This window comes from Leopardus geoffroyi, chromosome B4, assembly GCF_018350155.1.
Source record: "Leopardus geoffroyi isolate Oge1 chromosome B4, O.geoffroyi_Oge1_pat1.0, whole genome shotgun sequence".
NCBI lineage: Eukaryota > Metazoa > Chordata > Mammalia > Carnivora > Felidae > Leopardus > Leopardus geoffroyi.
Genome location: NC_059341.1, coordinates 55156359 through 55228447, shown reverse-complemented (window position 1 = coordinate 55228447; position 72089 = coordinate 55156359). Strand labels below are relative to the sequence as shown.

The 72089-nt window shown below is 43.5% G+C and overlaps 1 protein-coding gene and 1 pseudogene across 1 annotated transcript; one reads left to right on the top strand and one right to left on the bottom strand.

Moving 5' to 3' along the window:
* Window positions 1-16219: 16219 nt before the first annotated feature.
* On the bottom strand, window positions 16220-57577 carry LOC123590627 (annotated as a pseudogene).
* LOC123590626 (cationic amino acid transporter 3-like) lies at window positions 41200-43254 on the top strand. The gene has a single exon (XM_045463985.1). It carries the CDS (start codon window positions 41382-41384, stop codon window positions 43122-43124), a length of 1743 nt encoding a protein of 580 aa, XP_045319941.1. The 5' UTR covers window positions 41200-41381; the 3' UTR covers window positions 43125-43254.
* Window positions 57578-72089: the final 14512 nt, after the last annotated feature.

Genomic DNA, 72089 nt, shown 5'->3' with positions numbered 1-72089 from the left:
AGAGAGAGATCCTCTCCTAGGAGTGTTTGGGCTAAGCAAGGTGTGGTGGGGGAAGGGGAGACCACCTGGAACAAACAGTTGGTAAACAAGGTGAGACCCTGGAGGAATCTGTGATTTCCATGTGGAGGCCCAAGTCCTGTCCTGCACACACCCTGTAATCGCAAAATTATGCAGAGTTCTCTGGACTCTCAAGACATCAGTGATGTCTTGGGTGTAGGGATGCTGAGAGGATAGGGGGTAAAACTGGTGAATCACAGATGGGTCAGACATATCCTGGGCAGGAGGGCCATGATCAACAGGGCAGATTCAGAGAAGGGAGTTCAGAGCTCACTGCTTACAACACTCACACTTTACAGACAGGAGCCAGAGGCCCTGCAGGAGGGAACACTCAGTGTCCCCTGCTATGTGATGGCTGCCTCTGGAAAACCTGCCCCTGACTCCTAGTCTAGGAGTCCTTCTTGTTCCCCATTTGGAGGGCCCTGGACTCTTCCCATTCTCTTGGCTTTATGGGATGGGAAGAGGAGGAGAAGGACTTCAGCTAGACTGGGGTGATATTCCCCTTCCTCCTCCTCTAGTGACTCCTTTCCAGCCTTCCAGCTAGACTTCTAGGCCTCCCATCCACTGACACCCATTCCTTCTCCTTCCCGCCCTCCCTCCACACTCTCCCAGGATCTGGTCTCTTAGCTCCGTCCGGGCAGCCATTGCAGTGTTTAGTCCTCCCTGCCCTGCTCTAGCCTCATAGTCTGACTCCAGTCTGAACCACCCCCTCTCCTCCTCTTCTTGCAGATTACCCTCCTAGTCCTTTGCAAAATCACTGCTTACTCTCCTCCTCTGGGATGTCTTCCGTGATTAATTCTCCTGGTTCTGGATTCCACACTGTTTCTTTCTAAACCACAGGAAATGTACCTGCAGGCCTTTCCTTGTTCTGGTCTCTTCTGTTTCCTGACTGGTTTTCCTGGTTTTCTCCTTTCTCTCAGGACTCCGTGTATGCACCAGGAGGGCCAGGACTGCCCTGGAGAATTGCCTGAGCCCCTCCCTGTTTTCTGTGTTCTGGGAATGGCAGAGATAATGATGTCCAACTGGGTCTCACCCCAAGGACGGAGGTGGCAGTGCAGACCCTTCCCTGTCTGTATCTTAATGTTTTATTGGGGTGTAGACTTCACCTCCAGGTTGCATCCTCCTCCTGTTCCTGGTTGCCCTTCACCCAGTTAACAGGCTTCTTAAGGCTGCTGCCCTGGAGCTCCTGGGATGCTGGGACAGGTGTGTGTTGCAGGGAGTATGGCCAGAGTCGCAAAAGATGAGTCCATAAACAAAATACAGTTAAGTGAAGGTCCTCATACTCATGTTGGAATGAGGCTCCGACTCCAGAAGGAAGCTTCTTTTTATTAGGATACTTGCTAAAGACTATGTGCATAAAGTCAGCTAAGCATGTGTATTAATCAATTTACTGGTTTAGCTTTTCAAGGTTGAATTTCGAGTTAATTGGTTTCTATAACACTAGGAAGGGTCAGGTGGGAAGAAGGATCCGGCCCTGGACAATGTTAATAGCTCTAGGCGTTCCTTGTTCCTTAGGGAGCTGCAGCCTGCTTTCAGCTGTGTAAACGCGTCCTAAGGCCTTGCACCTTCTCCAGCCTTTCCCTTTTGAAGTCTCTTCTTTTGATGCTTCTCTTCTGCATCTCCCACAGGTGTGGGGAGTGGCAGGCAGTCCAACTATGATTTCTCAACTTGGGCTTCACACTGCACCTGACCACTTGCTTCCTGGTTGGGTCTCTGCAGACCCATTTTCCCTCTCAGGCTTGTCTTCCACCCTCACTTTCCTTCCTCCACTCTCTCCTCACACAGCCCACCTATCTCCAAAGCCTGAGTTCTCTCTGGAATCTCTCTCTTTCCTGAGAACCTTGGGGTTGGCCTCCTGCCTGGCAAGGAGGATGTGTGGATTGAGATCTGGGTGGAGGAGATCTGGGTCCTGGCTCTGGTGAGGCACCAGGCCTAGCTCTGGGCCCACCTGTGCATTAGTTGCCACCTTATGGCCATTCTGAGAACTGCAGGATTGGGGGTCCTTGCTGAGAAAGGAAAGGGGGAGGGCCTGGTTGGGTTTTAGAGGGAAGCAGGCCTCAGAATTGCTAATTGACATTGGAGGTTTTCTCAGGGAGCCTTTGAATTCCTACCTGGCCTGGGAGTGGAAGCCAGGGAGGAAAGTCAAGTAGCAGGGATACACCTAGATGGAGAGAGATAATTGAAACTCTGTCCTCAAGTCTCAAACCTACAATTCAAATTCTCCCTCCCCAAAAGTGCCCTAAAAGGGAAACAATCTGAAACTAAAGCAGGAGGAGGTGATATCTGACCTGAGAACTTCCCAATAAATTCCAAAGTATTGGGATGCCACTACTTGTGACAGTTGCCCAATTTTACAATGCCTCGGGTCCCAGTGAGTGGCTCCTCCTCCTTCCCCAGGCTCCTGATCTCATCACGCTCAGCTCATTGTGCCTATTCAGAAAAGCCCAGTTTCCTCAGCCTTCCCTACTCCAGTCTGAGTGTGGCTATGGGCAAGATGTTAATCTGGTAAGTCCCTTCTGTGGTCTAACTGCAGTCCTGCCTGGAGCACTGGAAGTGGAGAGAACCTCCATATGCCCAGAAGAACTGCAGATGGGAAGGAGGCCAGAGAAAGGACCCTGCGAGGAAGGTTCTGAGGGAGGGCAGTTCTACCTCAGGTTCCCCTCCATCCTCCTCTCTCCTACCCCACTGGGTCTGTGGAGATGAAGACCATGGAACTCTCTCTGCTTGGGCTTCAGGATTCACAGGTGCTGGGGGGAGGGGAAGCTGAGTTCCATCATGGCCCTTGTTATTGTCTTCTGTAGAGTGGGTATATTGGGGAGGGGAGAGGGGAGGCAGTGTTTGTCTCAATCAGCCTGAGTCCTTTTGGTCTCACCCAGAGTCCCTTTGAAGCCTTTTTCTCTCCAGGCACCAAAATCCAGTCCCTCATAAGCTCCCATGATGATACATCCTCCTCTACTCCTCCCACCCCCACCAAGTACAGCACCCTTTACTGGGGGCTGAGAATCACCAAATTCTCCTGACTACCCCCCCCCCCCCCCCGTTTCTGTTGTCACTGCTTGGACATCTTGGCCAGGAGCCCTGGCTCTATGCACGCAAGGTGGGGACTGTGTCCAGGCACCCTCCCTCTGAGGTACCATTTTTCCCTTGCCTCATTTTCGCCACCCACCTTACTGAGTTAAATTAAACAGTAATACTCTGTATGGCTCCAGCCCCATGGAGCTGGACTCTGGGAAGATGAAAACAATTCCTGGTCCTTCTCATCTGGCTGCCTTATAGTTTTTTTCCCTGCTACCTCATTTATATATGTGATAATATCAGAATGGTTTTGACCTCAGGAATTTATAGTAGAATGGGCACCTTGAGAGCCCCTAAAGGTGATTGGCATTTGTCTCAGTCCTTAGCAAGGAGGAGGCTCTGTCTGCTGCCTCTTCCATTCTGGGGAAGGTTTGTGGGAGCTGCACCCAGAGGGTCCAAGGGGAAAATGCAAACATCAGAGTGGATTAGGAGGCACATGGTGAGAGGGAAAGAAAGGGGGAGGGTTTTATCTTTTCAGGTTTCCCCCATGAGTGGAAAGTTGGAATAAGGTGTTTGAAATCCTGGGATGTTTTTCTCTTCTTGTTTTCTAAGGACAGAGTCCTGGATTGGGGAATGACATGGAGTTCTTGTGTGTGATGGACTATGCAGAAGGGGTTGTGTGTGGCACGCCTGCATGCACATATTCACCCATCAGTTCACCAGTTTGCACATGTGCCCCCCCTCCCCCAAACTGGCCCCATTCCATGGAGTCAATGCATTCAATCTAGTTACTATCACTTCCTCACCTTAGCTCCTAGGAGAGGGGAGGAAGTAAGGCTAGTCAGAACACTGGGTCATACTCAAGCCAGGGTAAAGGGAACAGGACAGAGCCTTCCCTTGGTCTGCAGTTAGGTTTTCTTCCCTGTCCCTCCTATTCTTCCTTCTCTCTCCTTTCAGTGTCACCTCCCTAGTAGACCCAGCTTTTGAGGTTAAAAGAAGGTCAGTGGCAGCAAGAAAGATCTGGAGGAGGAGTCAGTAGGTGAGAAGAGGGATGGAAGGAGCAAGGAGCATTGAAGGGCCTGATAGAGAGGATCCCTGGGAAGAGAGAGTTGAGGACCCTGAATGGCCCCTCCTCTCCATGTGTACAGGGCTGTGGTGGGAGGGAACAAGATTAGAACAGGAAAAGCACATTTCTGTCTATAACTCTGAAGAGCCTCTGCAAACACAGGACAAAGAGAAAATAATGAATGAAGAGAAGTTTCTCTTGCAGCTCAGGAAGTAGGAAGAGAGGGGCAGGGGCCGTGGGACTCTGAGGGGCAGAGGGGTGTGTGTGCTGAGGGTGAGGGTGTGCACTGCATGGTGTTTGTGGTGTACGTGTCTGTGCTCCGTGGTTAACAGTCTTGTGTGCATTCTCATGTGTGTAAACATATCACGTGGGGAAGGGTACAGCTTGACATGCTCACAACAAGTGAGGTGAGCAGGCTTCCCACTGGGGCCTATGAAGTATGCTTCTCTGTTCGGAGCAGCAGTCAGCACAAAATGGGAAGACCCTTGGATTGAGAATCAAGAAAATGTGGGTTCAAGTTGTGACTCTAGCTGTCAGGTGGGACACTGTGAAGCATCACCTGTGTGAGCTGGGATGTCACCTGCTGAACAACCATAAAGTAAAAGCCATGTGGCCCTTCTGTGTCAGCAGCCCAAGTCAGGGGGTCCAGAAAAGGCAAAGGGACTGGATGGGTGATGGCATTTCAGGGGCCAAAGACAATATGGGATGCTAGTGGGAAGGCTGTTAAGAGGAGTTTCCTGAATTCAGAAATTCACAGGTTCTTGCTGGAGCCAAGGACTCCAGCCTGCAGCCCAGCCCTATCTCAGTACCCAGGGCTCAGGGCTGGCTCCGCAGGGAGAGAGCCCTTCTCTGCCGCCCTCTTGTGGCCACCAAGCCTATCGCAGGTCTCTACTGACAAGGTTCTGCTCAAGTTGTTCTAGCCAAGTCCCTTGTCCCCTGGTGGAAATTGTCTATATCAGGAGAAGGGACCTTTGCTCCTCTAACCTCATCTTTCCCCCCATCTCCCCTGGTTTCTGGAAACATTCACATCTCTTTACGTGTGGGATAGTCTTCCTGAGATTTCACCCTCTTTACCATTGCTTGAAGATTTAAGCTCTACTTTTGGGGATGTGTGGTGGAGACAAGGGGCTGAGATCAAGATATTGAGCAGAGTTCCTCCTTGGGTTCCATCTACATCCTCAGCTTCCCAGAATTTTGGAGTTTTCAGGTAAAAACTTCAGGAGTAGTGACATTCCTGGGGGAAATTGGTGTGGAGCAGACCAGGCATTATGTGTCTAGGCTTCTGTGAATTTGCACCTGAGCTCAGTCCCTCAGCCTCAGCAGGGAGGTGGATTGGCAGGAGCCAGGATCAAGAGACAGGGATGCTGGAGGGAGATGATGTATTTGACAGATGCTGATGGGACTCCTTATCTGCTAGCTCTGGAAGCCCCTCCCACCCACCAGGCTGCCCTTGACCTGCTCCTTCTAGTGCTCAGTGCTCATTAGTGACTGCCTGTCTTTGAGGGAGACATCCAGGGGGCCAAGTGCCATTGGTTGGGGAAGGGGGAGGTGAGGAGGAAGGAGGGACATGAGGTAAGTGATGGAGGAGGAGGGGTAGGAATGACTGGGATTCAATCTGGGGTCCAATGATCACTGGGGTGCTTGGAAGTCTTGGTAGCGCAAACTGTCCTGGGTGAGTGAGGGTGGGGCTGGGAAGGATTATTTATAGGGGTTGCATTCCACTGATTATGGCACTGTTTTGGTTGTGAAATATGAGCCAAGGCCTTTATTGAGAGCTTCTTATGTACAAGAAGGGTTACAGGTGCCATGAGGGAATAAAAGAAGGAAGGACACACATATTTTTTGTTCCCCATTCCCATATTTGAAGCCCAGCCCCATCTCCTCTCTGGATTGATTCACCCATGTGGGCCTGTCTGAGTGTTGCAAAGAGTCACTAAGCAGTTCTGGTCCAGGGTGCAGGAGCAAGGGTCTCAGACTTTCTGTTCTGGACACCCTGTCCCCCTCTGGCAAAACATCTGCAGTGGGTCTCCGGTCTCTCCTCACTCTTCTTCTCACAGAATACTCCAGTCATGTAGATACCTGGCCAAAGGGAACCTGGAGTACCCTTCCAGAATTTCCAGTGGCTCCCAGTGGAAGGGTTAGGGAGGGGAAGGGCCCAGCCTCAAGGTCTGTCGGGCCAGCATAGCAGGAAGGGAAGTGACCTGTATCTGGATCCTGGGGAATGTTCTGTGAGAAGCAGAGTGCTGCAGTCAGAGCTGGAAGTGCGTCCTAACCTGGCACAGACCACCTTCCACACAAAGGGCTGCCCTCATCTCTGTGCCCTCTGAGCCAGCCCACCTCTGGAATTCCAGGGCAACAGGGGGAGGGTGCACAAAAGGGGAGAGATGGACATAGGGACAGGGACAGAAAGGCTCAGTAAATTCAAGCCAAGTCCAACAGTTGGGACTTGTAAGGCAGATCAGGTTCTAGCACCCTGAGTGTCCAAGAGACCAAGACACAGAGTCAACAGAGACAGTGGGCAGTGAAACAGAGACAGGCAGTCAGACCCAGAGACAGGAGAGAGGAAAGAGAGGAACATCCAGAGAGCAGAAAGAAAGATCCAAAATAGACACCCACACACACCTAGAGGCCAGAGATAGTAGGGTCATACAGGGACTCAGAGACAGCAGCTGGACTCAGGCTCAAGGGGTAGCCATAGACCCAAAGCCAAAGACCAATCCATGGACATGGGGCCAGGGCTGAGGAGGAACCCAGAGAAGTGCAAGCAGAGATGGAGGGAGAGGGAGATAGAGAAGGAAAGGAGGGGGTGGGGGGCAGAGAAAGAGGCAGTGAGAGGTTGCCGAAAGTGGGATGCGGACTCTGAGTCAAGGACTCTGCTGCTGCTGCTGCTGCTGCGTGTGTGTGTGTGTGTGTGTGTGTGTGTGGCAGGAACACAACAATTCAGAGCTCCATAAAAAATGGCAGAGTCCTCCAGTGCTGAAGGAGACCCCACACCCTGCCTGAAGGACTGCTCTGAGCAGTGGAGGTGGAGGGGAGGAGAACAGGAACAAGATGCGAGTTACAGAAAGACTGAGATAGACAAGAAATGGCAGAGACTGAGATCAGAGGTAGAAAAGGCGATAGTGGAGAAGAGAGTAGAGAAATGGACAGAAGACAGAGGAAGACAGGAGGAGAAGGAATATGATGGAGGAGGGTGTGCAGAGAGACAGCGAGAGGGAGGGTGCCTCTCACTGCAGGAGGGAGAGAGGGGCAGGGAGAGAGACAGGCTGTGGAGAATCAGATGAGGGGAATGGGGGAAAGCAAGGAGGGCACCTGTCTCCTCAGAGGGGCTGGGCTGGGATGAAACAGCCCTGTGGGGAGGTGGGGAGGTGGTCAGTGAGGGCTTTTTAGGGTTACCTTGTCTCTCTCTTGTTTTAAGTACAATGAACCTATTCCACACAACCATCTTCTTCACTGGAGCACTTACAACTGCTGCTGCAGGTGCCTGGTTACCTGGCATCCTCTGTGGGGATCGTCTTCACAGCCTGCAGCACAGCTCTGAGCATCCTCACCAGAGGCACATGTTTGTCCTTTAGGGTGGATCTAATTATTGAGAATTGTCAAGTGTTCTCCGAGGCTGGAGAAAAAGTGGAGGATCCAGCTGGGAAGCCATATTTCCAGTTAAATACAAGGTGAATGTGGGAGGACACAGTGGAGGATGTGCCCTCCTCTAAAATGGCTCTGAAAGGTCATTGTGAAGGAGATGCTTGCAGCATGTGACAGAGGGAGACATTCGTGGTGGCTGCTGGGGCCCGGCATAACTTTTCTATCTGTGAAACCAGGTAATAATACTCCCAGGAACATTCCAAGCCTGGTACTGGACCACTGAGACCAGCATTTGCCTGAAATAGTTGGTCAAGTGGTCCTGCCCTTGGGGAGCTTACAGTTCCCTCCCTGTGAACTAATATGCAAAGTAACCTGGTGACACTGACCCAGTACAGACCACCAAGTGCAAAGGACAATGGCAAATTCAGAATCAGAGTCAGTTAGTTCATCAGGAAAGGCTGCCTGGAAGAGGGGATTCATGAGTGGGGTGTAGAAGGAGAAAGTCAAGAGAGCATGGGATGGAGGAGGAAAAGAGGAGTAGAATCTCTTTTGCTTCTGAAGTAGGGTAAGCAAACCATACGGCAGGCAGGAGACAGCTTTACTGGCCTGTACTAAATACTTGGATTGGGAACCAGCATGAAAGGTAGTGAAGAGTGGCAGATATTGACAGCCATGCTGGGTGTTTTCAATTTGCTAGCAGAGATATTGGAGCCCACTGCAGTGTGCCCTGAGATGTGTTAGGCAGTGATGTGGATGTGCACAATTGTCTGGAGAAGTGTATACCCAGGTTTGCATGTCTTCTGTGTGCGTATGTGTTGTGGGGCAAGATATACATCCAGGTGATGTTGCATCAAGTGGCTTTGTGCCCCAGGCTCTTATCTCTCCATGTGTGTGGGTGATTGTCATGTTCATATGTCTGAGTACCTTTGTTCATTTGTGTGTCTTCTGGTCCTGTGTGATTGCAAGTGTATCATTTTTTTTGTGTGTATTTTCTTTGGCTGCATGCTGTGGTGGATAGCTGTGTGCAAAGGTGTATGCTGTGTATGTGTCTGTGTTTATGTGTGTGTGTGAGTGTGGGAGCTCCTGTCTGCAGTAGGAGTGGGGGAAGTACTAACTGCCCAAGCATCACCTTCTCTCTCCCTCCCTGGCTCCATCTGTCCCTGCTGAGGTCATGGCAAGGAGGCAAACAGCAAACGGGCAAAGTGCTTTTCCTGGAGAGACTAGAAAGAGTGTAAATGAATCACAGACTCCTGCTGCTGAGGACAAACTCATTAAGAGGAAGAGGAGAACAGACATAGAGTCCTGCAGGCAACAGGCTGCTCCTTGGAGCAGGTGCACTCACATGCACACACACTCTCAGGTACCCATAGGCCTGCCAGGCACAGAAGGACACACACACACTGGCTCATGACCTCCCTCTCTCTTCCCACTGTCTGAGCCCTAAGGCCCTTTGATCAATCCCATCCAAACACTTGCCAGGGTTTGGGATGATGTGGCTGGGGTGCTGTCTTGGATCTTGGAACCAATGACCAGACAATTGCTTTGAGGTGTGTGTGTGCACTCATGCACTCCTTCCTTCACTCCTTCTGCTATTCTGCCATCTCACTCCCATTTCTTTCCCTCCTCACTGATGACTCTGACTCCCCCTCTGCACAATTAGCCTCTAACCTGGGTTCCTCCACTTACCTCAATCCCATATCTCTTCCACAGGTCCTCTCCCTCCCTCCTGCTTTTTATCCTTTCACCTGGACTTTATCTTTCCTTCCCTGTGCCACTGCTATTTCCCCCGCCTTGCTGTCCTGGATCTGTAGCATGGTTACTCCAAGTCACCGCACTTCTGTCTATACCTGCCTTGGCTGCACCCTGCAGGTGCTTCTTCCTCAGTCCTGTGCTCTGCCCCTGGCTGCCTCCAACTCCCCTTCCCATATCTGCCCTAGTGGTGTTTCTGACCTGGTTCTTTCTCTGACTGGCCCTTCTCCCATTGGGTTTCAGGTGTGGTCCCTGGCCTTTGCCCATGTTGCATCCATGGGGGCTCTTCTGGCCCCTCCAGAGTTCCAGTTTTGCCTGTGTCCTCCTCCCCATCCTGATGTGAAGCTTCAGGCATTGACTTCTGGCTCCCAGTCTCTGCCAGGACTCCCCTGGTTGTGGGGGGCTGTGGCAAAGCAGGAGGTCTTGAGCTGAGCTAGAATCCCAGCCCTGTTCCTCCCCATGTAGCCTCTCCACCTGGACCCACTCACCTATAAAAGGTGGGAAATAATTGCAGGGTCTTCAGGAAATAATTCCTGGGACTGTAGTAAAAAATAACACTGTATTAAGGATGCAAAATGCTGGGTACATAGTAAGCACTCAATATATATTAGCTCTTATTATTTGCCCTTCTTCAGTCTGCTCCCCTGTCTCCTTAGCCTGTGTAAAAAAATGTTTAGAAGAGAGAAAAGCAAAAGCAGTGGACTGTAGAAACTACAACCAACTGATTACCAGGAATTTCTTATGGTTCAGCCTAACAAGTGCTCTAAGCTCTGAACACAGGAAATGCCTGTGAGTGTGGACAAAAAGGGAAGATGGGGACTGGACTGAAGCACAGAACACAGAAAACCATGTGAATTGTACCATGGTTGGAGCAAATTCAAACCCAGGGAGGATGGAGTCTGCCCAGGGTCCAGCATGCATTCACCTATGGTGGCAGCGCTGGCTGCCCTCTGTCCCTGCAGTCATGGGCCTGTGTCTGCTGGGGCTGCAGAGGGTCTGGGAGTCTAGCTTCTAAATACTCTCACCTCCAGACAGGACCTGGGCTGCTGGAGTTTCACAAACACATCCTCCTTTCCCCTCTGTGCATGTTAGGTGTGTGTGCATATATGTGCGTGCATACACACACACACCCTAGGATCTCTAAAGGAAAGCACTGCCCCACTAGAGATGGATTCCCTCCAGCTGCTTGTTTTCCTGGCACTAAACCTCACAGGACAGTGTAGGCTAAGATGATGTCCCTGATTGGTTTTCTTCCTCTGTTCCCTCTTTTATCCTAGGGAGCTGAATCAGTGAGTCACACACTCTGCCTTCTATGTGTTCTGGACACTGAGGGGAGACCCAGAGGGAGAATCAAGGGCCTTACCATGTGGGAGCTCCTGGCAGCTGGTAAGATGAAGCTGAGAGCCAAGACAGAGAGGCATAGTGCTCTGGGTGCTCCCTCAGCAAATGTTTGTGAGCTGAGTTGGTCAAGGACAACTGGACCAGACCTCATGACTTGGATGATGGGAGACTGGCAGTGACCAAAGATGGGATGATGGAGGAAGACACACAAGTCTAGAAGGTTTCCTAGGAGACAAGGAGAATGATACTCATTTGGTTAACAAGGAGCAGAGAAATGGAAAGGAGAGGATGAGATAAGTCAGAGCTCTCAGTAAATGCATGATCTTGGGGGTAGGGAAAGTGGACCTTGGATGAGAAGGAAGTGTGTGTGTGTGTGTGTGTGTGTGTGTGTGTGTGTGTGTGTGTGTTTTGGGAAAAGTGTGTTAGAGGGATGGAGGAAACAGGATCTGCTGGAGAGACATAAAACTTGGAGAGCCAGGAGAGCCCACCCTCCAGTGGTGGGATGTGATGGGTGTCACAGGTGGTAGAGATGTGTAGCAGAAATGTAAAATATTCCATGGTTGTAGCTCCCCAGTGACTCTTGGCTGGGTGGGCAAGATGCTGGGAAGCTAGGCTGATGTCTCTGGCCTTGATGTGTCCTCATAGGCTGTGAGGCTGACTGAGCCTTGACTGCATAGGATAGTGAGCCATGGCTGGGGGAGACAGCTTCCAGGACTTAAGCAGGTGGGGAAGAGGACCCTGAAGGTCAGGAGACAGAAAGAGGGAGAGGGAGACAGGAATGGGGATGGGGAGGGGTACTGGGAAGACTGAAGGCTTTGAGAACTTTATCCTGGCTACACCCTTCACCTACCCTTTTCATGGACTGAATTCTGTGTTTTAAAACTCAAAGACCTTCAGTAAATGATCTGGTTTAGCCTTTCATCTTCAGAAGGTAAGGTATGACTTCCCCACTTTCCAGATGAGGCCCCAAGTTGGCCAAGCTCTTCCAGGCAGAACATGCTGAGAAGGGCCACAGGAGGCAGGTCTTTTGCCCTCTGGGGAGTAATTTTTCCCTCACACACCAGGCTCCAAGACTAGCTGCTTCCCAGGGCAGAAGTTGCAGGACTCACCTGCAGGAGTGGGCATCACACTGCAGTCATTTGATTCTTTGCTCTGCTCCTTACCAGCTCTGTGACTTGAGGCAAGTTACTTAACCTCTCTGTGCCTTAGTTTCATTATCTGTAAAATAGAAGTATTAATACCTGCTTCTGTTGCCTGTTATTGAGCATAAAATAAAAATATATGCAAAATAAATGTGTATAGTTGAAGAGATTTATAAAACTAAATATTCTAGGCATTTTCTTATTATCAATGAGTCTCTGAATGTTTATGATTAATTGATTTATGTATTTGCGGGCTTAAATGTTTACAATTGTTAGGTCTTCTTGGTGGATAGACCCCATAATGATATAATGCCCTTCTTCATCTCTGTTAAGGTATTTTTGTTTTGTTTTGTTTTGTTACAGTGTTTATTTTAAAATTATATTGTCTGATATAAGTATGACTACTATGGCTTTCTTTTGATGACCGTTAGCATGATAGATTGTTCTCCATCCCCTTACTTTCAATCTGAAGGTGTCTTTAGGTCTAAAATTGGTCTCTTGTAAACAGAATATAGATGGATCTTGTTTTCTTATCCATCCTTTTACCCTATGTATTTTGATTGGAGCATTTAGTCCATTGACATTTAGAGTGAGTACTGAAAGATATTAATTTATTGTCATTGTGTTCCCTATAGAGTTGGAGTTTCTGGTGGTGTTCTCTGGTCCTTTCTAGTCTTTGTTGCTTTTTTTGTTTGTTTGTTTTGTTTTGTCTAATCTTTTCTCCTCTCAGAGAGTCCCCCTTAAAATTTGTTGCAGTGCCAGTTTAGTGTTCATGAACTCCTTGTTTTTGTTTGTCTGGAAACTTTTTATCTCCCCTTCTATTTTGAATGACAGCCTTGCTGGACAAAGAATTCTTGGCTGCATATTTTTCTAATTCAGCACATTGAATATATCCTGCTACTCCTTTCTGGCCTGCCAAGTTTCTGTGGATATGTCTGCTGCAAACCTGATCTGTCTTCCCTTATAGATTAAGGACTTTTTTTTTTCTCTTGCTGCTTTCATGATTCTTTCCTTGTCTGTTTATTTTGTGAACTTGACTATGATGTGCCTTGTTGATGGTTGGTTTTTGTTTGACCTAATGGTAATTTCCCGTGCTTCTGGATTTTGATGTCTATGTCTTTCCCCAGGTTAGGAAAGTTTTCCACTATGATTTGCTCACATAAACCTTCTACCCCTTTTTCTCTCTTCATCTTCCAGGAACCCTATGATTCAGATGTTATTCCTTTTTAAAGAGTCATTGAATTCTCTAATTCTTATGTCGTGCTGTTTTGCCTTATTTTCCCTCTCCTTTTCTGCTTCATTAGTCTCCATAAGTTTGTCCTCTCCATCACAGATTTGCTGCTCTGCCTCATCCATCCTTGTCGCCATGGCATCAATACACGATTGCAACTCAGTTACAACATTTTTAATTTCGTCCTGACTAGATTTTACTTCTTTTGTCTCCACAGAAAAGGATTGTATACTTTTTTCAACCTCAGCTAGTATTATTATCATGATTCTACATTCTGATTCAGATATCTTGCTTGTATTTGTGCTGATTAAGTCCCTGGCTGTCATTTCTTCCTGTTCTTTCTTTGGGGGTGAATATCTTCATTTTGTCATTTTGGAGGAATAAAAAGAATTAATAAATTAAAAAATAAATTAAAAACAACACAAAAAATCAAATATAGAATACTATATCATAGCTGTGTTTTGGTCTGGCTGTTGAAAGAAGCTTGATAGAATAGAGAAAAGGAAAGAAAATGAAAAAGAAAGGAAAAAGAAAAAAAGGAAACATTTGAAAATAAAAAAAGAAATACAATAAAATAGAATAAAATGAAATGATGAAAGTAAAAAACAATTTAAAAATTTTGTAAAAAAGTAAAAAATAGGGGCACCTGAGTGGCTCAGTTGGTTAAGTGTTTGACTTTGATTCAGGTTATCTCGTGGTTCATGAATTCAAGCCCCATGTTGGGCTCTGTGCTGAGAGCTCATAGCCTGGGTCCTGCTTCAGATTCTGTGTCTGTTTCTCTCTCTGCCCCTTCCCACTCGTACTCTGTCTGTCTCTCTCAAAAATAATAAAAAAACATTTAACAAATTAAAAAAATAAAAAATATAGTAGAAAAAAGTAAAGAGAAATCTTTTTATAAAAATGGAAAATAAAAATAAATTTTTTCTTTCTGTATTCAAGAATAATAAAAGAAAGAAATTGAATAGATGGACCAATGATTAGAATGGAATACGATTGAAATTGAAACCCTAGAAGTCAATCTATGAAGCACTTTATAATCCCTAAACTAAGCAGGCAGAGAGAGTTGTGGTGTTACTCTAGAGGGTGGTAGGCGCAGTTGGACAGGGAGTGGTGTAACAGCTCTTTCCTCCACTAGATGGTGCTTCTTAGCTTGCTGGCGTGGATCTTTGTGGTGTGCGTGTGTGTATGCGCATGCATGGGAGAGGTGAAAATGGCTTTACCCAGCTACCCAGTCTCTGGTATCAGAACTCTGTGCTCCCATTGACTGGCAATCAAGCACCCCTCCTTTGTCTCTGGCCTCCATCCACTCCCTGCTTCTACCCTGTTCACAACCAAGTCATCAGCTTCCAGGAGGCAGCTCCCTCCTGAGTTTTATCTCAGATGGGGCTGTGTTTCCATACCCCTTACTTCTGAGGGCCCTGCAGCTTTGACCCACTCAGACCCTCTGGTGGAGGGTCTCACCCAGCAATGGCCAGGTCCAAGCTTGCTCTCAGGAACGTTTGTGTGATCATGTAGCAGCAGTGTTTCAGGGATTATGGTAAATCACAACACACATCTGGTGCCAGGCCTTCACTGCCTTTTAAAGTCCTTTTTCCAACACCAAACGTGGCTACTCTCCAGGGTTCACAGGGATCTTTGCCTATGGAGAGGCTGCACAGGCCTTTCTTGCCCTCCCTTCCATCTCTCTTTCTTGCTTCTCTTATCTCTGTCTCTTCCTGCCTCTTCCCCTGTCTCTGGTTCACATCCCTGCCTCCTTACTTCTTCCCTCACCCCTCAATTTTCAGATACTTCATGTGAAATCACATGCATGGGCCCCACCTTCCATGTTGCCACATTGTGTCCACTCCTCCAAGACAGAATTATGACCCCAACTCTTTATCATCTAATTCCCCCCACCCTGCCAGTCTTGGTCACTTCTTTTCATTTCTACTTTTTTTGAATTAAAATATTGTAATGGGGCCCACAAAAAAGGAGGGAGTGAGGGTGGGGAACATGCAGGGGACAGAGGAACACAATGACATGGCAAGGCCACAGCTTCTGTCCTATGGGAGGGGGATGAGAAAAAAAGGCCAGAGCTGGAGCTGGAGGGGAAGAGGAATGGAGACACTGTGGCTTCATACCCCCACTTCTGGTAAGCATCTATAGTCCCTAGATTCTCCCCCACCCCAGTTTACCCTGAACACCAAAATTCAATCTCTTGTCCTACCTCTGGCCCTAGTGGTTCTTTCTTTTGCTCCCTTGACTTGTCTTACTCTGATAGTTATACTAGTAAAATGATGTTTAGGGCCTGGCCCCAAACAACCCCACCTTATGAACTTACCACAGTTGCCTTCCCTGCTTCTGCCCCTACTCCAAGTCTCACGTTTTTTTGGTCTGTGTGACAGAATCTTTGAGTCCCTCCCTTCTCCCCCCCCTTAAAGAAAGAAAAACACCAATTCCCCAGGGAGAGGCAGCAGAGAGTAGTGGGGATGGAAGAGGAAGAGGAAGGACCATCAAGGAGGGGCTCGCACATCCCTGGAAGGGCAGGGCAGGGGGAGGGTGGAGGGAGGAGAAGGGTGAGGACACTAGCCACTCCTGTGCTCTTCCAGTCCTGCCCACTACCCGGGACTTTAACACAACTGAGGGGACAGGTGTGTGTGGGTTCAGGGAGGAGAGAGGTGCAGGAGAACCAAATCCTTAAAACCTAGTGAATTCCCCTAAGAAAGATGTCTTCCTCCTTTCCTTCTGGAGGCTATATGGTTGATGGGGAAAGTAGAGAGGAGGTGTTGGGAAGAGAGAGGGGAAGAGGAGAGGACTCCAAGGGACCTTCCTACACTTTGCACTCTCCCTGCCTCCAAAGGATAGTTCACCAGGGCTGGGAGGGAAGTGGCTGAGAGGCTGCCCCTTGGGCTTAGAGGGAGCCCACAGCTGGGGGGAGAGGGTGCCACTGCCACTGCAGCTGCTGCTCTAAGACAGACCTCACCAGTACCTTGGTTGCAAAACTCACAGACATGATGAGGGTCCTGGCAGTGCACCTTCCTGTGGTCCAAAATATAAGCCGAGATCGCATCTTGCCTCACACATGACATGGCACCTTCTCCTTGAGTCACACTGTGTATGCCCACAGTGGGTCCTTCTTGGCAAAAGCTGCCTCACATGGGTCACATTTGAAGGGCTGTCTGTGGAGGGCACTTGTGGGACATGGCTGTTGAGATGATCTTGAGGGAGATGGTCTCCCACAGTGGGAGTAGTTGCAGGGCTTGTGCACTGTGCCATCCTGTCCTGTAGCATGGGAACACGTAGTAGCCCCCACCGTCATTGCACTTGCATCACTGTAGAAACATTGGTCATGGGTAGAACTCCTCATCTGAAGCCATAGCTTGTCTAGGCTTGGGTGGGAGATGTCACCAAGGCCTTGCCAAGCATGTCACAGGCGTGCTTCTCTGCATGTGTTTTCCAGGTTGGGTCCGGGTCACACTCCACCCAACACAATGGCCTCTGTGGCCCCTGTGACTACTCAACTACTTGCACTCTCATCTTTCCCTCCCCCACTGGTCCACTCAGCTCAGCTAGGGATGCTCAGGAGACTTAGGGGGACCATGGTGGGCATCTCCATAGTACTGGAAGGGATCTGGCCAGCCTTGGCGCCTGTGTGGATGGCCTGATGCCTCAGGAGATTGCAGCCGTCTGGAACTCCTTGACGCAAGGGCCCACGTGTAGGGCCCTTTGCTCTTTGTCTTCTTCTCCCAGTCAGGTGCCACCCAGGCCACAGTGGCAATCCAGATTGGGGCTATGATGGTGATGTCATGGCTGCAGTGTTGGTGACCACAGAGACAGGAACGTGGTCTGGGCTACTGGCGTGGACACTGGTGGGGGGGCAACGGGGACTTCAGAGCCACTGTGTCCACTGTGAAAAGGGTGGAAAGGCCAAGGGTGCAGCAGCAAGGGCAACAGTGGTGGGGGTAGACTCCTGGGTGGCATCGTGACCTGTAGCACATCCACGTGGAGAAACCTGCAGTGGTAGTGGGAGGGGCTGTGGCCTGAATGGGGGCACCGGGGAGGGCTGGAGTGGACTTGGGTGAGCCCTAGGAAGCAAAGAAGATGGTTGGAGTAGAGCTCAGTCCCAACCTGCAGGGGATTCTGGGCGAGACACTAAAGTGGGTAGAAGAAGTTCATGAGGTGCCCACCAGGGGGGTTGAAGCCCTGCGAGGAAAAGGGGGCAGCAACATGCTAGGGAATATGGGGAACATTGTCTCCACCACTGAGGGGTCCCACAAGGCATAAGCCCTGCAGGGCCCAGGCTCTGGGTCAAGCCTAAAGCATGGCCTAGTGCCTCCAGGCTGCTTGAGCACCCCTGCTGCCCAAAGGCAGGTAGGGAAGGAGGGCACCTGGACAGGTTCTTTCATTACCTGCTGATTGTCTGGGGTCTATGGTATTTCTGTAGCCCCCACCCTCTACCCAGCAGGTAGTGAATAGCATAGGGATAAAGGGAAGGATTGCTCTTGGGATGGCATACAAGGATAGACAGATTTTCCTCCTGCACCTGCCCTTCTTTCCTTTAGCAGATGCACATCTGAGGAAGTCTCAGCTTGAGGCAAGGGAATAAAGCCTAACGCTGTTGGAACAGACACAAATGAAACCCCAGGTGCCCCTCACCTACTGTTCTGTCCTGAAAGCCATCCTTCCAATTCCAGCCTGTCTCCTTTGCCTCTAGGATTGGCTCTGTAGTCCTGGTTGGGCCTCTCATCCACCACCCAGAATAACACCTGGAACAAAGAGGGGCTCAATTAGTGCCCTTGGTCCATGACTACTGGATATGTGGTAGGGCAGGGTCAATGTGAATTTTAGGTTTTCTTCAGTTGGAGGTTCTTTCTGACATCTGGAGCAATTCTTTGCTCAATGTTCTCTGTCTTAGTATACTTAGTATAGACTCTGTCCCTTTATGAAATTCCCACTACCCTTCTCTTACCCCCTTCACATCTACCCCAGTGTTTAAGGAACCTAATTTAGGGTTTAGAGGCATCACAGCACTATTAAGAGAAGGCAGTGGTGCTCCTTTTCCTGGAGACCTATGCCTTCTTAGGCCATCACTAGTGCATTCAGTCTTTGGTCTTTAAGTAGGTCCCACCTCCTCCATCTCTGAGAAGTCTTGCCTCTGTTGGATGATTAATGTTCTGGGAAATATTCTTTGGTCACTGTTTCAGAGTCTTAGAAACTATGTTTGGAATGTCTAGGGCAGGAAGGTCTCTAGGTAGGGGCTATATATTTTCCCTTACTTTCTTTAGCCCAGTGCTCAGTGCATATTCAGTTAGAATATGTGAATAACTGTCTCAGGAAATCCCTTGTGGTGAAGCTTAAACCAGAAACCTTTTGGTTTAATCCTGTAGCGATGGGAAACATGGGTGATGGGTTGGGAATGGGTGGTGCTGGTAGGGGAACCTAGTAGGAGATTCTGAGAGAGGAGGCTCATGGAGAGGTTGCTTCTACCCTTAATTAAAGGACTGCTGAGTGGACACTTTGGCTGGATCTGGGACTTGCCTTCAGATCACCACAGGTTGGCTCCACCTGGCTCCCCACACTCTACTTCTGAAAATCAGGACCTCCTCCATGACCAGCACCCTGAGAAGCTTACCTCTAAGTTCACATCTTGAAAAAGTCTTCTTTAAAACTCGGTCCACCTCCTTTCCCATTCACGGCCCCACTATTCGTCCATTGTCCACCTCCAACTTTCCTCCAGGATTCTGCCTAATCCATCTCCTTCACAGTTTCCCACCCCTCCCTTGTGCCCTACTGTCAGGCTTCCCAGGCTCATAATAGCCCTGCCTCCTGATGACCCTGCCTCCCTGTGGGCCCTGCCACCTTGAGTTCACCCTCTAAGCTCCACTCCAAGTCTTGACGCTGCTTGGCCAAGCTCCTTCCCTGTCCCTGGGTTTCACTTAAACATTCTTTTCAGGTCCTTCTCCTCTGAGGCTGAAACAGCCCATGGGTAAGTGATTTCTTCTATTTATAGTGTGGACAAGAAAACTGAGACAGAGCCAGAGAGGAAGAAGGCTGGCTTGGACTGCAGTTAGATGCCCAAACCCTATGGGGTTTGAGCAGAGGTTATTTCATGGTTCCAGAGATAGACTTTGGACTGGGAGTGTGTGCAGACCAGAATCCTTGTGAGTTTGGGCAAGACAGGTAGATTTTCTGGGGTCAGAGTGATTTGGAAGCCTATACTGTGTTCTCCTCCAGACCAGAAAGGTTCTCAGCTCTGCTGAAGAAAATATGAGTTAGGGAAGGTTGTTCCTTGGCGCTTCTCCTCCAGCTTCCAACCCACCTCTTTGCTTTGCCTTCCTTTCTGGGCTTTCCTCTCAGACCTGGTACAGAATTTGCTTTATTTAGCTTTGTCTTTCACTCTGGGCCCAACACATAATATGCATAGACATTTTCCTTGAATGAAGATTCTTCCACCTGTCTCTGGTGTCTCCTTCATGTTTTGCCACACTTTCTCACTGGAGATTTTGAGAGTCTCTGTGTCATCTATTCTTAGGGAGGACATTGTCATTGACTTGGCAGAATAGCACATCTGGTTTAATAAGGTGGTTCCCTGTCACCAGAGAGGAATTGAGGTCTTCGTCCTCTAGGCCTTAGGAGTTAGATATCTATTTTTACAGCTGCTGAAGGTACCTCCCTGCCTTTCTTATCTAATTTTAAAAAGTTTGGGGTGACTGGTTACAGGCCAGGTCAGGCTATAGGAGGAAAGATTACCAGTTCCCCGGGGATGTGTCTGCCTAGTGGTTTTTAAAACACTTTTGGAAGGCCTCTCTGAGGTCCCAAGTATATTATAAATGAATGAGTGCTAAATAACCTTGAAGCTTGATAGCTCTGTTATTTCTTTTGGAGTCTATCAACTTTATGTACACGATAGGCTTTTTATTGATTGATAAAGGCTTGGTGGAGAAACCTGACATAGGTCTGGCTTCCTGGGTCTCCAAGAGGCAGTTTGCTGTTATCTCCGAACATATTTGCAACTCTTTAATGTCAAAGGCCGTTCAATGAACATAATGTCAAAGAATATAAACTGTTCTCTCCCCTCTCTCCCCTCCCTACCACCATGTACACTGTGGGCACTACCCCAACACCAGAAACACAGACAACACTTATCCATGCATGACACCTGTTTTATTGATTATAAGTGGCACATGTTTCTTTCTAGATTGTCCCTCTTTTGCCCTCTAGCAGTTCTTATGCGACGTCTATTATCATTTGATAACTGTTATAGGCTTCTCAAAGGCAGATTCATTTTAACCTTAGTTTAAGCAAAATCATGTGGAAGGGACAATTTCCTTTACAAGTATATTTCAAATGGGTAAATATGATTTTATGGAATATATTCTTTTATTTAATCTTAGTCCTTGTTTCTTGTTTTATGCCAGAAATCACAAAGCAGTGTGGAGATTAGAAAGAACTAAGGAAGAGGGATAAAGAATGTCCTGTAAAAAGTGGTGGTAGATGCTCTTTGTTGCAGATTATGTTGCCCAAGCTCGGATTAGGCAGATGGGTCTTGAGGGTGAAGTCATATGGCTCTGTATTTGGATAGGAACGCAGGAGTTTGAGGCATGATACAACTTTCATATGACTCAGATTATCTGGTGTCTTGCCTACAGCAAAACAAAGGAAAACAAATTAACTTTTCTTTTTTATTTATTTATTTATTTTTTTTATTTTTTTTTATTATATGAAATTTATTGTCAAATTGGTTTCCATACAACACCCAGTGCTCATCCCAAAAGGTGCCCTCCTCAATACCCATCACCCACCCTCTCCTCCCTCCCACCCCCCATCAACCCTCAGTTTGTTCTCAGTTTTTAACAGTCTCTTAAGCTTTGGCTCTCTCCCACTCTAACCTCTTTTTTTCTTTTTTCCTCCCCCTCCCCCATGGGTTCCTGCCAAGTTTCTCAGGATCCACATAAGAGTGAAACCATATGGTATCTGTCTTTCTCTGTACGGCTTATTTCACTTAGCATCACACTCTCCAGTTCCATCCACGTTGCTACAAAAGGCCATTTTTCATTTTTTCTCATTGCCACGAAGTATTCCATTGTGTATATAAACCACAATTTCTTTATCCATTCATCAGTTGATGGACATTTAGGCTCTTTCCATAATTTGGCTATTGTTGAGAGTGCTGCTATGAACATTGGGGTACAAGTGCCCCTATGCATCAGTACTCCTGTATCCCTTGGATAAATTCCTAGCAGTGCTATTGCTGGGTCATAGGGTAGGTCTATTTTTAATTTTCTGAGGAACCTCCACACTGCTTTCCAGAGCGGCTGCACCAATTTGCATTCCCACCAACAGTGCAAGAGGGTTCCCGTTTCTCCACATCCTCTCCAGCATCTATAGTCTCCTGATTTGTTCATTTTGGCCACTCTGACTGGCGTGAGGTGATATCTGAGTGTGGTTTTGATTTGTATTTCCCTGATAAGGAGCGACGCTGAACATCTTTTCATGTGCCTGTTGGCCATCCAGATGTCTTCTTTAGAGAAGTGTCTATTCATGTTTTCTGCCCATTTCTTCACTGGGTTATTTGTTTTTCGGGTGTGGAGTTTGGTGAGCTCTTTATAGATTTTGGATACTAGCCCTTTGTCCGATATGTCATTTGCAAATATCTTTTCCCATTCCGTTGGTTGCCTTTTAGTTTTGTTGGTTGTTTCCTTTGCTGTGCAGAAGCTTTTTATCTTCATAAGGTCCCAGTAATTCACTTTTGCTTTTAATTCCCTTGCCTTTGGGGATGTGTCAAGTAAGAGATTGCTACGGCTGAGGTCAGAGAGGTCTTTTCCTGCTTTCTCCTCTAAGGTTTTGATGGTTTCCTGTCTCACATTCAGGTCCTTTATCCATTTTGAGTTTATTTTTGTGAATGGTGTGAGGAAGTGGTCTAGTTTCAACCTTCTGCATGTTGCTGTCCAGTTCTCCCAGCACCATTTGTTAAAGAGGCTGTCTTTTTTCCATTGGATGTTCTTTCCTGCTTTGTCAAAGATGAGTTGGCCATATGTTTGTGGGTCTAGTTCTGGGGTTTCTATTCTATTCCATTGGTCTATGTGTCTGTTTTTGTGCCAATACCATGCCGTCTTGATGATTACAGCTTTGTAGTAGAGGCTAAAGTCTGGGATTGTGATGCCTCCTGCTTTGGTCTTCTTCTTCAAAATTCCTTTGGCTATTCGGGGCCTTTTGTGGTTCCATATGAATTTTAGGATTGCTTGTTCTAGTTTCAAGAAGAATGCTGGTGCAATTTTGATTGGGATTGCATTGAATGTGTAGATCGCTTTGGGTAGTATTGACATTTTGACAATATTTATTTTTCCAATCCATGAGCAGGGAATGTCTTTCCATTTCTTTAAATCTTCTTCCATTTCCTTCATAAGCTTTCTATAGTTTTCAGCATACAGACCCTTTACATCTTTGGTTAGATTTATTCCTAGGTATTTTATGCTTCTTGGTGCAATTGTGAATGGGATCAGTTTCTTTAGTTGTCTTTCTGTTGCTTCATTGTTAGTGTATAAGAATGCAACTGATTTCTGTACATTGATTTTGTATCCTGCGACTTTGCTGAATTCATGTATCAATTCTAGCAGACTTTTGGTGGAGTCTATCGGATTTTCCATGTATAATATCATGTCATCTGCAAAAAGCGAAAGCTTGACTTCATCTTTGCCAATTTTGATGCCTTTGATTTCCTTTTGTTGTCTGATTGCTGATGCTAGCACTTCCAGCACTATGTTAAACAACAGCGGTGAGAGTGGGCATCCCTGTCGTGTTCCTGATCTCAGGGAAAAAGCTCTCAGTTTTTCCCCGTTGAGGATGATGTTAGCTGTGGGCTTCTCATAAATGGCTTTTATGATCTTTAAGTATGTTCCTTCTATCCCGACTTTCTCAAGGGTTTTTATTAAGAAAGGGTGCTGGATTTTGTCAAAGGCCTTTTCTGCATCGATTGACAGGATCATATGGTTCTTCTCTTTTTTTTTGTTAATGTGATATATCACGTTGATTGATATGCGAATGTTGAACCAGCCCTGTATCCCAGGGATGAATCCCACTTGATCATGGTGAATAATTCTTTTTATATGCTGTTGAATTCTATTTGCTAGTATCTTATTGAGAATTTTTGCATCCATATTCATCAGGGATATTGGCCAGTAGTTCTCTTTTTTTACTGGGTCTCTGTCTGGTTTAGGAATCAAAGTAATACTGGCTTCATAGAATGAGTCTGGAAGTTTTCCTTCCCTTTCTATTTCTTGGAATAGCTTGAGAAGGATAGGTATTATCTCTGCTTTAAACGTGTGGTAGAACTCCCCTGGGAAGCCATCTGGTCCTGGACTCTTATTTGTTGGGAGATTTTTGATAACCGATTCAATTTCTTCGCTGGTTATGGGTCTGTTCAAGCTTTCTATTTCCTCCTGATTGAGTTTTGGAAGAGTGTGGGTGTTCAGGAATTTGTCCATTTCTTCCAGGTTGTCCAATTTGTTGGCATATAATTTTTCATAGTATTCCCTGATAATTGTTTGTATCTCTGAGGGGTTGGTTGTAATAATTCCATTTTCATTCATGATTTTATCTATTTGGGTCATCTCCCTTTTCTTTTTGAGAAGCCTGGCTAGAGGTTTGTCAATTTTGTTTATTTTTTCAAAAAACCAACTCTTGGTTTCGTTGATCTGCTCTACAGTTTTTTTAGACTCTATATTGTTTATTTCTGCTCTGATCTTTATTATTTCTCTTCTTCTGCTGGATTTAGGCTGCCTTTGCTGTTCTGCTTCTATTTCCTTTAGGTGTGCTGTTAGATTTTGTATTTGGGATTTTTCTTGTTTCTGGAGATAGGCCTGGATTGCAATGTATTTTCCTCTCAGGACTGCCTTCGCCGCATCCCAAAGCGTTTGGATTGTTGTATTTTCATTTTCATTTGTTTCCATATATTTTTTAATTTCTTCTCTAATTGCCTGGTTGACCCACTCATTCGTTAGTAGGGTGTTCTTTAACCTCCATGCTCTTGGAGGTTTTCCAGACTTTTTTCTGTGGTTGATTTCAAGCTTCATAGCATTGTGGTCTGAAAGTATGCATGGTATAATTTCAATTCTGGTAAACTTATGAAGGGCTGTTTTGTGACCCAGTATATGATCTATCTTGGAGAAGGTTCCATGTGCACTCGGAAGAAAGTATATTCTGTTGCTTTGGGATGCAGAGTTCTAAATATATCTGTCAAGTCCATCTGATCCAATGTCTCATTCAGGGCCCTTGTTTCTTTATTGACCGTGTGTCTAGATGATCTATCCATTTCTATAAGTGGGGTGTTAAAGTCCCCTGCAATTACCACATTCTTATCAATAGGGTTGCTTATGTTTATGAGTAGTTGTTTTATATATTTGGGGGCTCCGGTGTTCGGCGCATAGACATTTATAATTGTTAGCTCTTCCTGATGGATAGACCCTGTAACTATTATATAATGTCTTTCTTCATCTCTTGTTACAGCCTTTAATTTAAAGTCTAGTTTGTCTGATATAAGTATGGCTACTCCAGCTTTCTTTTGGCTTCCAGTAGCATGATAAATAGTTCTCCATCCCCTCACTCTCAATCTAAAGGTGTCCTCAGGTCTAAAATGAGTCTCTTGTAGACAGCAAATAGATGGGTCTTGTTTTTTTATCCATTCTGATACCCTATGTCTTTTGGTTGGCGCATTTAATCCATTTACATTCAGTGTTATTATAGAAAGATACGGGTTTAGAGTCATTGTGATGTCTGTATGTTTTATGCTTGTAGTGATGTCTCTGGTATTTTGTCTCACAGGGTCCCCCTTAGGATCTCTTGTAGGGCTGGTTTAGTGGTGACAAATTCCTTCAGTTTTTGTTTGTTTGGGAAGACCTTTATCTCTCCTTCTATTCTAAATGACAGACTTGCTGGATAAAGGATTCTCGGCTGCATATTTTTTCTTTCTAGCACACTAAATATCTCGTGCCAATTCTTTCTGGCCTGCCAAGTTTCAAAAGAGAGATCAGTCACGATCTCTTATAGGTCTCCCTTTATATGTGAGGGCACGTTTACCCCTTGCTGCTTTCAGAATTTTCTCTTTATCCTTGTATTTTGCCAGTTTCACTATGATATGTCGTGCAGAAGATCGATTCAAGTTCCGTCTGGAGGGAGTTCTCTGTGCCTCTTGGATTTCAATGCCTTTTTCCTTCCCCAGTTCAGGGAAGTTCTCAGCTATTATTTCTTCAAGTACCCCTTCAGCACCTTTCCCTCTCTCTTCCTCCTCTGGGATACCAATTATGCGTATATTATTTCTTTTTAGTGTATCACTTAGTTCTCTAATTTTCCCCTCATACTCCTGGGTTTTTTTATCTCTCTTTCTCTCAGCTTCCTCTTTTTCCATAACTTTATCTTCTAGTTCACCTATTCTCTCCTCTGCCTCTTCAATCCGAGCTGTGGTGGTTTCCATTTTGTTTTGCATTTCATTTAAAGCGTTTTTCAGCTCCTCGTGACTGTTCCTTAGTTCCTTGATCTCTGTAGCAAGGGATTCTCTGCTGTCCTGTATACTGTTTTCAAGCCCGGCGATTAATTTTATGACTATTATTTTAAATTCACTTTCTGTTATATTATTTAAATCCTTTTTGATCAGCTCATTAGCTGTTGTTATTTCCTGGAGATTCTTCTGAGGGGAATTCTTCCGCTTGGTCATTTTGGATAGTCCCTGGCGTGGTGAGGACCTGCAGGGCACTTCCCCTGTGCTGTGGTGTATAACTGGAGTTGGTGGGCGGGGCCGCAGTCTGACCTGATGTCTGCCCCCAGCCCACCGCTGGGGCCATAGTCAAACTGGTGTGTGCCTTCTCTTCCCCTCTCCTAGGGGCGGGATTCATTGTGGGGTGGCGTGGCCAGTCTGGGCTACTTGCACACTGCCAGACTTGTGATGCTGGGGATCTGGCATATTAGCTGGGGTGGGTAGGCAAGGTGCACAGGGGCAGGAGGGGCAGGCTTAGCTCGCTTCTCCTTAGGTAATCCACTTCAGGAGGGGCCCTGTGGCAGCGGGAGGGAGTCAGATCCGCTGCCGGAGGTTTGGCTCCGCAGAAGCACAGAGTTGGGTGTTTGCGCGGAGGGAGCAAGTTCCCTGGCAGGAACTGGTTCTCTTTGGGATTTTGGCTGGGGGATGGGCGGGGGAGATGGCGCTGGCGAGCGCCTTTGTTCCCCACCAAACTGAGCTCTGTCGTCCGGGGGCTCAGCAGCTCTCCCTCCCTTTGTCCTCCAGCCTTCCTGCTTTCCGAGCAGAGCTGTTAACTTATGACCTCCCAGACGCTAAGTCGTGCTTGCTGTCGGAACACAGTCCGTCAGGCCCTTCCGCTTTTGCCCGCCAGACTCGGGGGCTCTGCTTGGCTGGCGAGCCGCCCCTCCGCCCCGGCTCCCTCCCGCCAGTCCGTGGAGCATGCACCGCCTCGCCGCCCTTTCTACCCTCTTCTGTGGGCCTCTCATCTGCGCTTGGCTCCAGCGACTCCGTTCTGCTAATCCTCTGGCGGTTTTCTGGATTATTTAGGCAGGTGTAGGTGGAATCTAAGTGATCAGCAGGACGCGCGGTGAGCCCAGCGTCCTCCTACGCCGCCATCTTCCCTCCGTTCCCCAAATTAACTTTTCAAGGTAGATGGTGACAGTGTGGAGCAGCCACCTAGGGCTGTGAGATGAACCACGCAGGGTGTGGTGAGAGAGGACAGAAAGAGAGAGCTGAGTACTTACAAGGAGGAGTGAAGGGCACATTTAAAGAACTAATATTACCAGAGCGATAGTTAGCCTTTTCTAGTCCACCTCGTGTGGACCACTCACAACTGCAAGTGTAAAAGTGGAATAGGATATAGTGTTGAGTGGGATCACTGGATGGATGTCCAGAATCAGCTTACAAGTTGAAGAAATATTTGAGGGGAAAAACAAAGTTGTTGAGCATTACTTGTTAGAAAAAATGATTGTGGATCAGTGCTCATTGGAGACAAAGGTCATCCTGTCTACAGTTGTAGTTTGGAAAATAAGGTGGATAGGCAGATGTATTTCATTGTTCTGCTTTCTTCCTATAACTTTATTAAGTGTCCTGTGTTGACAGGATTCAGTGGTTGTTAAAAGTGAGTAGAGAATCATATAGGAAATAGAGAAGAAATTGATTTTCACTGTTGACATCATTGTGTCACATCACTCTCTAATCATTATTGCCCACCCTTCCTGGCTTTTCCTAGCTGTCTTTCTGATTCCTGTTTGGAAAATCAAATTCTGGTTCTTCCTGGTTGCCCATTCAAGTCTCTGAAGGCCTCTAAGTGCAGAAGCTCAGTCCTTTCTGATTTAGCAGGTTGAACATCTTGTTTTGGTGTGATAGAAATGTTAAGAATTTCAAAAAGTAGATTCTCAATGAAGCTAAACTTGTAAATGTCAAATCATGAATGGGGAACATTGCGTCTACCTCTGTCTTCTGTGTAGTTATTCCGGAAGGACTAAGACAAGGTGCCTTGTTGACAACCATCCCAGAATGGTAGTAGATTATATAGAGTCTATACAGTTTCTAGAAAAGCTATGGCTCTCTGCTTGTTTACCCAAACAATGGTGCAATGATACTTGTCTGGTGTCTGCATATAGGAGGGACTCCATATGTATTGTGGGGAAAAAAGCAAAAGCAGGTTGGTCTACATCTATGTAGATTTTGGTCTACATTAGAGTGGATGGATTTGGTCTGCATACAGTTGGTCTGAAGCGTGTTATGTTGCATCAGGATGGATTTTCACCAACTTGGAATTCAGCCTTTGTCAGACTGGGGTGGGATTGTGAGGTGTAGGGCTGAGGGTGGTAGGGTAGATAGATGAGATGGAAGAGGTGGCTGTGTTTCCTCTTCGTCTAATGAGTACACAGTTTGGGGGCTGCCATGCTTTCAAGTTCTAGTCTTGGATGTGCCTATTAATATTTACCTGCAGAATTAGGGTTCCTAGCCTCATTGAGACCAGGAAGCAGGTTCTATCCTGAGGAGTTTTATTTTAGAAAGAGAGACAAAGGCTTTTTCCTAGTAACATGCAAACAGAATATAGTACAAAGTGGGAACATATGTAGGAGGATGCCTGGTAAGTAATCCGTTTGTGAGGTTGTTCCCAGAAGACTCCTGGGAGATAATGTTCGATATTAATTTTCTTTGTTATGCCCTGAACTTGTTTACTTCCGTATTTTTCCAACCTTCGAGGGAAGTTATCTGACCTTTCTTCTCTTTCCCCTGGGGATAAGTTACACTTTTAATACTAGTGCAATAGTTTCTCTTTCTTTTCCTTATCAGCGGACCAAGATGAGAGCTGTTGTTGTTGTTGTATCTTAGTATATAGATCCATATAAATATCGGTAGCAAATATTTAACTAGATCTTGTTTAGTCGGTCAAACTGGACTTACTGTTTTGAGATGTGGTGGATTATTTTTTGTATTTTGGTGAGGGACATGGAAGGAAGGCCTAAAAGAAGTTCTATTTATTAGATCATGTCCAAGCTGAAGAGATACTTAAACTGAGGTCTTACTGCAAAACAGTTATACATAATGCCAAGATGGGGCAATTCTCTGCACTTCCATGCAGCCTAGTCAGGTTGACTAACAGTGCACAGAAGATACTCACTACTCTTGCCAACACAGAACATGAGGTCCTTACTACTATTACCTTCCATCAACTAAGAAGCCATCTGAGATCTTAATATGCCTTAGCCTTGACTGTTTATTTCTGATTGAGGAGTACCTGTTCTGGTTAAAACCTCATGTATCTTTTATTTACTTAGGCATTTGGGAATGTATTCTTGAAATGGCCTTACTTGTAAGTTCCCAAAGAGGGGAATTCTGTATTTGCCACTACTGTCTTGCACTATGTGTAACTGAGTGATGATGATTTGGGGGTAATGGTGGCGGTGGTGATGATTTAGGGGAAGAAAATTGTTGCTTTTGCTTGACTTATTTTGCACAAAGAATCAGTGTGGTGCCTGAATTTCTAATTTGGAATTTGCCTTTGTATTCATGTACAATTAGTTGAAATCTGATCTTTAATAGATTGAATAAAGTCTTTCTCACTTAAAAACTTATTATAGTTTTGACTTGAAGGACAATCTAACTTCTCATTTTAGTCTATATTAAAAGTATACATTGAAAGTATACAGAACCTACCTGTGTAGTTATTTACAGAATGTGCAGGAAAAATGGTGGTAAATACAGAAAATTATTATCTGTTGGAGCTTTCAATAATTTTTTTTAATGTTTCTCTATTTTTGAGAGAGAGAGAAAGACAGAGTCTGAGCAGGGAGGGGCAGAGAGAGAGGGAGGCACAGAATCTGAAGCAGACTCCAGGCTCTGAGCTGTTAGCACAGAGCCCGACACTTTGGTCTAACTCAGGAACCATGAGATCACGACTGGAGCCAAAGTCAGATGCTTAACCAACTGAGCCACCCAGGCACCCCTGGGAGCTTGCAATATAAGGGCAAAGCAAGGCAATATAAGGTACCATTCCATTAATTGACTATGGTACCACTCCTCCCTTCTGCATGTCAGTCTTAAATGTTTCAATCTGAGTCTTGTGTTATGATGCCTAATGCCAAAGCATTACCTGACCTATTTTCCAAATAAAGAAATGAAAGTAGTATAATTCTCTGTTGTCTATATGTTCAGTTGCCACACATTAAGGTGATGACACTGGTGTAATTAATGACTCTCTCAGATAATGTATATCCTCTAGGCTCTTGGGTTACTTCCTCTGTACCTTCACTTTGTTGTGGTAAAGGAGACTTGGACCTCAGTTGTGTCAGATCTCTGACATCGCCAAATTGGGCTGTACATCCTGGGTTACTTCCTTGGCTGTGGCACATTAACTCTTTGTACCTCAGGCTTCATCTGGGGAAGGAAAGGCAAGTGGAGAGCATCATCATGCAGAAGCTCTGTTCCTCAGCCAACATCTCACCACCTTTTTCTCCTATCATCTTCCTTAACTGTGTTCTCCCAAGGAGAAATTCTAAGTCAGTGAGTTGTGCCACTGGGTATAAATGAGGGGAGAGAAGAGGACAAGGAGAACATACTGGAGACATCAGATATCTATCTTCAGGTATGCCCAGAGAAACTTCCAGAAGGGGGATCATGTTGAACAAGGTTTGGAAAGAGTGTTCTAGGCAGAGAGGAAAAGTCTGTGTGACAGTGATGTTAATAGCAGCAAGATGTGCATGTGTGGGGAAAGATTTTCCTGTTCAAGCAGGAGCCACAGAAAAGGTTAATAGTAGGAGTAAGTGGTAGAAGAACAGGGAAAAGAAAGGTTTGTAAATACAACATTAGAAGTTTGGATTTAATAGAGAATAGGAAATTGCAGGTCTGGTTGAGAGTGTGTGTGTGTGTGTGTGTGTGTGTGTGTGTGCGCGCGCGCTCATTTGTGTGTGTGTGTGCACACATGTGACTTAAGACTTGAGGAAAGTGTTATTTTTCAGAAGGAGAACAACCATAGCTTATTATTCTTTTTTTCTTCCTACATTTTTAGTTTGCAAAATATCAATTCTACAGAAAGTGGCAAGAATAGTATAGTAAACACCCATTTATTTTTCATTAGGATTGAACAGTTGTTAATATTTTGCCACTCTGTCCAATGTATTGTGTAAGTGTGTGGGTGCATGTATTTATGAAATATGGTCTACAGTTTAGGTTTACTAAATTCCTATTTTTTTATACTAAAGTGTTTCTCCATGATCCAGATGCAATCCAGGGTTATGCATTGCATTTCGTTGTTACTATGCCTCTTTATTCTCATTTAATCTGTAATAGTTCCTAGGCCTGTCATTCCTGACATTGATAGTTTTGAACAGCACATGTCAGTTGTTTTATAGAAAGTCCACTTTCTTTACAAAGTTGTTTTGTAGACTGATAATTTTTATCACCAGGTTTAGGTTACACATTTTGGACAGGACTATTATATAAGAACATGTTAAAGACAACGAGTGCCATGTATGCATGAACATTTCTTCTTTCCTCCCAGTTGTGTTTGTCGCATCAAACAGTAGAACTGACATTTAGAAAGTGTTGAATGTTTATTGAATGAAAAAATAAATGAATGAAATAAAACTTCACTGCCATTTAGGTCTCTTATTTTTCTACTTGAGGAAAGGAGGAGGAGCAGCCTTCTCTTATATCTTAGTCCCTTTTTATGCTAAATGTGTGGAAGCTTAGGGATAACCCAGGACATCTGTAAAGACCCATAGAGGAGAGAAATGAGATTGACACTATGTTGTGAGACACCTGTGGAGTCTCTTCACCCTGTGGGTGGGTGGTGATCATACTCTGTTGCGGGTGGTTGATGAATTAGATGGTTGTCAGCTGGAAAGAGAACCAGCACACAGAACCTATGAGAACATGACCTATTTCTTTGAAAGAGAAATTAATTAGTTAAGTTTCCAGATTTTCCTATAATTAACTCCACTAACAGCCATTTAAATCCTAAGAATGCCATAGTGAAAATTCATTTCTGTCTTTCTTCCTTTTCCAGCAGGAACAACCCCATTATTATCTCCTTCTCTCCCCTCCATGTCTCCCCGCTCCCAATCACACACATAAGTGTGTATTTCTAACATTTTTGAATGGTAGTTGATTAGCCATTCTATCCAGATTATTAGCTGTTGAGAAAATCTATAACTCCTTGGAGTTTTCATCTAAATGTAGAAGCTTTCATTGCTGTTTCCTTGGGGGAAGTGGGGTTATGACACGTATTCCTTGCCTCTCAGAAATGTATGTTCAGGCTTCCCTCTGGGGCCCTTTCTCTTTCCAGTCGTGAGCTACTCAGATGCTTCTGACAGTCCTTCCTGAGGCATCTTGGGCTTTGGAGGGGCTTAACCTAGTTAATTTTGCAAGGCTTGCAAGTGCCTGTGCACATGGTTACTGACCCATTTCTGGGGGTCTCCCTGCCCCTGTCTTTCCAGTCCTTAATTTCACAAGGTTCTGGAAAATGTGCCCTTTATCTCCATGTCAGCTCTTCATTATTCATAATAATGGTGGGAATAACCTAAAATAGTGAATGATACTAAAATGACTTTCGTTTGATATTTAAGTGTTTGAGTCCTTCCTAGAGATAATCCAGGGAGTGAATAGTTCCAGGAAAAGCAATCCATCATGTTACTCTCCCATGGGTAGCTGCATGGAATCTCTGCACTGTCATGTAGAGAGGGAGGCCGAGGCAAGAACACAGCTTGTCCAACCATCATCGTGTTTTCAGATGCATCAGACATCTATTGAGAACTCTGCAAAACTTGTCTCCACACCTTGTCTTCAAATTCTGGAGAAGACCTTTCCTTAGTTTAAGAACGCAATACTTAATTCACAGAACATGAAAATCAGTAGGCAACCTGTCAAACTATCACTTTCTTAAAGGCTTCCATCTCGCCCAGAATCATGCAGCTGAAGTCCTCACAGTGACTCTTGACCCTACATGAGGGATCTGTCTTCCTGCTTTCTCTCTGACCTCATGTCTTACTGGTTACCCCTCACTCACTCTGTCCTGGCCCCACAGGCCTCAACAGTTGATAAGTACCACTTCACACCTGTTAGGATGGCTAGTATTAAAGAACAAAACAAAACAAAACAAAACAAAACAGAAGATAAAAAGTATTGGGGAGGATGTGGAGAAATTGGGACGCTTGTGCATTGCTGGTCAGAATGTAAAATTGTGCTCCATGGGGAACACACTATGGTGATTTCTCAAAAAACTACATATCCAATTACCATACGATCCAGGAATCCCACTTCTGGGTATATATGCCACAGAATTGAAGGGAGAGACTAAAAAAGACATTTGTATACATGTATTCATAACAGCATTATTCATAACAGCTAAAAGGTGAAACAACCCACATGCCCATTAGTGGATGGATGGATAAACAAGATGTGGGATATACACAAATTCAGCCTTAATGAGGAAGGACGTTCAGACATATGCTCTGACATGCATGAATCTTGAAGACTTTATGCTAAGTGAAATAAGCTGGTCACAAAAGGACAATATTGTGTGATTCCACTTATATGAGGTACCCACAGTAGTCAAATTAAGACAGAGAATGAACAATCATGGTTGCCAGGGGCTGCAGGGAGGGAAGAATAGGGAGTTACTATTTAATGGATACAGAGTTTCAGCCGAGGAAGATGAACAAGTTCTGGAGATGATGGTGGTGACGCTTGCACAACAGTGTGAAGGTGAGTCTGTCTTAGATCAACCATTTTATAATCAAAACACCTACTCTGAGCACATCCTTACCTTTTCTTGATTTCTTTTCTCTGCATCACTGATTGAAAATCCAACACAGTAAATATTCATATTACTTATTTGTTTATTGTTTGCTTTCAACTTAAGGATGTAACCAATTTGTGTGGAGGGATTTCTGTGCTTTTTCTGTTTAATCTGAAGTGCTGAGTAAATGAGAATTAGTGTATTTGTTGAATGGATAAATGAAAGACCATGAGTGGACACAGACTTGAAGAGAAGGCCAAAACAGAAAGAGAAAGTCCAAAGATTCCATTTTTCATTTGATTTTGTAAACTAATTTCTTCTACCCTTGGGTATGAGACTCAGCCCCAGTGTTCATGGTGGCTTTTGTTCTGTTTGCCTTTTCATATGCCTTGTGAACTCTTTCACTCTTGGACATGTTGCTGTGCATGTACACAACATTTACCTTTACTTAAAACTCTTGCCCTGAACTCAAAGCTTCTACTCCTGTATTCATGACCGCCCCCTACCTCATTTGCAGGGCTGCTTAAGTTAGGACTTGAGAAACTCTGGGGAAGTTAAGTTTCTAAGGAGCTTTATACTTGAGTGTTTGGGGGTGCTAGTTGCATTGGCTCCAGAATCTTCATTGTCTGGAAGTTTTAAAGAGGAAGAGAGTTTTCATATACTTTAAGGTTAGAAAGGATCTATGCTTGGATACAGAGGATTGATATGATCGCTGTAGATGTTGTATTTAAATCCACTTCTCTGAAACTTTGAGAAGTAAAATAATTATTTAACAGCCTCATTTAACAGCCTTCCTTTCAAGTCTTTATCAAACTTCTAGCCAAGCAACTGGTACCCAAACTCTCTTTGAGGCTATTCAGGAGGAAACACTAGGCCAACTTCCTGATTGGCAAGAGGGCTAACACCCAACCAGGGGAGCCAGTAGAACTTACTGTATCAGAAAATGCTTTGAAAAAGAAATGTCCAGAGTGAGGGCAGTGCCCTTCTCAGAGACAGAGGGGTGAACACAATGACCTCCAGGACAAAGAGGAGTGGTTGGGGCTGGTTGGGACAGGAAGATAGTCTGCAATTTAATGGGTGGATTGTTGAACCTGACAGGAGTTGTTCTAGGAGACTTGGGGTGGCACTTTGATTTTGGAGTTTGGAATGAGTTCAGAGACTGAGAGAAATTCACGGAGGGGAGGGAGGGAAGGGGGAGTTGAAGGCATTATTGAATTCATACAAGCTGGCTTCATGTTCTCTGGCCTCTATCCACATTTCTTTCAGCACCTTGCATGCACCAAGTACCTCCTTTGGGAGAGACTGTTTCATAATTAAACTGAGATTCGCAAACCCAGGGCCCTCATTTGGAAATACCTTAGAAATGTGCTTGAAATAGATGATTATGCATGTTCTAGCTCCTGTTTACACCTCTGTTTGGCCCTTTATCTCCTTCAAAAAAATCCAAACAAACAAATAAACAACAAAACAAAACAAATTCCCTCTAGGAATCTCAAGATATAGTAGTTGATCAATACATCTGTATATTCATATTCTATGTCCTAAATGGCTGTTATGGTTTCTTAGCACATTTATGAGCAGATCCTTGTCCTGGGTAGTGAGGTTGGAGGTGGGAGTGTGGAATCTAGAAGGAGGAGGTATATAGATCCTGGCCCTGACCTCCGGAAGCTTTTGTATTATAAAGGAATTTAAGTGACACACACAGGACACCAGCAGACAGAAAGGGAAAATTAGTTTTAGCTGAGCATCAGGATGGACTGTAAGTGCTGATGGGAATTGGATGGAGGTTGGAGATGGGGACCGGTCAGGATGGATTAGGAAAGGCTGACTAATCACCAGGGAAAACATTGTAGAATAGGACTGAGAAGGCCTAGAGCATCAAGACTGTACAGAAAGGAGTGAGGAGGGCATCCCTGGCAGGGCAGGGTAAAGGCTTATCCAAGGAAGGGTGAGTCAGGATGTAAGGAGCTGAATTAGGAAGGAGGGGATGGGCCTGAGGGTAGAGGGAGAATTAGGGCAGGATTCTGAGAGCTGGGCCAGAGAGTCTGCACTGAATATAAACTATTGGAATAATTGTAGATTACTGCACGGAGAAAGGACATTTCTGAAAATAGTGTTTGAGGATGATGTTTTTGTGTACTGTTATAAACTGGATTTGTGGTAGGCTCTCTCAGGATTCCCAATCATGGCTTTGCTTTGTCTTCTATAAGCTTGCTTGTTCATTTTTCTTCTTCCTGCTTGTGTTGCAGTAATGAAATGTGATTATTTAATTCCCAGATGTTTTGTTCTTTGTGTTGCTTCTCTGGTATTGTCATACTTTGTCTGTAACCCACTCTCCCTCATCTTCAGTAAAAGTGTGAAGAGCAAAAGGACCGACCACCCTGTAAAACACAGTTGAGGGAAACAGAAATTATCCAAAGCCTTACCCATCTCTGACCCTGCCATTCAGATGGTCCTCCTCTGGGATTCCTGCTCTGGGTACACAGATGGACTTCAAGAGAATGTAGGACATTTTTTTGAGGTGACCAAACTCAGAGGGTTCTGTGATTCAACAAATGTTAAGAACCACTGTTTTGTCTGTTGGTAGGGAGGTGGCTGGGGACGGTTCCCCAGAGGGAAAAATGTGGCACAAGCATCCTTAGTGCCCAGTAAGGAGCCTCCAGAGACAGTTGAAGGAGGTGGAGGAGAAAGACGAATTGGGGAAAAGGAAATGGGTTCAGAGGGAACTGGTAGGAGGGGTGTCCCATCTTCCCTTGGTCTCCGCCCTCTTTCTAGTAGGCTTTTCTTCTTTGTGTTCTCCATGTTCTGACAATTACAGGATCCAGTTACCCTTCAATTTAACTCACAACATTATGTCATGAAATTCCTTGTTGAAACTGAAGTGCACAGAGTGGAGTCAATCCCTCTCTCCGCCATGGACTGTTAGCATCTTTGCTTCCTGTCAGGCCCCTTTATAATGCATTTTATTTTCCCCTTTCATCATGATCTCTATTCTCATTTCCCATCCTCACTGGTGGCACTTGTGTTAGTGTATTTAACAAATGCTCTTACAATCCATGCTCTATATGTGTATTTAGATACATTCATTCACTTTACAAATACACAGTTGTAGTGTGGGGAATATAGCCAAGAGCAAAACAATAAAAATGCCCTGCTTTCATGGATCTTACATCTCTTGGTGTGAGGAAATAATAAACAATTAAGTACAACATATAGTACCTTGAATAGTGACAAGTGCTATCAGAAAAATGAGGGCATGGGGGTAAGGTGTGTTGTGGGTGGTTAGGAGCAGATTGTAGTTTTATATGTGGAGCTTAAGGAAGGCTGTGCTACACATGTGCTTTACCAAATGCAGTGAAGTGAGCAACCATGGGGCTATCTGGGTTAGAAGTGGTATGGTTATAAGGAGAGCAAGTACAAAGGCCCTGAGGTAGGGTCTTGCCTGGTATGTTTAGAGACCAGAATGGTTAGAAGGCTAGAGAAATAAGAGTGGGGGAGAGAGAGAAACAGAGGCTGAGTAGCAGGCGGGTCAGTGACAAATACTGTAGGACTTTGTAGGTCATTGTAAATGCAAACATTGGCTTCTACTCTGCATAAAAGGAGAAACCAGTAGAAGGTTTTATCAGAGAATGACATGAAAATTTTAACAGGTATGTGCATATCCTTGACAAATAGGCAGCGCTCTTTGGCTGTTTTATAAATGTATATAAATGTAACTGTGCTGTATACCTCATCTTCTACTTTTGCTACTTGTTTCTGAAATCTACCCATGTTGTTATCTTTAATCTACTTTTTAATTCTGACTGCTGTGTAATATTTCATTGTGTACATGTGGCACATTTTACCTGTACATTTCTCTAGTAACAGAGGTTGGCATAGCTCCAAACTCAGAAATAGTCCTGTGATGAACTCTCTCAGCTGAGCCTCCTTATAGACTCAGGAGAGAGTTTCTCTGGGGTGTTTACCTCAGTGAGGGATTGCAAGGTGGGAGATGCATTATTAATTCCTTGAGGGATTGCAAGGTGGGAGAAGCATTATTTTTTTTTAATTTTTTTTTCAACGTTTATTTATTTTTGGGACAGAGAGAGACAGAGCATGAACAGGGGAGGGGCAGAGAGAGAGGGAGACACAGAATCGGAAACAGGATCCAGGCTCTGAGCCATCAGCCCAGAGCCTGACGCGGGGCTCGAACTCACAGACCGCGAGATCGTGACCTGGTTGAAGTCGGACGCTTAACCGACTGCGCCACCCAGGCGCCCCGGGAGATGCATTAATTCCACTAAGATTTTGCTTCAGGATCATGACCCCAGTTACAGTCTCACCAGCAGTGAGTGATATTTTGTATCTTCTCATCAAATTCTTATGTTTATCCTATAAGGCAAGTGAAGTAGGTAAGTTTCCTTGTGGGTGAGAAAACCTTAGAGACATCAAGCAAATAACCCTGGTTTATATAGTGAGGTGGAAGATCCAAGGCTCAAATCCAAAATTTCAGACATAATGGTTGTTGCTCTTAGCAGAGTACCCAGCACTGCCCCTTCTATGAATGAGACATCCATAGTCAAAAATATTGATGATGATGATGATGATGATGATGATGTTTGAGGTTTGCATTAACAAATTTTTTTAATGTTTATTTGTTTTTGAGAGAGACAGAGACAGCATAAGCAGGGAGGGGCAGAGAGAGAGGGAGACACAGAATACGAAGCAGGCTCCGGGCTCTGAGCTGTCAGCACAGAGCCCAACATGGGGCTTGAACCCACGAAGTGTGAGATTGTGACCTGAGCCACCCAGGTGTCCTGAGGCTTGAATTTTTTTCATTACTGGACTAACCCAGTAAGCCTAGGGCCTCCAAGTGTTTAGCACCATGTAGGAAGGTGTCTAATTAGGGTACTTAGCATTTCAAGACAAAATATATGGAATAAACTGTTTCATTATCTCATGAGGGAGAGCTAACAGGTTCAAATTTTTGTGGATGATTTTGGGGCTAGAAATGTATCAAGACTAATTGATTTTCAAAGTTTGGGGATTTGGATCAGATGTCAATATTAAACATTAGGTAGATTATATTAATTACATATTGTTTGGTAGGCACTGAGCTAACTACTTTATAGGCATCATTTATCTTAAACCTCACAATTACCCTATGAGTACTTTTACTCTCATTTGACTGTTATTGAAGCTAAAGCACCAAGAAGTTGACTATTTGTCCAGAGTACCTATTCTAAGGTTGAGTTGTATTTGAACCTGAACTGTGTACCTGCATAGCCTCCTTACTCCTAACTAAACTGTGCTGCTTTCCTGTGAAAGAAGCTTTTATAATCTCTTCTTTTTGAGATTGAGGACGATTTCTTGTCATTTGGGGTGATTTAGAGTAGCCATGGGAAGGACAGAGCTAATGGATAAGAATCTTCAGAAGGGCAGGGTATGAAGTATGAAAATGTTTCTGAGTGTCTTCATTATCCCTCTCTCTGTTCCCTGAAGTGGGAACCTCTGACTTAGGACATCCCACCTATATTATAGGGCCTGAGCATGATGCCTTCAAAAAATTTGGCAATTCGTTGCCACCCTGTGTGGCTTATACCTGCCATGAATGACGTGAGGTCAAGGGTTCATCAGTTTGTTTTTCCTTCACACTTTCAATCTGCTTGTCTTCTACAAGGAAGGCAATACCATTTATATCTTTACCTAGATCTGTATTATAAATATTGTTTGGCTAAAAAGCATGTATCTCAAGTCAATTAGATAGAAATTCTGGATTATGTTCTCTTTCAGGTTTCTATTCTCAGTGTGTGTATTTGTTAAACAAGTTTTTGTTGAGCATTAATTGAGCATCTAACTCACACTTTGATTAGGACACAGGCAGCTGAGCAGGAATTGTGACACATGATAAATGGCACATGGGGTAAGCTGGGTGGTATGAGAGCACATAGGAAGGGCAGCATGAGGGTCAGGGGAGGCTCCTGAAAAGCAACTTTTGAGCTGGGAACTGAAAGAGAAGTAGGGGGTAGCTAAGTGAAGGGACAAGAGAGCATTAGAGACAGGTAACAGGGTGAACATGGAATTTCTCAGCTGGAGCAGAAGCTGGACAGGGTGTGAGGCTGGAGGAAACAGCACAGGTCAGATGATGAAGGAAGAAAGGACTAGGAAGGAAGGGCAGTGGGAAGCACTGAAGGGTTTGAAGCCTGGGGGTCGGTGTGGGACATATCAGTGACATTTACAGTGTAGCAAGATTCCATGAGTTAAGTATTGACTCTGTCTATGTTATGTGCTTATTAGTAAATCATAACCTTGAAACTGGTTGCCACTGGTGGGTGGTAAATAAGGAGTCTAGATCGATTTGTACACAGAAGCTTTGACCCATAGCGTTAGGATTCCTTTTGATAATCTGTAGAGAAGACTTTTCAATTTTGACTTGACCTTTCTGTCTTTAAAAACCACTGATGACATTTCCTAAAATTCTCTCAAAATCAAAGCCTGAACAGTAGGAGAGTGAAGGCTGTTCAACTTTGTTTTCTCTGTTCTTCACTACTCATTTCTGGGGCATTGCTGTGAATTGTTCACCAAAGCCTTGTTCCACTTGAGGAGGGGTCCATTTGAATTGCAGCAGCAGAGGAGGAGGAAGGAGGAACCACATGTAGGGTAGTGTTTCTTCATTAAGAAAATATCTTTGGCATATTGAGACCATGATTTGAGTGAGTGGAAAATAACTACCATGGAAAGTTAATAGTGAATTACAAGTTTGTGTTTTAATATAAGCTCACAGAGTAGGGCATGGTCTCCAGATGGCTGGCAGTTGACATCATAGATGATGCAGAGTGTTTATAGAGCACAGTGTGGCCAGTGAGGAGACTGTCTGCAGAAGTGAGTTCTTCTTGTGTCCTGGAGCCCAGACAGGGAGGATACAGAAGGAATTGTTTTGGTTGTAAGCTACTGAGATAGGTGACCTACTTCTTTCCTTCCTCCCTATCACACTCTCACAATTGTGGATGCAAAAATTGTATTAAGTTTTGCCTGGGTACTTTGGGTGAGGTTAACTGAATGCTCAGAATTCACAAAATGGCCTTTCTGGCTCCTCTCCCTTAGTAATGGACACTTGGTTGGCTTATGCACCTATTTCTCCAGTATTTCCTCACCAGGCAGCCTGGTTTCTCTAGTTCTTACAGGTAGTTATGAAGGCCCTGCCTCTTTCTCTACCTCTCTTCTCACAGCGCCCCCTGTGGGCCTGTATGGGTAAAAGAAAAGGTTGGACTGTACATTCTTTGCTGCCAGTACAGCTAAATGGATGATGTCGGATGAGGACAAAGGGGGACATCTGACCATGGGAGCTGATTTGGAGCTAAAGAATTTTAAGACTCTGGGACCAATATTTGTATTTTAAACTCAGAATATATTTACGAAATGGTTCTGTAACTGCAACAAGTTCCTCTAGTTCATGAATTAACATGTCATAACTTATGCTCAAGCACCACACAAACATCCCATGTGTGAATTATTGCATAATAAATTCATACCCTATTGTGTCCTACAACTTAATTAGTACATGAAGCTACATGAGTTAGATGAACCCACATGAGATTTTGTCATGTAATGTGTAAAAAGGAGAATGTTGGGTGATATTTGACACTTTTCTCAGGGGAAAGCAGGGTTGAGTTTTTTTAGTAATCTTTTGGTTTCAGTCTCTGATACTCGAGCTGCAACAGGTAACATGGGACTTCTGGGCTTTGGTTAGTTGGTTGAAGACTGTTGTTCAGTAAATATTTATTGTTTATTTAGGCATTGTGAAGAGCTATCACATACCAGAAAATACAAAGTAGCAGCGTTGAAGCCTGAGTAACGGACCTCGGCAGCCCCAACTCAACTTGGCTTAACTCAGACTCACCAAACCTGATCCCAGACTCTCCTCCCTGGGCTTGCTACAGCTCTCTGATCCTGGAATCCTCTTCAGTTCCAGCTAGATGCTGCGTCAGGCACTTCGTAGATTTGGTCAAAAACTGGTACGCAGACCTACGCTGAAGGAACCGGTGGCTGAGAATGACCCACGGAGAAGCCTGAACACTCTGGATTTAGTGGCCCTGGGTGTGGGCCGCACACTGGGTGTAGGTGTGTTTGTCCTGGCTTGTGAGGTGGTCAGAAATCAAGCAGGGCCATCTTTTGTGATTTGTGTTTTGGTGGCCGGCCTATTTTCTATGTTGATTGGGCTGCACTACGCAGAGATTAGTGCCCGGGTTCCCCATTCTGGCTTGGCATATATCTACAGTCATGTCATTATAGGTGAGTTCTGGGCTTTCATCACTGGCTGGAACCTCCTCCTCTCCATTGGTGCTAATGCAGTCATTTTTTTACACATATTCTTCTTAGCTTTTGAGCACCTGCGTGTGACCCTGCATGAAATTATCTTACCACACGTTTCCCACCTCCTAGAAGACAATCTAGACTTCATTATTATATTTCTTCTGTGGTATCTCACAGAGTTGTGGTATATTTGCATTTCCTCAGTTATCAAAATATTCACATTGGTGAAAATTTTGGTTCTAAGCTTTGTCATCATCTCTGGCTTCATTAAAGGGCACCTGTACAACTGGAAGCTCACAGAAGAGGACTATGCAATGGCTGGACTCAATGACACCTCCAGCTTGGGCCCTCTGGGCTCTGGAGGGTTTGTGTCTTTTGGCTTTGAGGGGATTCTCCGTGGAGCAGCTACCTGTTTCTATGTATTTACAGGTTTTGAGGAAATTGTTACTAGAGTTGGAGAAGCCCAGAACCCCCAACGTTCCATCCCTAGGGGCATTGTGATTTCACTGTTCATCTGCTTTGTGCTGTATTTTGGTGTCTCTTTAGCACTTACACTTATGGTGCCTTACTACAAGCTTAAACCTGGGAGCATCTTGCCTGAGTCATTTCTCCTTATAGGCTGGGCCCCTGCCTACTATGTGCTAGTGTTTGTATTTTTGTTTTTTTTTTTTAGAAATAGGTCTGACCTTATTTTATTCACATATCAACTGTTACACAATATGGCAGTAGATGGCCTCCTGTTCCCTGTCTGTACCAGGATCCTTACCTGGAGTATCCCCCAGCGTGGGATTATTGTAATTTTTTACATTATTGCAGTAATCATGATCTTCTTCTTTGGACTCACTGATCTTGTGGACCTCATGCTTATTGGGTCCCTGATGTCTTACTCCATGGTTGCTATTTGTGTTCTCATCATCAGGTATCAGCCTGAGAGGAGGAATGGGGGAAATGAATCAGAGGTGCAGGAGGAGAATGGACATACAGTAGAGAGGCTGACTCTACAGGGACTACTTTTTCCAGGCAGCTTTACCCCCACTCCACTCTCTGGCCGGGTTGTCTATGTTTGTTCCTCACTGCTTGCTCTGCTGCTAATTCTCCTTTGCCTGGTGCTGGCCCAGTGGCCAGTTCTGCTTTCTGGAGACCCAGTGTGGATTTCAGTGGCTGTGCTGCTCCTGGTTCTCATCACTGGGATCACTGGGGTCATCTGGAGACAGCCGCAGAACTCCAGTCCCCTTCACTTTAAGGTCCCTGCTCTGCCTTTCCTCCCACTACTGAGCGTCTTTGTGAATGTTTGCCTCATGATGCAGATGTCAGCTGCCACCTGGGCCCGATTTGGTGTCTGGATGCTGATTGGGTTTGCTATCTACTTCAGCTATGGGATCCAGTACAGCCTGGTCTCTAACTGAACTTAAACTAGGTCCAAAACTGTAGACCTTGAACTCAGTAGTTCCAGTATCTATTATTTTTATTATTATTATTTTTTACTTATCTAATTTTCTGTTGTGCCTGTAGCTGCTCACTGGCTTTTAAAAATATATTATTAAAAATGGGGCACCGGGGTGGCTCAGTCAGTTAAGCATTTGACTTCAAAGCTCAGGTCATGATCTCATGGTTTGTGACTTCGAGCCCCATGTTGTGCTCTATGTTAATAGCTCAGAGCCTGGAGCCTGTTCTGATTTTGTGTCTTCCTCTCTCTCTCCCCCTCCCCACTCACACTCTATCTCTCTCTGTCTCTCAAAAATAAACATTAAAAAATATAAAAATATTATTTAAAAAACTATAAAAAATGTTTTTCTTTTCTTTGATAAAATATCCAGTAGTGGTGGGGTGCCTGGCTGGCTCAGTCAGTAAAACATGTGACTCTTGAACTAAAGGGTGATGAGTTAGAGCCCCGCATTGGGTGTAGAGTTTACTTAAAAAATATGCAGTAGCAGAATTACTGGATTACAGAGTATTTCTATTTTTAATTTTTTGAGGAACCTGCATACTGCTTTCCATAGTGGCTGAACCAATTTACATTCCTACCAATAGTACATGAGGATTCCTTTCTCTCCTGATCCTGGCCAACATTTTTTTTTCTTGTCTTTTTGATTTTAGTCATTCTGACAGGTATGAAGTGATATATTATTGTAGTATTAATATATATTTCCCTGATGATTACTAGGAGTGAATATCTTTCCCTGTGTCTATTGACCATCTGTATGCCTCTTTGGAAAAATTGTATATTCAGATAGTCTGACCATATTTTTAATTGGATTACTTGGTTTTCTGGTGCTGACTTGTATACGTTATTTATGTGTTTTGGATATTAACCCCTTATTTGATGTATCATTTACAAATATCTTCTGTTCAGTAGGTAGCCTTTTTGTTTTGTTGATGGTGTCCTTTTCAGGGCAAAAAAATTTAGTTACATGAATTAAAAAAGATAGATGCATCCCTTTGTTTATTGCAGCATTATTTATAAAATCCAAGATATGTGGGAGGAAAAAGATGAAATATGGCCCAAGCCATTATGGAGCATATCTTCTAATCCAAGGGGTAAAATATAGCTGTAACACAAAGTAGAAAGTGTTGTCATAAGGGAAATGCAAATAATGTGTCTTGGGTATTCAGAGTGCAGGATGATCATTTGTGGCTGGCACAGTGACTAGTAAAATGAAAGAAGACTTTGTAGAGGAATGGCCTTTGAGTGGGCTCTCTACAAGGATGGATAGGATTTTGTCACATGTGGGCAAGAGGGAGGAGCTTAGGCACAGAGAACAACAGGAAAAGCACAAGAAATGAAGCAGTGTCAGAACACACTGAGCATGCAGTGTAGCCTGAGCCTTGGCTGTGAGAGGGGACAACAGAATGTGCACAGGTGGATTGGAGCCAGAGCTTTCCTCTGAACACAAAGCACTTTGGCTTTGAACCCACTACCCATGCTGAATATTCCTGGAGTTGGTTCTTCTACTTGGAAATATCTCCATTCTTGGACTTTAAATTTCGGTACTGTTGTCTGCTTTATTCCACCTGCTCTGAAAGTGCACAGCTGAGACCCAAGTGTCTTGGGTTCTGGTGTTGTTCCACCATGAACTATCAATGTGACCTTGAACAAACTGCTCAGTTCCATCAATGCTCTGCTTATTTATCCGTAACATGAAAGGTCAGGACTGATCATTTCTAAAGTTTCATTTACTTAAAAATTCTAGGACTTCTGATTCTTCTTTCCTTTACTTTCTCCACTAGATCTCTCTACTGTGTGGGGTCTGAATGTGAATCCCACCCACTTTTCACTACAGCCCATTGTTGGTGCTGTAGAGCTCCAATAAATAATACCCCATTTTACCCTCCTCTGTTTAGAACCAAGTGATAATCAAGATATAGAGACATATGATTAAATAATCAGCCACAACCTAATTGGTTTGCCAAGCCCGCATCATTAAATTAGACAGACTTACTCCTCATCACAAGAAGTGCTGGACACACCCTGCCTCCCACCACAAGAGACAGTCCGCTTTTATTAGATTTTCTGTTGTATGAGCAAGTTGGCATGCAAGTGTCCTGTGGACAAGTTGGTTCTGGATTAATAAAGAAAATCAACACAAGAATGGAAGGGGATGAGCTGGGCATACTCACAGTTGTCTCTTCAACTCACTAATCAAATTCTCAGTGAAAGAGGGTGTGGAGAGAGGCCAGGAATAGTAATCTGCTCAGTGATGGCTCAAACTTCAGCTCCTGCAGCTCACTTGGAGGGCTTGTGAGAACCTGCTCCCAGTGTTTGGAATTCAGTAGATCTGGGTGGGTAGGGGGCAGAACTTGTAATTCTAACAGTTTCCAGGTGATACTGATGCTGCTGGTCCAGGGACCACACTTTGAAAACCAAGGCTCCAGCTGAAGCCTCTCCACATGTAAAAATGAAGGGAAGCAAAAAAAGTGCCCTTTTAACATCTACCTTCATTTTTGAATTTTTTTTCAATGTTTTATTTATTTTTGGGACAGAGAGAGACAGAGCATGAACGGGGGAGGGGCAGAGAGAGAGGGAGACACAGAATCAGAAACAGGCTCCAGGCTCTGAGCCATCAGCCCAGAGCCCGACGCGGGGCTCGAACTCACGGACCGCAAGATCGTGACCTGGCTGAAGTCGGACGCTTAACCGACTGCGCCACCCAGGCGCCCCCATTTTTGAAACATTTAGATTAAAATACCATCATTAATCTTTTCACAGTGGGGAAATCATAGTGAATGATTTCACAGTACATATGTAGATCAAATCACCACAATGTACACCTTAAATATCTTACAGTTTTATATGTCAGTTATACCTCATTATGGCTGAAAGTAAATATATATATACCACATGTCTCTGTGTGTCTTTATTTATTTTGTTCCCTGATTGAAGATCATAGGTTATGAGTGTATCTTGTTCACTCCTCCTGAGCATTCAGCTGGGGCCAGGAGCATAATGAGTATATAATAAATTCATGTTGAATTGAATTGAGCCTTACACATTTCTTTGGTACTGAAAATTCTCTTTCCTTTCAGTCTACCACTGTGCTATTCTTTTAATACTATCTTTTGGGGACTTCCTTGACAAATAGCTTTTCTTTATGTCCAGAACTATATCTCAAACTCTATGTGGAGCTATACCCAGCATCTAGAATTGTACCCAGGCACTTCTAGTTTTGCCTTTGTGTGGCTCTGCCTGAGTTATGGTGACTGTCCTGTCTGTTCCATCATACTGGAGTCTTGTTCAGGTCAAGGAGTAAGTTCTCCCCTTCCTCTAGACCCAAGAGTAAGAACAGTGTTGTCCCTTGAAAGAGCAACAGGGAAAATAAGCCCTGGACAGGAGAATGCCTGACATGACCTCTCCTGGTCCTGCTCCATCTGTTTCTGTGGCATGTGTGGAGGGGCTGGAAATAGTGAAATTGATAGAAGACCCAATTGCTCTACCTGACTTCAGGGAATCACTGAAGAGGACACTGGATACCAGCTTCTTTAGATGCTTTGTTGAGAGACTGGTATATAATTTTGTGAGATAATCTAAGATTCTTTGGGGAGAGAGAAGTTTTCCCCCAAGTGGGGAGAAGCACAGACTGAAATAGGAGGAATTGGGAACTGGATAGGGATGAAGGCATCATTACTTTGTAAGGAAAGGTGTGAGTAGAAACTGAGAAAGATGTATTGGTCAACAGACACTGGAGGTGGACGCCTGTGGAGAAATTTGGGAAATAAAAGATGGATAAAAGAATTGGAAAAGAAATGGGGCAGCAATTCCAGGCTACATGGACCTTTAAGAGTCATGAAAGAATGGGACTTTTGTGAGGGATGTGTTGCTTCACATTTTAAGGGAAATTATGGAACAGGTTTGTACTGTGTATTGTGCCCTGGAGCGAGATTCCTGAATCAGGGAAGGGTGAGATATGGGTTCTCATTGTCATCTGGAAGATAGACAGACAGAAGGATGTGGACACATAGACTCTTCATGGGAGAGAGTTGTGTCAACTGCTATCGTCATCTAGGCCCTTGCTCTTTGACGTGTGCTCCATGGACCAGAAGCATGGCTGTCACGTGGGAACATGCTAGAAATGCAGAATCTGAGGCCCCACCCAGACCTACTGAATCAGAATCTACATTTTTAACAGACTTCAAAGTGATCTCTATGCTCTTTCCAGTTTGAGAGGCACTAGCCTTACATGATGGATGATAGGTGTCTGGCCTCAGATGAGCCTATGGAAGATTTGAAAACTTTGGAACTGGGAACACAAGAGGAGGGGCCTAGGCTTGGAAATTGAATTTTGATTAGAGAGAGAAGGGTGGGGGCCCTGACTGCCCTCCTGTCCCCAGGCCTCTCACACCAGTCACTGTGTTAGGATTTGTCACTATGCCCACTTTAGGAAAATGTCTGCTGTGCCAACGCTGGAGTCTGCCTGGTCCTCAGGGGCTCTCCTGAGGCATCTCATAGGTCAGGACTGCTGCCAATTCTGTTTCCTCTACTTCATATGATGGCCTCAAAGGGATTGTAGAGGCCATATTATTCATGACGAGGCTCAGGGTTGTACTCTCCTAATCAAATGAGTGATAGCTTGATGATACTAATTGAGGAGGTTATAGAGGTTGGGGGGATTGAAGTTGGAGTTCTTAACTTTTCTGTCCTGGAAATTAGGATATTTTCATCCTTCAAAAACTTTCAAAAACTTTAAGGAGAGACAAGATGACTGCACAAGATGACTAAATCCATTATTTTTAAGGAAACTTTTGAAGTTTTTAAATGGTTAATAACAAAATATATGAGACCTATAATTACAGGGACCTGGGATCATTGGCAATGCATCAGTGTTACCAGGTGGGCATTTGAGAATTTTCTTCAGTCTTTGAGGGTTTGTGTACCTCACCCCAATCAGAGTGAGTGTAAAGAGGGACCGGTATGGAAGGAAAACAGATTGAGATAGAAGATGAAGAAGAATTTCTGAGATTAAACAGTGACCAGGGGATATGGGAGGGAGCAGGCTCTCTGGCCATGCACATGGCTGTCTCACTTGGGTTTGGAATGACTTGGATGGACTCCTGTCCAGAAACAGGGTAATGTACAAAATGAGCTCTCAAAATCTTTTCATCTCAAGAATTCTCCAGTCAACTTCTGAAATAAAAGGCTGGGATGGATATTTGGTGTATATCAGGTGGCGAGTCATGGGAATGATGAATGGCAGAAGAAAAAAACAATTTATTAGATCATTGAAATCTGAAAATTTTAAAACACGGATTGGATGTAGGAGAATAAATTGCATGTTACAGTTCAAATAACAGTTTTAGGTTTCCATGTCATTCCTCTCTCTATGTATTTATCTTGTCTCATTGATGAGATTTAAAAACCTCCTAAGGGAAAAGAACATCTCTCTTTTATATATGGCTTGTTTATATCGGCAATGCCCCCAAAACGATGACAAAAATAATAACTACCTTTTGCTGAGTAGTATGCTCTCTATTTTGCTCAATTATTTTGCATAATCACCTATTTCATACAAGAATTGTATGAGGTGAGAATTATTATGCTCATTTTACCAAAGTTGAAACTAATGCTCAGAAAGGTTAATTAATTGCTGCAGGTGAGTCGTGAAGCTAGGATTTGTGCTGAGTTTGAGCAAAACATATGCAAATAAGCCCTGAGCTACACTCTCTGTGGGGTAGTGGCTCAAATGGGGTAGAAGATCACTGAAACTTGATGGCATAGAGGTAATTGAAGGGCTGTGGATAATTCCAAATAGTGAGTCATGAGAAAATAATTTCTTTTTGTTTTGTAGAGTGTAGTTGGAGAAACACTTAGTGACACATGCAAGCTTCTACTCAGACATTTTCTCATTCCCCATCACTGTCCCCAACCCTGCAGTCAGGAGCTTGGACTCCTCACCCAGGAATGAGGCTGGGTACATACATTCATAAAGCACCTCATTAAAGTTATGTATGTGCTTAGTATATGGACATGTTTTATTTTATTTTATTTTTTAAATTTACATCCAAATTAGTTAGCATATAGTGCAACAATGATTTCCAGAGTAGATTCCTTAATGACCCTTACCCATTTAGCCCATCCCCCGTCCCAGAACCTCTCCAGTAACCCTCTGTTTGTTCTCCATTTTTAAGAGTCTCTTATGTTTTGTCCCCCTCCCTGTTTTTATATTGTTTTTGCATCCCTTCCGTTATGTTCATCTGTTCTGTGTCTTAAAGTCCTCGTATGAGTGAAGTCATATGATATTTGTTTTTGACTGACTAATTTCACTTAGCATAATACCCTCCAGTTCCATCCACGTAGTTGCAAATGGCAATATTTCATTCTTTTTGATTGCTGAGTAATACTCCATTGTATATATATATATATATATATATATATATATATATATATATATACCACATCTTCTTTATCCATTCATCCATCAATGGGCATTTTGGCTCTTTCCATACTTTGGCTATTGTTGATAGTGCTGCTATAAACATTGGAGTGCATGTGTCCTTTCAAAACAGCATACCTGGATCCCTTGGATAAATACCTAGTAGTGCAATTGCTGGGTCATAGGGTAGTACTATTTTTAATTTTTTGAGGAAACTCCACACTGTTTTCCAGAGTGCTGCATCAGCTTGCATTCCCACCAGCAGTGCAAAAGAGTTCCTCTTTCTCTGCATCCTTTCTCATTGCTCATTTTATTGGCATTTTATTTGTTGTTGCCTGAGTTGTTAATGTTAGCCATTCTGACAGGTGTAAGGTGGTATCTCATTGTGGTTATGATTTGTATTTCCCTGATGATGAGTGATGTTGAGCATTTTTTTTCATGTGTCGGTTGGTCATCTGGGTGTCTTCTTTGGAGAAGTGTCTATTCATGCCTTTTGCCAATTTCTTTACTGGTTTGTTTTTGGGTGCTGAGTTTGATAAGTTTTTACAGATTTTGGATACTAACCCTATATCTGATATGTCGTTTGGAAATATCTTCTCCCATTCCATCGGTTACCATTTAGTTTTGCTGATTGTTTCCTTCACTGTGCAGAAGATTTTTATTTTGAAGAGATCCCAGTAGTTCATTTTTGCTTTTGTTTCCCTTGCCTCTGGAGACATGTTGAGTAATAACTTTCTGTGGTCAAGATCAAAGAGGTTTTTGCCTGCTTTCTCCTTGAGGATTTTGATGGCTTCCTGTCTTACATTTAGGTTTTTAATCCATTTTGAATTTATTTTTGTGTATAGTGTAAGAAAGTGGTCAAGGATCATTCTTCTCCATGTCGCTGTCCAGTTTTCCCAGCACCACTTGCTGAAGAGACTGTCTTTATTCCAATGGATATTCTTTCCTGCTTTGTCAAAGATTAGCTGGCCATATGTTTGTGGGCCCATTTCTGGGTTCTCTTTTATGTTCCATTGATCTGAGTGTTTGTTTTTGTGCCAGTACCATACTGTCTTCATGATTATAGCTTTGTAGTATAGCGTGATGTTTGGGATTGTGATGCATCCTGCTTTGCTTTTCTTTTTCAAGATTGCTTTGGCTATTTGGGGTCTTTTCTGGTTCCATACAATTTTTAGGATTGTTTTCTATAGTTCTGTGAAGAATGCTGGTGTTATTTTGATAGGGATTCCATTGAATATGTAGATTGCTTTGGGTAGTATTGACATTTTAACAATATTTGTTCTTCCTATCCATGAGCATGGAATCTTTTTCCATTTTTTTGTGTGTCTTCTTCAATTTGTTTCATAAGGTTATAGAATTCAGTGTATAGATTTTTCACCTCTTTGGTTAGATTTATTCCCAGCTATTTTATGATTTTTGGTTCAATTGTAAATGGGATTGATTCCTTGATTTCACTTTCTGTCGCTTAATTGTTGGTGTATAGGAATGCAACCGATTTCTGTGCATTGATTTTATATCCTGCAACTTTTCTGAATTCATACATCAGTTATAGCAGTTTTTTGGTGGCATATTTTGGGTTTTCCATATAGGGTATCATGTCATCTGTGAAGAGTGAAAGTTTTACCTCCTCCTGGATGATTTGGATGCCATTTATTTCTTTGGGTTGTCTGATTTCAGAAGCGAAGACTTCCAATACGATGTTGAATAACAGTGGTGAGAGTGGACATCCCTGTCTTATTCCTGACCTTAGGGGTAAAGCTCTCAGTTTTTCCCCAATGAGGATGATATTAGCGTTGGGTCTTTCATATATGGCTTTTATGATCTCTAGGTATGCTCCTTCTATCCCTAATTTCTTGAGGGTTTTTATCAAGAAACGATGCTGCATTTTATCAAATCCTTTCTCTGCATCTATTGAGGGGATCATATGGTTCTTGTCCATTCTTTTATTGATGTGATGAATCATGGTAATTGTTTTGTGGATATTGAACCAGCCCTACATTGCAGGTATAAATCCCACTTCGTCATGGTGAATAATTCTTTTAATGTATTCTTGTATCCGATTGGCTAATGTCTTGTTGAGGATTTTTGCATCCATATTGATCAGGGAAATTGGTCTATAGTTCTCCTTTTTTAGTGAGGTCTCTGTCTGCTTTTGGAATCAAGGTCATCCTGGCTTCATAGAAAGTTTGGAAGTTTTCCTTCCATTTCTATTTTTTTTGGAACAGCTTCAAGAGAATAGGTGTTAACACTTCCTTAAGTGTTTGGTAGAATTCCCCTGTAAAGCCATCTGGCCCTGGACTCTTGTTGTTTTGGGAGATTTTTGATTACTAATTCGATTTCTTTACTGGTTATTGGTCTGTTCAAATGTTCAATTTCTTCCTGTTTCAGTTTTGGTAGTGTATATGTTTCTAGGAATTTGTCCATTTCTTCCAGATTGCCCATTTTATTGGTGTGTAATTGCTCATAATATTCTCTTATTATTTGTATTTCTTCTCTGTTGGTTGTGATCTCTCCTCTTTCATTCTTGATTTTATTTATTTGGATCCTTTCCTTTTTCTTTTGACCAAAATGGCTAGTGGTTTATAAATTGTGTTAATTCTTTCAAAAGAAACATCTTCTGCTTTCACTGATCTGTTCTACTGTTTTTTTTTTTTTGTTGTTGTTGTTAGTTTGTTTGTTTTGATAGAATTAATTTCTGCTCTAATTTTTATTATTCCTGTCTTCTGGTTTTGGTTTTATTTGCTATTCTTTTTCCAGCTCTTTAAGGTGTAAGTTTGAGTTGTATATCTGTGACCTTTCTTCCTTCTTTAGGAAGGCCTGGATTGCTATATAATTCCCTCTTATGACTGCCTTTGCTGTGGCCCAGAGGTTTTGGGCTGTGGTGTTTTTTCATTTTCATTGGCTTCCATGTACTTTTTAATTTTGTCTTTAACCTCTTTGTTAACCCATTCATCCTTTAGTAGGATGTTCTTTAATCTCCAATATTTGTTACATTTCCAAATTTTTTCTTGTGGTTGATTTCGAGTTTCATAGCGTTGTTGTCTGAAAATATGCACGGTATGATTTCGATCTTTTTGTAGTTGCTGAAGGCTGATTTGTATCCCAGTATGTGATCTATTCTGGAGAACATTCCATGTACACTGGAGAAGAATGTATATTCTGCTGCTTTAGGTTGGAATGTTCTGAGTATATCTGTTAAGTTCATCTGGTCCAGTGTATCATTCAAAGCCATTGTTTCCTTGTTGATTTTCTGATTAGATGATCTGTCCATTGTTGTAAGTGGGGTGTTGAAGTCCCCTACTATTATGGTATTATTATCAATGAGTTTCTTTATGTGTGTGAATAATTGATTTATATATTTGTGTGCCCTCACATTTGGGTGTAAATGTTTACAGCTGTTAGGTCATCTGATGGATAGACTCCTTAATTATGATATACTGCCCTTCTTCGTGCCTTGTTACAGTCTTTATTTTAAAGTCTAGATTGTTACAGTCTTTATTTTAAAGTCTAGATTGTCTGATGTAAGTATGGCTACTCTGGCTTTCTTTTGTTGACAATTAGCATGGTCGATGCTTCTCCATCCCCTACTTTCAATCTGAAGGTGTCTTTAGGTCTAAAGTCAGTCTCTTTTAAACAGTATGTAGATGGATATTGTTTTCTTATTCATTCTTTTACCCTATGTCTTTTGATTGGAGCATCTAGTCCATTGACGTTTAGAGTGAGTACTGAAAGATATGAATTTATTGCCATTATGTTGTTTGTAGAGCTGGAGTTTCTGGTGGTGTTCTCTGGTCCTTTCTATTCTTTGTTGCTTTTGGTCTTTTTTTTTTCCATCTTTTCTCCCCTCAGAGAGTCCTCCTTAAAATTTCTTGCAGTGCTGGTTTAGTGGTCATGAATTTCTTTAAATTTTTTTGTCTGGGAAACTTTTAATCTCTCCTTTTATTTTCAATGACAGCCTTGCTGGATAAAGAATCCTTGGCTGCATATTTTTTCTGATTCAGCACATTAAATGTATCCTGCCACTCTTTTGTGGCGTGCCATGTTTCTGTGGATAGGTCTGCTGCAAACCTGATTTGTCTTCCCTTGTAGGTAAAGGACTTTTTATCCTTGCTGCCTTCATGATTCTTTCCTTGCCTGAGCATTTTGTGAATTTGACCATGATATGCCTTGTTCATAGTTGGTTTTTGTTGAATCTAATGGGAGTCCTCTGTGCTTCCTGGATTTTGATGTCTGTTACTTTCCCCAGGTTAGGAAAATTTTCTGCTATGATTTGCTCACAAAACACTTCTACCCCTTTTTCTCTCTCTTCATCTTCTGGGTCCCCTAAGATTCCAATGTTGTTCCTTTTTAATGCGTCACTGATTTCTCTAATTTTTAAATCATGCTCTTTTGCCTTAGTTTCTCCCATTTTTTCTGCTTCATTATTCTCCATAAGTTTGTCTTCTATATCACTAATTTGCTCCTTTGCCTCACCATCCTTGCTGCCGTGGTATCCACTCAAGATTGAAGCTCAGTTATAGAATTTTTATTTCATCCTGACTAGCTTTTACTTCTTTTATCTCCACAGAGAGGGATTCTAATCTATTTTTGACTCCAGCTAGTATTATTATCATGATTCTAAATTCTGATTCATACATCTTGCTTGTATCTGTGTTGGTGAAGTCCCTGGCTGTTGTTTCTTCCTGCTCTTTCTTTTGTGGTGAATTCCTTTATTTCCTCATTTTGATGGGAATAAAGGAAATAATGAGGGTAAAAAAATTAAAATTAAAACATTAAAAACAACACACACACACAAATACACACACGAAATCAAATAAATGGTGCTAGATCCTAGGTGTGTTTTGGCTTGGGTTTTGAAAGGGGCTTAATAGATTAGAGAGAAAAGGAGGGGGGGGGGGAAAGGAAATCATTTCAAAATTTGACAAAATGAATACACTGAAATAGAATAAAATGAAATGATGTAATAAAACAGAATTTGAAAAATTTACAAAAAAGTAAAAAAATATAGTTAAAAAATTTAAAAAATATATTTTTAATAAACCTAGAAAATAAAAATAGATTTTTTTTCACATTCTGTATTGAAGAAATAGAAAAGATACAAAAAAGAGATAGGAAAAAAGAAAATTAAATAGGTGGACCAGCGAACAGGCTAAAATATGATTGAAATTACTGCATTTTCCTGTAGAAGTTCAACTATGGAGCAGTTTATAGTTGTAAACTAAGTAGGCGAAGAGACTTATGTTCCTGAAGACCGAGGTTGGTCCAGTATGTGGGACTTAGTGTAATGGCTCTGTTCTCCACTAGATGGCACTGCTTAGCTTACTGGGGTGGATTTTTGTGTCAGGTGTATGCGTGTATGCGCATGCACGGGAGAGGTGAAAATGGCATCACCCAGCTATCCAGTCTCTGGTAATGGAGCTCTGCTCTCCCTGATTAGCAATCGCACACCTGTCCTTTGTCTTCAGCTTCTGTACATTCCCCACTTTTATGCTGTCTGTGACCAAGCCCCAGGCAACACCTCCCTCCTGAGCTTTATCTCAGATGCAGCTGTGTTTCCCCACCCCTTACTTATGAGGGACTGTGGCGGTAACTTGCTCAGACCTTCTGTGGAAGGGTCTCACAGAGCAATGGCTGGGTGCTGGCTGCACCCAAGAACATTTGTAGGACCATGCTGCTGCCAATGCCCAGAGACTGTGGCTGGACATCAGCTCACCCCAAAAACTGTTCTCCTGATTCTGTAGCAGCAGCGTTTCAGGGATTATGGAAAATCACAACACATCTAGCACTAGGCTTCACCCTTAATGACTTTGTTATAGCACCAGAGAATTTGGTTGTTCTCCTGGGTCCACTGAGGCCTTTGCATGTAGGGGGTGTTACAAAGCCTCTAGCATATGTCCTCCCAGCAGGAGAACCACCTCTCCCCATGTGGCCTGAAGACCCCTAGACTTCACTCTGCTCCTGGGGATTTGCCCTTCTCACCAGAGCACTGCCAGGTATCAAGCTGGGGAGTTTCCGATTCTGTGCTCCCCCTGTTTACAGGGTCTTAATGGAATTTAAACCCTCTCCTTTCTCCCTTTTTAGTTCAGTCCCTGTGGCTGTTTCTACTTTTCTACTTTCTCTCCAGCTGCTTTTGGGGGACTGCTTTTCCTATATTCTCCCCCACACACATACACACACCATCTCCATCCTCTCTTCGCAGGCAAAAACAGCTCCCTACCCTCTGTAGCTTCTCTCTCCCCCAGTTCACCTCTCTGTGCTGTGTACCTGCTGAGTTCCATGGTTCGGGTTGTGCAGATTGTTGTGTTAATCCTCAAATCAGTTTTCTAGGTGTGCAGGATGGTTTAGTGTTGGTCTGGCTATATTTCATGGACACAAGAAAAACTTCCATGCTCTTCTGCCATCTTGACTCCTCCTCCCCTCATGGGTCACATATGAAGGGCCATCTTTCGATCACACAACTGCTGAGCTGCTTCTGAGGGATAAGCTCTCCCACAGTGGGAGCCATTGCAGGGCTCATGCACTGTGTGATTCTGTCCTGTATGCACATGTGGTATCTCCCTGGGTCCCTGCACTTGCAGTTCTGCAAGCACCTTGGATATGGGTAGGTCTCCTCTTCTGAAGCTACAGCTTGCCTAGGCTTGGTGGGAGATGCTGTGGAGTCCTTGCCATGCATGTCACAGGTGTGCTTCTCCTGGATGTGCTTTCTAGAGTGGGTTCTGGTCACCCTCAACCCGCTGCCCAGAGCCCCTGCGGCCCCTGTGACTGCCCAACCTCTTGTACCACTGTCTTCCCCTCCCCCACCAGCTCACACAGCTAAAGACGCTCAGGAGGCGCAGGGGCACCACTGCAGACATCTCCATAGCACCTGAGGAGTGCTGGCTGCAGGCCTTGGTTCGTCTGTGGATGGCCTGATGACTTAGGATGTTGTAACCATCTGGAACTCCTTGGCACAAGGGCACAAGTGTAGGGCCCCTTTCTCTTTGTCTTCTCCCAGGCAGTTGCTACCTAGGCCACAGTGACCATTGAGATTGGGGCTACCATGGTAGTGGCATGGCTGCAGAGATGGTGAACGCAGATAAAAAGGTGCGGCCTGGGCATGTTGTGGGGACACTCGTGGGGGCAAGGGTGGAGACCTCAGATTGGCTGTGTCCATTGTGAAGTGGGAGGCTGGGCCAGGGGCACAGAAACAAGGGCAGCAGCAGTGTGGCAGACTCCTGGGTGTCAGTGAGAACCCAGAGCAGGTCCACCTGGAGAAGCCCCGCCATGGGGACTGGGGCCTGGCTGGTGGGGCTGGCACGGCTTGGAATGGAATCCCCTGGGAGGCAAAAAGGGAACTGGAGCTCAGTCCTGACCTGAAAGGGGTTCTGGGTGTGACTCTGGTGGGTGGAAGGTATTCATGAGGCCGCCCACTCTAGGGAAGTCCAGGTCCTGCGAGGGAAGAGGGTTGCAGCAGTGTGCTAGGGAATACATGGAACATGGCTTTGGCTACTGACAAGCCCGAAGGAGCTCAGTTAGAGCCAGGGGCACAAGCCCTGAAGGGCCCAACCCTGGCCTGCCCGACTGGGTCAAGCTTAAAGCGTGGCCCTAGGGCCCCCAGGCTGCCTGAGCACCTCTGCTGGACTATGGGAGGTAGGGAAGTATCCTGGGCCAGTTTTTTCATTACCTGGTGATTGTCTGGGGCACTGTTATTTCCCCAGCCACTCACCTCTACCAAAGACAGTGAATAGCACAGGGAGAAAGGGGTAAAGATTGTTTTTGGGACCTGATACAAGCATACACAGACCCTCCCCCTGCACTTCCCCTGAAGTAGATGCATACTTGGGAAAACTCCCAGCCTGAGGCAGAGGAATATAGCCTAGGAATATTACAACAGACACAAATGAAACCCCCAGGTCTCCCTTCCCCAGTGTTCTGTCCTGAGAGCCATCCTTCCAATTCCTGACTGTCTCCTTTGCCTCTAGGAATTTTGGCTCTGTAGTCCTGGCTGGGCCACTCATCCACAACCAAGCATAGCACCTGGAACAAAGGAGGTTCTTAATTCGTGCCTTTGGTCCATGCCTATGGGAGGTGTGTTAGGGCAGGGTCAATGTGATTTGTAGGCTTTCTTCCGTTGGAGGTTCTTCATGACATCTGTAGCAGTTCTTTCTGTTCAAATTTCAATGTTCTGTGTTAGTATAGTTAGTATAGACTCTGTCCCTTTAGGGTCCTGCTGCCACTGTTTTCTCCCTTCCCTCCATCTCCACTGCAGTGTTTAAGGAACCTAATTTAGGGTTTAGGGAAATGTAAGCACTATCAAGAGAAGGAAGTGGTGCCTCTTTTCCATGAGACTGATGGCTTCTTGGACCCATCTCTTCTGCATTCAGCCCTTGGTCTTTAAATAGGCCTTATGTTCTCCATCTATGAAAAGTCTTGGCTTCTGTTTGATGATTAACATTCTCAGAAATGTCCTTTGGTCACTGTTTCAGAGTCTTGGAAGCACCACATTTTGAATGTCTAGAGCAGGAAGCTCTCTAGGTAGAAAGTATATCTTTTTCTTTACTCCCTCCAACAAAATGCCCAATGCATGTTCAGTTAGAATATGTTATGAATGCTGGTTGACTGTGTCAGGAAATCCCTTGAGGTGAATCTTAAGCAAATTCCCTTTTAGTTTTACTCCTGGAGTGAAGTGAATGATGAATGAGGGAGTGGGGATGTGTGGTGCCGATAGAGGAACCTAGTAGGAGATTGTGAGAGGTGTCTTTGGTGGTGCGTCTATCCTTGTTTACAGGACTGCTGAGTGGGCTCCTTAGCTGCATCTAGGACTGGCCTCCAAATCACCACAGACTGGTTCCACATGGCTCCCCACACTCTCTTCCTGGAAACCAGGACCTCCTCCATACACTGAAAAGCTTGTTTACTTCTAAAAGCAGATATTGGGTCAACAAATCTCCAACAAGTCCCATTTAAGCCCTCAGTCCACTTCATCACCAATGCAGGGTCTCACTTGTCTTCCTTTGCCCATTTCCAGCTTTCCTCCAGGATTCTGCCTAATCCACCTCCTTCACAGTTCCCTACCCTTCTCATGAGGCCTCCTCCCAGGCACACCAGCCCTCTGATGGCCCCACCTCCTGATGGCTCTGCTTTCCTGAGGGCCTGGCCTCCCCAGTGCCCCAACTCCCTGAGGGCTCCCTCTAAGCTCCACCCCAAGTCCTGACTCTGCTAGGCCAAGCTCCTTCCCTCTCCCTTGGCTTGACTTGCACTTCTTTCTCAGGTCTTTCTCCTCTAATACAGAAACAGCCCATGGGTAAGTGATTTCTCATGTTTATGGAGTTGACATGAAAACTGAGACAGAGCCAGAGAGGAAGAAATCTGGGCACAAAGTGCAGCTGCTGTGAAAGCCCTGTGGGGTTTAAGCAGAGGATATTATATGGCATCAGAGCTAGACAGTGGATTGGGAGAGGGGGCTGCAGAGAGGCCTTGTGAGTTTGGGAAGGGCAGGTGGGTTTGCTGGGGTCAGAGAGATTTGGAGGCCTACATTCTGTTCTCCTCCATGCCAGAAAGGTTCTCAGCTCTGCTGAGGAAAATATGAAGTAGGGGAAATTATTCCTGGAGGATATTATTCTCCTCCAGAGTCCTTCCCACCTCTTTGTCCTTACCTGTCCTTCCTGGCCTTTCCTTTCTGACCTGGTGCACATCTTCCTTTATTCATCTTTGTCTTCCCCACAGGGCCCAGCACAGAGTATGCTTAGACATGTTCCTTGAATTAATGAAGATTCTTCTTCCTGTCTCTGATGTCTCTTTCATATTTTGCAACACTTTCTCACGGGAGATTCTGAGAGTCTCTGAGTCCTATCTTCTTAAGGAGGACATTACTGTGGACCTTGCAGAATAGCAGGTCTAGTTTGATAAGGTGGTCCACCATCACCAGAGGGGATGTGAGGGGTTTATTCCTAGTTATTCAAGGATCTAGATATCTATTTTTACTGCTGAAGGGATCTCCCTGCCTTTCTTATCTAATTAAAAAAAGTTGCATGGTGTGTAAGCCATACAGAGAAAGACAGATACCATATGTTTTCACTCTTATGTGGAGCCTGAGAAACTTAACAGAAACCCATGGGGGAGAGGAAGGAAAAAAAAGAGGCTAGAGTGGGAGAGAGCCAAAGCATAAGAGACTCTTAAAAACCGAGAACAAACTGAGGGTTGATGGGGGGTGGGAGGGAGGGGAGGGTGGGTGATGGGTATTGAGGAGGGCACCTTTTGGGATGAGCACTGGGTGTTGTATGGAAACCAATTTGACAATAAATTTCATATATTGAAAAAAAAAAGTTGCATGGTGGGGATTGATTATAGGCCAGGTCAGGCTGTAGGAGGCAAGATTACCAAGTTCTCCTGGGTGTGGCCGCTTGGTGGTCTTTCAAACACTTTAAGAAGGCTTCTCTGTGGTCCCAAATATATTATAAATGAGTGAGTGCTAAATAACCTTGAAACTTGGTGGCTTTGTTCTTTCTCTTGGATTCTATCAATTTCATGTACATGATAGGCATATTTCATTGATTGATAAAGTCTTGGAGGAGAAGCCTGAAATAGGTCTGTCTTCCTGGGTTTCCAAGAGGAAAAAGAGTTTGCTGTTATCTCAGAACATATTTGAAACTCTTTAACTTTAAAGGCCTTGGGAGTCTTAAACTATTCTCCACCCTCCACCCTCCCCAGTGCGATGTACACTATGGGCTGTACCCAACACCAGAAGCCCAGATAACACTTACCCATGCACTACACAAAAAAGTAGTGTAGATTATGTTGCCTGAGCTGGGGTAAGGAGGATGAGTCTTGAGGGAGAAGTCATGATACATGTTTCATATGACTCAGATGATCTAGTGTCTTTCCTACAACAAAACAAAGCAAAACAAATTAACTTTTCAAGGCAGATGGTGACAGTGTGGAGCAGCTACCTGGGGCTATAAGAGGAACCAAGCCCTGTGTGTTGAAAGAGGACAGAGAGAAAGAGACAGCTGAGTATTTTCATGGAGGACAGGAGGACACATTTGAAGATATGAAGTAAGGTGACCAGAGAGAGTCAGTCTTTCCTAAGGCACCTTGTATGCAGTGTATTACTGAGGGTATATATTGGGAGGAAGTATATGGAAGAAAGAGCCATAACCTCTGACCACTCACAACTGCTATTCTGAAAGTGGAGACAGGATGTAGTGTTGTGTGGGACCACTGGATGGATATTCAGGATCAGATTCTTACAAGGAAAGGAAGGATCTAGGAGAAAATATCAAAGCTGCTTAACATGAATTTTTAGAAAAAAATGTGGCTCAGTGCTCATTGTGGCTCATTGCTTTGTGGCTCAGCACAAAGGTGCTCCTATGTTGTTCGTTTTTATTTTTGTTTTTTTTTGTTTGTTTGTTTGTTTTGAAAATAAGGTGGAAAAACAGATGGATTTCCTTCTACTGCTTTCTCCTGAAAACTTTTATTAGGTGTTCGGTGTTGACAGGATTTGGAGTTGGGAAGAAAGAGTAGTCAATTGTAGGGGAAACAGAGAAGAAATTGATTTTCACCATTGACATTGATGTGTCACATCACTTTCCAATCCCTTAATTGCACATCCTTCCTGGATTATCCCAGATCTGTTTTTGATTCTTGCTTGGAAAATATAATTATGATTCCTCCTGGTAGCCCATCTAGTTTCTGAAGATGTCTAGAAGCAGAAGTTCAGGCTTTTCTGATTTGCAAGGTTGATCATCTTGTTTGGTGTAATAGAAATGTTAAGAATTTCCAAAACTAGATTCTGACTGAAACTAATCTAAATGTGTCAAATCATGAATGAGGAGTGTGGCACTTTACCTTGTCAGCAGTTATCCCAGAAGAATTAAGAAAGGGCGCCTTATTCACAACCATTCCAGAATATTACTAGATTTTATGGAGTCTATACAGCCTCTAGAGAAGCCCTGGCTCCCTGATTGTTTACCCAAATAATGGTGCAATGATACTAGTGTGGTGTCTGCATGTAGCAGTGACTCCATAGATGTTGTGAGAAGGAAGCAAAAACGTTTTGTCCTATATTTACATAGATTTTGGCCTATAATTGAGTGGATGGATTTGGTGCACATACAGTTGGTCTGGAGTGTGTTAATTTGCATCTGGATGGGTTTTCACTGATTTGGAATTCAGCTTCTGCCAGACTGGGATGGATTTGAGAGGTGTAGTACTTAGGTAGTAGGACAGGTGAGCGAGTTGGTGGAAGTGGCTGTGTTTCCTCTTGGTCTAGTGAGCAGACAGCTTGGGGGCTGCCATGCCTTCCAGTTCAAGTCTTGGTTACACCTAGTAATGTATCCTTGCAGAATTAGCCTCATTAAAGGAACAAGAAGCAGTTTCTGTCCTACGGAATTTTTTATTTTAGAAAGCTTCTTCGCAGTAACATGCAAACAGAATACAGCACCAAGTAAGATCCTAGTTGGGAGGATGCCTTTTAAGTAATCCATTTGGTGAGGTTGTTCTCAGAAGACTCCTGGGAGATAAGATAGTTTCTCTCTCTTTTCCTTTTCAGCAGAGACCAAGACTGAGAGTTATTATTATTGTTATTATTATTATTATTTTAGTTATTATTATTACATCTTACTGTCTAGTGCCATGTTAATATATAGTTCCAAAACTGAGAGTTATTGTTGTTATTATTATTATTATTACATCTTACTATCTAGTTCTATATTAATATCTGTAGCAAATATTTAAATGGATTTATCTAGTTGGGCAAACTGGATTTACTGGCTCCAGGTATAGTGGAGTTTGTTTTGTATTTTTGATGGGGGGGCATGGAAGGAGAGTCTAAAAGAAGCTCTACTTATTGGATCATGGCCCAACCTGAGTATGTAGCTTGAACTAATGTTTTCCTGGGAAACAGTTATGCACGATGCCAAGATAGGGTAATTCTTCCCTCTTCCATGCAGTCTTCTCAGGCTGACACACAGTACACAGAAGATACTCACTAGTCTTATCAACAGTGGAAAATGAGGTCCTTACTACTTTTACTTTCCATCAACTATGAAGCCATCTGGGATTTTCACATGCTATTGTCTTGAGTATTCATTTCTGAGTTAGGAATATATATCCTCATTTATACTTTATGTATCTTCTACTTCTTTTGGCAGGTGTGGAGGTGTTCATGAAACACCCATCATTGAAAAATCCTAGAGAGGGGAATTCTGTATTTGCCCCCATTGCCTTTCACTGTGTGTAACTGAGTGTGTGATTATTTGTGGGTAATGGTGGTGGTGTTGATAATTTAGGAAAAGAAAAAATGTTGCTTTTGCTTGAGGTTTTTTTTTCCCACAAAGAATCACTGTGGTGCCTGAATTTTCTAATTTGGAATTGTCTTTATATTTATTTACATTTAATTGAAATCTGATCTTTAATAGGTAGAATTCAATATTTATCACTTGGACTTTTTGTGGTTTTGACTTGAGGAGCCATCCAAACTCTCACTTTAGACCCAGACCCAAGTACACAGACCTATCAATGTAGTTATTTATAGATAGTACAAGAAAAATGGTAGCAAATACAGACAATTATTTTTCTGGGAGCTTATAATATAAGGGCATTTGATGGATACTTCCTTATCCACCTGAAACAAGTGAAATACTATTATACAGCCCATTCAATTAATTGACTATGGTCCCACTCCTCCTTCTTCAGGCCAGCCTTAAATGTAGTTATTGCAGTTTGAGTATCGTGTCATGTTTTCTAATACCAAAACATTAGAGGACTTATTTTACAAATAAGGTAAGCAGTGAAAGTAGTAAAACTCTGTGTTGTCTGTCTGTTCCATTGTCACACATTAAAAGGATGACATTGGAATAAATCATGAATGTTGCTGATGATGTACATTCTCTCAGTTGACTTAGGTTACTTCCTTTGTACTTTGACTTTGTTGTGGTGAAAGAGACTTGGACCTCAGTTCTTGTGTCAGGTCTCTGACATCACCAAACTGGGCTGTATATGCTGGGGTACTTCTTGGCTGTCACCAGTTAACTCTTTGCACCTCAGGCTTCAGCTGGGGAAGGAAAGGCAGCTAAAAGCATCATCAGGCAGAAGCTGTGCTCCTTGGTTTCACCTCAGCACTTACTGCTTCTACCCTCTTCCTTAACTGGGTTTTTCCCCAATGCATAGTTGTAGGCCAGTGACTTATGTCCCTGGACATTAATGAGGAAAGAGAAAAGGACAAGGAGACCATACTGCAGAGAGCAGATACATATCTGTAGCTGTGACCAGAGAAATTTCCAGAAGGAAGGTCATACTGAACAGAGTTGGGAAAGAACATATTCTAGGCAGAGAAGGACCGTCTGTGTGATAGTTGATGTTAATGCCAGCAAGACGTGCATGTGTGGGGAAAGATTTGTGCCAGTAGGAGCCACATAAAAGTTTAATAGTATGAGTAAGTGGGAGAACAACGGTGAAAAGGAAGCCTTTGAAATACAATCTTAGAAGTTTTGACTTAATAAGGAGCTGGAAACTGCAGGTTGGTTGGGAGTGTGTGTGTGTGTGTGTGTGTGTGTGTGTGTGTGTGTGAGTGTGTGTGTATGTGTGTGTACTAGTGTCTTTACAGACTTGAGGAAAGTGTCATTTCCAGAAGGAGCACTCACACTTCAGTTATCTTCTGCATATAGTAATCAGGAAGAATGTGATTTAGGGTTTTATCCTGCTTCAAGGACAGCACTCTCAGAACTGACCTTCTACTGGTACTGGCTTTCCTGGCAAAGGATAAGAGGACATTGCCATTCTCTGGCAAACATTCCCAGTCTGCTCCTTATTAGCAGCCCAGTCTGGGGAGCAAATGGCCAAATGAGATAAGAATCTTAAAAAGATGTTTCGTTAGGTGCACCTGGGTGGCTCAGTTGTTCAAGCGTTGTAATCAGCTCGGGTCATGATCTCATGGCCTATGGGTTCAAGCCCTGCATCAGGCTCTGTGCTGACAGCTCAGAGCCTGGAGCCTGCTTCAGATTCTGCGCCTCCCTCTCTCTGCCCCTCCCCCATTCATGATCTGTCTCTCTCCATCTCTGAAAAATGAATAAACGTTAAAAAAGTTCAAAATAAAAATAAAAAAAAAAAAGACGTTCCATTAAACCACTCTCATTAAACAGGAGCAATCTACCTCCTGCCCTTCTTTGTCCCAGTTGGGGCTGTCCTTTGTGACAGAAGTTTCCTAATGGTGTGTGCTGGCTGCATCTTGAAGCCATGAGTGATGGCTGAGGTTTGGGAAGCTCAAACCTGAAAGGAATTAGGTTGTCAGGGAAATTTCAACCGTTTTCTTGCCATCAGGCTCCCATTTTAGAAAACGTCTGCTCCCCGTATGACTGTATTTCTTTACACAATGAAAATCAAGGTTTCACTTTCTTCTCCAGAATTCCCTAAGCTACACTCAACATGTAGCTTAAGGATGAGGCAGTGACTAGAAAAGATTTGGAATAGAGTGGAAAAAGAAGTATCAGGAGTGTGACTTATATTTGTCATCTGGAGATCTATTATCCTGTATTTTCCCTAAAGGCTAAGTAAAAACAGATAGGCTAACGTTGTGGGCAGGATTTTACAATAGTTGTAGAATCATATCTGGGAACTATTAGAATGGATATGGGACGTTTTGGAATCTTTCTTGGCATGTAAAAGGGCCTAGATTAGGCTTAGATTTTCGCAGGACATGGTTTAGATGGAGCATTCAGATTTAATGGTCCCAGAACTTTTTTTTAAGTTTGTTTATTCATTTTGAGAGAGAAAGGGACAGCATGAGTTTGAGAAAGGGAGAAATAAGGGGGCAGAGACAGAGAATCCCAATCATGCTCCATGCTGACAGATCAGACCTGATGTGGGGCTTGAACTCATGAAGCCATGAGATCATGACCTGGGCAAAAACCAAGAGTTGGATGCTTAACTGACATAGCCACCCACGCATCTCCCCCTCATCCATCTTTCTTCTTTTCTTTTCTTTTCTTTTCTTTTCTTTTCTTTTCTTTCTTTTATTTTCTTTCTTTCTTTCTTTCTTTCTTTCTTTCTTTCTTTCTTTCTTTCTTTCTTTCTTTCTTTTTCTCTTTCTTCTTTCAAGTTTGGTTCCCGTGCTTCTAACTGGCCCATCAGTGTGTATTTGGGAGGAGAGGGAAGATATCAGCAGAAGATGACCTGTGCACAAAGGTGAGAAGTGGCTCAAATACTCCTTTAATAGTCGTGCTCTCAAATTGTGTTTCTTTGTGGAAGTAGGGTGCTGGAGGAGAAAGAACATGGTATTTGAAGTGACAAAGAACCAAGTTCAAATTCCTGCTCTTCTTTGTACTGCTAAATGCTAGTTGCCTAATATTTCAGTCAGTAAGTAGAGTAATAGTACTTATTTTATTGGGTTGTTATGGGGGTTAAATGAGATAACATATGTGCATTACTTGCGGCTCAACAAATCTGTTTCTCTATCATGGCTCTCTCCATGCATCCCTAATTCTTGCACATATACCTGGTAACCTTATTTGCCAGATACCATTTTTCTCTATCTTCAGCCTCTGCATATGTTCCCCAATGCTTCTAGAGTTCAAGTCTAGGGTCCTGGCTTATTAGTGTGTGTTAGTCCCACAAAATATCAATGAGAGTATGAGGTTTTTATAACCGTACTTACCTAAGACAAAGTTGTGGTGTCTTTCCAGTCATTTTTGCTTGCCGACAATTTTGGTTGTAAATGAAAGACAAAGGAGTTCTATCTTCCCACCTGATCCTCTGATCTAAAGTTACTGATTTGAGGCTAAATCCTTCTGGGTGGGATTTGGTTCTAACCAAAAATCATGTCAAACTTGTTTATAAAAGGCATTCAGGGAAGGAGAATCCATAAACTTTACTACTGGGACATTCTTTTTTTCTTTCTACATTTTTAGTTTGCAAAATATCAATCCTACGGATAGTTGCAAGAATATTATAGTAAATACCCATTTATTTTTCTCTAGAATTGACCAATTGTTAATATTTTGCCACATTTCTTGCTCTGTCCAATGTGTGTGTGTGTGTGTGTGTGTGTGTGTGTGTGTGTGAAATATGATCTATAGTCTAAGTTTACTAATTGTCCATTTTTTTTACTAGAGTATTTCTCCATGATCCAGGTACATTCCAGGGTTATGCATTGCATTTTGTTGTTATGTCTCTTTATTTTCATGTAATCTGCAACAGTTCCTCAGCCTGTCATTCCTGACATTGACGGTTTTGAAAAGCAAAGTTCACTTGTTTTATAGAAAGTCAACTTACTGTACAAAGTTGTTTTGTAGACTGATTGCTTTTATCATCAGATTTAGGTTACACATTTTAGACAGGAATATTATATAAGAACATGTTAAAGACATGGGCATGCCTTTTTTTCTCCCAGTTGTGTTTGTAACATCAAGTGCTAGGTAGGAGTGGCATTTAGAAGGTGTTTAATATTTATTGAATGAATGACTAAATGAATGAAATAAGACCTTCATTGCTACTTAGCTCTATTATTTTTCTACTTGAGGAAAGGAGGAGGAGCAGGTTTCTCCTATATCCTAGTCCCTTTTTTATTATACATATTTGAAGGCTTAAAAATAACCTAGGACCTCTGTAATGAACCCACAGGAAAGGAAAGTGAGATCAGGACTATGGCATGAGGCAAGCTGTAAAGTCTCTTTACCCAGGGTGTGGGTGGTGATCACAGAGTGTTGAGAGTGGATGGTGAGTTAAGTGGTTGTCAGCGGGAGTGAGAAATAGCACACAGAAGTTAGGAGTACATGACCTGTTTTCTTGCTGAGAGAAATTAGTTATCCAGGTTTACATATTTTACTATACTTCTCTCCCCTAACCCCCAATTGAATCCAAGAGTGTCATAGTTAAAATTAATTTCTCTCTTCCTTTCTCAGCAGGAACAACCCCATTATTCTCTCCTTCTCTATCCTTTACCCCCACTCCCAACTCATACACATAAATGTGTATTTCTAACATTTATGAATGATGGTTGAGCAGCCATTATATGGATTATCTCCAATAATCTGGAGAACCAGGTTATTAGTTGTTGAGAAAGTAGATAACTCCTTGGAATTCTCATTTATGTAGAGCTCTCATCCCTGTAACTTGGGGGAAGTGAGATTATGACAGGTATTCTTTGCTTCTCAGAAATGTGTAGTCAGTCTTCCCTATTCGCTCCTTTATCTCTCCAGCTCTGAGCATCTCAGACATTTGACTGTCCTTCCTGAGGCATCTGGGGCTCAGGCCTGGACTCAAGTATTTAATTCTGTAAGGCTTGTGAGTGCCTGATGCACATGGTTCCTGCTCCCTTTCTGAGAGTCTCCCTACTTCTGCCTTTGCAGTCCTTAATTTTACCAGGTTCTGGAAAAAGTGCCCTTTATCTCCACGTCAGCTCTTGATTATCCACAATAATCGTGGTTATAACCTAAAATAGTGCATGAAACTAAAATGATTTTGTTTGGTATGTAAGTGTGGGAGTCCTGCCTAGAGCCTGCCTAGAGATAATCCATAAGTGAACAGCTTCATGAAAGCAATCTGTCATGTTACTCTGCCATGGGTGGCTGTATAGCATCTCTGCTTTGGCATCTAAGAGGGAGGCAGATGCAAGAATGTGTCTTATTCAGCCCTCATTGTGTTGTTAGAAGCACCAGACATCTAATGAGAGTTCTGCAAAATTTGTCTCCATGCCTTGTTTTCAAACTCTGGAAGAGGCCTTTCCTGGAAGAGGCCAAACTCCTTGGTTTGAGAACCTAATACTTAATTCACAGAACATGAAAATTTGTATGCAACCTGTGAAATTATCACTTTTTCAGTGGTTTCCTTCAACCCAGAATAAGAGCCAAAGTCCACACAGTGACTTTCAGACCCTACGTGAAGGATCTGGCTACTTGCTTTCTCTCTGACCTCATCCCCTACTGCTTTCTCTTCACTCATTCTGTCCTGGCCCCACAGCCCTTCTTGTTATTTCTTAAAAATAACCAGGTACCACTTCACAACTGTTAAGATGACTGCTATTAAAGAAAAAAACCCAGAAGATAACAAGTGTTGGCAAGGATGTGGAAAAATTGGGACACTTGTGTATTGCTGGTGGGAATGTAAAATGGTGCAGACACCACAGAAAACAGTATGGAAATTTCTCAAAATATTACATGTACAATTACCATATGATCCATCAATCTCACTTCTAGGTGTATATCCCAGATAATTGAAAGGAGGAACTCAAAAAGACATTTTTACACTCACATTAATGATAGCATTATTCACAACAGCTAAAAGGGGAAACAACCCATACACCCATCAGTGGATACACAAGATATGGGATATACACACAATGAAATATCATTCAGCCTTTAAGAGGAAGGACATTCTGACATATACTCCAACATGGATGAACCTTGAAGACATTATGCTAAGTGAAAAAGGAGGTCACAAGAGGACAATATTGTGTGATTCCACTTATATGAGTACCTACAGTGGTCAAATTCAGAGAGATAAAGTAGAATGGTGGTGCCAGCGGCTGTGGGGAGGGAAGGTGGAGTTACTGTTTAATAAGTACAGAGTTTCAGGTGAGGAAGTTGAACAAGTTTGGAGATGGATGGTGGTGACAGTTGCACAACAGTGTGAAGGTGAGGCTGTCTTGGATCACACATTTTTAAAATAATAATACCCACTAGAGCACATCCTAACATTTTCTTGCTTTCCTTTTCTCTGCAACACTGATTGCAATGCCAATGCAACATATATTTTTATTACTAATGTGTTTATTGTTTGCTTCCAACTGCAGGAGTATAGCAATGTGGGCGGAGAGATTTTGTGATTTTTCTCCTTTATCTGCAGTACTGAATACATGAAGACATGTATATTTGTTGAATGATAAGTGAAGGACTGTGATTAGACACAGACTTCTAGAGAAGGCACAAACAAAGAGAAAATGGGAAGATTCCAGTTTTCATGTGATTTTGTTCACTAATTTCTTCTACCCTTGAGTATGAGCTCAGCCCCACTATTCATGGTGGCTTTTGTTCTGCTTACCTGTTCACATGCATTGTGAACTATTTCACCTTTGGACATGTTGATGTGCATGTACACAACACTTACTATTATTTAAAACTCTTTCCATGAACTCAAAGCCTCCACTCCTGTACTCATGACTGTCCCCACCTCAGTTGCAGGGCTGCTTGAATTGGGACTTGAGAAACTCTGGGGAAGCTCAGCTTTCTAAAAAGCTTTATACCTGATTGTTTGGGAGTCACTGGTTTGATTGGCTCCAGAGTCTTCATTGTCTGGAACTTTAAGGAGGAAGAGAGTATTCATATACCTTGAGATGAGAAAGGAGCTGTGTTTGGATACAGAGGGTTGATATAATCTCTGGAGATGTTACATTTAAGGTTCACTGCTCTAAAACTTTGAGAAATAAAATAATTATTTAACAGCCTCATTAGCCTTCCTCTCAAGTTTTTATCAAAATTCTAGCAAAGCAACTGGTATGCAAACTATCTTTGAAGCTTTTCAGGAGGAGACACAGGGCCAACTTCCTGATTTGCAGGAATGTTAGCACCCAACCATGGGAACCAGTGGGACTTATTGCCTTGGAAAAATGTTTTAAAAAGGAAAGGTCCAGAGGAAACTAGGTGGCTCAGTTGGTTAAGCATCTGACTTCAGCTCAGATCATGATCTCATAGTTTGTGGTTCATGAGATCATGAACCACATGAATCACATGAACTACATGTGGTAAGCTGTGCTGACAGCTCAGAGTCTGGAGCCTGCTTCAGATTCTGTGTCTCTCTGCTTCTCTGCCCCTCACCTGCTCATTTTATCTCTCTATCTCAAAAATAAAAGTTAACATTAAAAAATTTAAATAAATAAAAAAGAAAAGAAAAGGTCCATAGTGAGGGCAGAACCCTTCTAGACACAGAAGAATAAACACAATGACCTCCACGACAAAGGGGAGTTGTTGGGGCTTGCTGGGAAAGGAAGACAGCCTGCAATTCTGTGGGTGGATTATTGGATTTGACAGGAGTTCTTCTTGAGTACTTGGAATGGAACTTTGGTTTTGGAGTTTGAAAGGAGCTCAGAGACTGAAATACATGGAAGATGAGGGAGGGAAGGGGAGAGATGAGGGTATTATGGAATTCATGCAAACTGGCTTCTCACTCCCTGGCAACTCTGCCTTTTCTTCAGCACTTCATTTGCACCAAGGACCTCCTTTGGGAGAGACTGTTTCTTAATTAAACTGAGATTCACAGACCCAGGGCCCTCATTAGGAAATGACCTCAGGAAAGTGCTTGAAATAGATGATGGTGCATGTTCTAGTCTCCTGTTTAGACCTGTGTTTGGCCCTTTCTCTCTTTCCAAATAAACAAACAAACAAAAAACCCAAAATGACAAACCTTTCCTTTAGAAAGCTCAAAATATATTAGTCAATAAATACATGTATATATTCATTTTCTCCATCCTATATGCCTCTTATGGTTGCTCAGTACGATTATGAGTGGATTCTTATTCTGGGTAGTGAGGTTTGGAGGTGGGAGAGTGGGATTCAGAAAAAGGAGGTATATTGATCCTGGCCCTGCCCTCCAGAAGTTTAAAGGAATTTAAGTGACATACCCAGGGCATGAAAGGGAAAATTAGTTTCAGCTGAGCATCAGAATGGTCTGTAAGTGCTGGCAGGAAGGGGAGGAACTTTGGAGATGGGGACCAGTCAGGATGGCTTAGGAAAGGCTTCTGAGATGTGGGTGGAAAAGTTGTAGATTAGGGTTGAGAAGACCTAGCATTAAGACTGGACAGAAGCATTAAGACTGGAAGGAGAGACAGAAAGGAGTGAGGAGGGCATCCCTGGCAGAGCAGGATTTACTCAGGCCAAAGATTCATCCCATCCCAGGAAGGGTAAGTGAAGATGTGAGGAGCTGAGTTAAGAAAAAGGTGATGGTCCTCAGGGTAGGGGGAGAATTAGGGTAGGTGCTCTGACAGTTGGGTCAGAGAGTCTGAACTGAATATAAGCTATTCGAATAATCATAGATAATTGCACAGAATGAGGGCATTTCTGAACATGGTGACATGGTGTTTGAGGACAATGTTTCTCTGTGTTGTTAGAAGCTGGATTTGTGATAAGCTCTCTAAGGATTCCCAATCATGAGTTTGCTTTTCTCTTCTATAAGTTTGGTTGTTCATTTTTGTTCTGCCTCCTTCTGTTGGAGTCATAAAATGTGATTATTTATTCTCAGATATTTTGTTCTTGGGTTGCTTCTATGGTATCTTCATACTTCATCTGTATCCCACAGTCTCTCATCTTCAGTAGAAGGGAAACAGAAATTATCAAAAGCATTACCCATCTCCGATCCTGCCATTCAGATGGTCCTCCTCTGGGATTCCTGCTCAGGGTCCATGGATGGGCTTCAGAAGAATGTATGATATATTTTTTCTTTTATTGAAGTGACCAACCTCACAAGGGTGTGTGATTCAGCAAATGTTAGGAACCACTGTTGTGTCTTTGTTGGGAGGAGACGGCTCCCCAGGAGAAATGT

Excerpts from the sequence above, each read along its gene's own strand:
- LOC123590626 (XM_045463985.1), top strand. The coding sequence starts at position 41,382 with ATGCTGCGTCAGGCACTTCGTAGATTTGGTCAAAAACTGGTACGCAGA.